We start from the raw sequence: 72,089 nt of genomic DNA on the forward strand, positions 1-72,089 counted from the left end.
ATAAACTAGCTAACTGTATATAAAGTAGTGTAAACTTGCTAACTGTATATAAAGTAGTATAAACTAGCTAACTGTATATAAAGTAGTGTAAACTTGCTAACTGTATATAAAGTAGTATAAACTAGCTAACTGTATATAAAGTAGTATAAACTAGCTAACTGTATATAAAGTAATATAAACTAGCTAACTGTATATAAAGTAGTGTAAACTAGCTAACTGTATATAAAGTAGTATAAACTAGCTCCACCTCCAGCAGCTACAACAGTAACATGCTGCTCTAACACTGATGCTTCACTATTAATAATCTAATGATGTCATATATAATAATATATCACTACTTTTACTGTAACACTGCTACTACATCACTCATAATACTGCAGTACTTTTACTGTAATACTGCATACTACACTCATAATACTGCAGTACTTTTACTGTAATACTGCATACTACATCACTCATTTTGAATGTAAGTAGGATTTTTATGCAGGGTTAATACTTGTAATGGAGTATTTTTATATGAGTATTTTGGTAATTTTACTAAGGGATCTGAATTATTCCACCGCTGCTGTTTATTGATGCAAAATGTGTCCAGAATCTTAATTTCCTGCTCTCCACATGTAAATGGACTATTTAGGTGATCAGTAAATGAATGAGAAAACAAACATGTTTTTAAATGAGAATATTCAGGTGTTGGTTTTAAGCTTCTGAACATTTTTATTTTATTAACTGCGATGTATAAAATTGGTGTGAGACTTTAATAGTTTGATTTTTATATCAAGAAAAACAAAAGTTAAATCAGGTTTTGAGTGATTTTTCAGACACATCCAGCGTTTCTGCACTTAATGACTTGAGGCCAGAACAATTAAGCCAAGTTAAACATAAATGTTTTAATGGTACTATTTACAAAAAAAGAAAGAAAGAAAAAAAAAAAAAACAACAAAAATTTTGATTAGGTTAACTGCTGCAACAATCGAACAGGTACATTGACATCTTGCTTAACTACAAAAGAAAACAGTGATTGAATGGCTGTGGCATAAAAACAGGTGTAAAATGAAAAACAACCAGATTCTTTTTTGCATAGCAATTAGTTACTTAAGGAGGGGGCGAGAGAGAGAGAGAGAGAGAGAGAGAGTGTGGTTATGACTGTGTGGGGGAAAGGGGGTAAAATCAAAATCCTTCTTGCAACAGAGTAGTTTAGATCATATCAATCTGATATTGAAACTATTTAACAGCAGAAAATATTCCCTTAAATCGAAGAACCTGAGCTTGAGGTGGCTTCTAGCTGAGAGCTGCTACATTTTAAATGTCTGCAAGAGAAAAACTTGTCAAGCTGACCCAGAAAAGAGAGGAGGGGAAAGGCAGGGGGTTAATTTTTTACGTCTTTATTTTTGCCACAATTTGACTTTTCTAACGTAATACAGCAAAGACTGTACGCAAAGAGGAGAAGGGAGTGAAATTAGCAGATTGTACAATCATCCCCCGTTACCTTTATTTTTTATTCTTTTTATTTTTCATAAGTGGAAATCTTCTGTGTGCTGTTGTGATAAGACTAACATTAGCATGTTTTCTCAGCATGCAGCAGCAGCAGCGCTTTCTGCCGGGCAAGTGCTCAAAAAAAAAAGACTCCGCAGTCCTCCACGCCGTCGCTGTCTTTTAAAAACAGAACTGAGAGAGAGAAAGAGAGCAAGAGGCTGCGCGAGGTGGAGGGTGAAAGGGGGGGGGGCAATACAGGAGCTGACACTCTCCAAAAGAGACTGTAAAAAGGAATGATTTCACTATTCAAAAAAACACAAAGAATGTGTTTTACGCTCGAACAGACAGAACAGATACAAATAAAACATGTCAGGAATGAAAAAAAAAAAGAAAAGAAAAAAGAAGAAAAAACAAAGAAAAGCAAACCAACAAAACTAGACTTGGCAGTTGGAGAAGTGCTCTGGTGATTTCAGGCGACCTCTAGAGGGAGAAGAAGAAAGAGGAGAAAGGAAGGGGGCCACATCTCAAATGTACCTGTTTATTTGGATGAGGGTGTAAGGGTAGTGAAAGGGGGGAAGGGTAAAGGGGAGAAGGAGGGTGGTAGGAGGGTATTTTTTCTTGTTTTGTTATTTGTCACTCCACTAAAAATGTACATGGGAATTACAAGCAAACTAGTCAATAGAAAACACCCTTTGGCCATATTTTGAGGAGTCCGCTACATAGTGCGCTACAAGTGTACACGCGACATATGAAACACCACTAAGCCCCCATGTACATTGTTTAGCCTACTACAGAAATCATTTTATGTAACGTGTTGTTTTATACTTTTTTTTTTTTTCAACATTTATCCTTTTTTTTTCCTGTGACAAAAACAAGTGTAGGGAAAGGCTTCTATCTCCATAATGTTCACTAAAAACTGTGAAAAGTATTAGACTGATGTTTGAATATCAAACAACAGGAACCCATTTAATATCTTTTGCCATTAACATAACCCATTTTTTTTCTTTTTTCTTAATTTTTTTTTTTTAATATCTTCATTCTTGCGTTGAGGTTCAGCTTGTTAATGCCAGAGAGGAGCTGGGTGGTTGGATGGGTGGGTGGGAGCCGTGAGACCTCAGCCTGTCAGTCAAGTCATTCATCGGTGGGTGGACGCCTTGTGTTTGGAGCCGCTGTCGTCGTCACAAGGCAGGTCCATGTCGTCTGAATCCAGTCGTCCGTAGGCTGTTCGGCAACCTGAGATGGTGCGCATTCTGGGCCTGATGATGTGATCGCTCTCCGGCTCGGGCTCCGGGTCTTCTGGCAACGGGAAGCCTCGACGTTCCCACGGCGCCACCGTCTGGAAACAGGAGACAGTAAAATTATATTAAAGTGGACGACAGCAGTTTCAGTCAGTGTCTTAACTTGTTACTATGCCTCAGGGACAGCTATCTAAATGTGGTTATATTGTTGTCTGACTCTCTCTATATTGACAATAGAGCTACTACACTACTACTACTCAGCTTCTCATGACTCAAGCTCTGTCAGGTTTTAGAAATAACGCTCCTGATCATGTGAAGCAGGGAGGATCAAACGAAAAGATGTTACTGGTGTCAAAGTATAAAATCCAGAGATTTTCAGGCCTTTTCACAACATCCTCCTTTGATCCAGACTTAAAGACTTTTCAGTTTGATCTGAACCAAAATTAGAGGTGTGAAACTAAATATCTGAGCCTCGGCCTGGCAGAAAGAGGAAGTCTCAGTCCTGATGCATGTGAATCAGGTTTGGTTTGTTTCTAGTGTGAAAACTTTTTTTTTTTTTTTTGGGTGGTTCAGACTACAACATGTGGAGAGGAGGAGGAGACCAAGATATTGAAATATTATCTGACGATGTTATAAAATGCCTACTGGAGATAAACTCTAAAAATGTGACACTTTACCAGTATGAGAAGAAACTATATATTCATCTGTTACACTAATTTTTTTGCCATTAATTCAAAAGGCTATAAAAGGCTATGTGTCAAATTGAAAACACACCGGTGACAGACATACGCTTGTCTACAAACCAATCAGTTTCAAGTAGAGGGAGAGGCAGCCTACATAGGCGATGACGACAGGATGCAGGTCATGTAAAGCTATTTAATGCACTTATATAATTTTAATATTAAACTAAAACTAACCTGATCGAATGTGTAAAATGTAACAAAACTTTGGTTGGGGCTCTCAGGTGAGAAAAGATGTCAGACTTGACAGGATTCAACCTGCTTCATCTACGATTGAATCCAATGTTTCATTACATTCATATATCCAACATTTGTCTCAGAGCGTTTCACAACCTTCATTTCAACAAGCTTCAATTTTCATTCTTTTAATTCATCTCTGCAAAGGAGTACGACGAGTCTGTGATGTAACATGTTTTTGGAGGACTCGGTTCTTGCAGCGTGTTCCTTCGCCTTGTGTTGGTGTGAATCGAGAGGACAGACTAATGCGATCGCAAATAATATCAGATGTTTCCATGGCAACTTACTGCTGAGCTCTTGCTCATTCAAAGAAAGAAAGGGGAAAAAGTCAACTGTTGTCTGGTCCAGTAACACGTCTCCAAGAGTACGAGTAGATTTATAACAGGAATGTCAACCATGAATCTAAAAATCTATTCATGTAGAGAATTGATTTGCTTGTTAACATTTTGGTTCCTTGTCTTCATGTCATGTTTGGACTACACTACACCTGTCTTATTATCAGCTTGTCAATCAACTGTGAAGCACTTTGAACTACATCAACCTGTATGAAAGCTGCTGTATATATGAAGTTGGATTGACTGATTGAATCATGTTTTATGTGTTGATGCTGTTTAGGTAGAAATATTAAAAGGCACTCTTTCTGTGATTTCAATTAACCACTAATGAACACATTTTGCTTGCAGCCCATGACAGAACAAACACTTCATTCTAAATGAGAGCTGATTTTCCTCCTTTATGACATTGATTAAAAGACCTCCGTCACACTACGCACCCTTTCTTCGAACGTGAAGTCCGGCGTGGAGCACCGCGTGTCCTCGCTGGACAGCAGCCGATGGGAGTCCCTCGAGCAGGGCGTGTGGGGGTTAGAGGCGGTGTCGGGGCTGGCCGGACTCATTGGTGAGGGCACGTGGCTGTAGTCGTGGAGCATGGGGCAGTGGCCCGGGTCTGGGGACGCAGGCTGAGGGGTGGGAGGATTGGTCCCGCACAGCAGCGGTGTGGTCCGCCCGTCGACAGATTTGTACGACCTGAAGGACGAGACAGTTCACGGAGAGACAGACGAGAGGCTTCAGTATAAAGTATAACGTCTACAGTCTACATTCAAGTACTGGCAAGTCTCTGTGTATTTAGTAGTAGTCTCTGTATTGACCTGCTGCCTCTCCTCTTAGCGGGAGCCAAGGCCATCCAAGTCCAGCGGGTCCGCTCCTGGTCCTCATGAGGCTGATGGAGCTGCGTGAACGCTGCGTCTGACAGATCCTCCACCTGCAGACAAACAGAATGCCATCAGGAGCTGCGAGTGAGCACACTTCAGTTTCTAACTGAGTCACTTCTGACAAATGATTGAATCACTTTGTCAGATCTGGTCCAAAATGTCAGAAAACAGAGAAAGAAGCCTCTCATCATTTCAGAGAGTCCAAATTGATGTATTCAGATGTTTCATTTTGTCTGTTCAACCATCCAAAATCCAAACATGCTCAGCTAACCATCATAAGTGACATATAAAAGCTTCAAATTCTCACATTTGAGAAGCTGCAACCAGCAAAAGTTGCTGCATTTTACTAGAAATAAAGATTAAAACAATGAATCGATTATCAAAGTAGTTCCAGCTGAATCATTTTCAACTTGATCGACCTATAAACTATAAACTAAACAATAAAACTGAAATCAACTGACAGAAAATCTGCAAAAATTCTATTAAATTGATTTTTTTTCTTCTTTTTTTTTCTTAAATTGTAGCTTCTTCAATTTGATTTGATTTGTTTACTCCATGGTAGTAAATTGAATACGTTTGAGTTTTAGACTACTAAAATAAATATGTGAACTTGGTCTTTGTTTTTTTCTATTTACCATGTTCTGACAATCATACACCAAATGACTGATGAGGAAAATTAAATCAATCAATTATTAAAGTATCATGAAGTTACAGCTCTGCTTCAGTTGTAAAGGTCACTAAACTGGATTAAATAAAAAAGGAGTTAACCTTGCAACTGTTATACATCTGACCACCAGGTGTCACTGTTCACTCACTGCCATTCAGTGTTTATGTATTAAAGTATCAGGAAGTGATTCAATGCATTAACACAGTGAACATTAATCCATTAACCTCATAAAAACACTCTGAGTAGAATAAAAAGGTAAAAGTGAGCAGACCAGTGGAAGTTGGTGATAAATTAAAACAAAATCACTTATTAAAAAAAACTGAATAATTACCTCCCGCTCGTTCTCGTCTTCAGTTATGGGCTGTGAGAAGATGTCCACTGCTCGCCAACTATTCAGATAAAAAATAAATAAATTTAAAAAAAGGTGAGTGCAGGAAACCAGCAGAAACATGCATCACAAGGACTTTTCAAATGAAAACAAAAATCAAGCAGGTGGTTACTGGAAGATTTTTTATGAAACTCGTGTCGACCAATAAGCCGCAGGACAAACATCCTGCTGCTCGGCCATTGGTGGACTCCGTTACCTGGGTGTGAGGATCTCTTTGTACTGCAGCTTCTCCACTCTGGTGGTGGCAGCCACAGACATGGGGATTACTATGTTGTTGATGTCAAAAGAGCTTTCACCTCGCCTCCTCTTGATGGGCTGCTGCTGGGGGCGCAGGGGGGGGAGACAAAGGAACGTGTAAACATACTCAAAATGTCTGTAAACAATATTTAAGGGGACGTAAATAATATAAACAGCTGTGAAATAATCCAGAAAAACACCACGGAAAGTAAATCCATCACTTAGGTTGAATAAACTCTTCTGATCGTCTCAATGATACTAAAACAATGAAAGCTTCACAGTATTTACTGCAGGTGGGGCTGAGCATATTTCATGTCACATATGTGTCAACTGTAAATTACAGTTTCCTCTTTTCACGTCTGATAACAAAATAAGCGGTGAGTGACTGCTTCTGTTTCCTGCTGGTTTCTCTGCTTCACTAACCACCACGAAAATGAGCAAACTAGGTTTCATTTTGAATTGAGTTTCTCTTTCTTTTCTTTTTTTCCTCCTTTTATCGCAGTGTTGCATGTCAACACTCATCTTCATGTTGTGCGTGATATTACACTGAATCTGCATTTGATGTGTCACTCACTCAACAAGGCTGCGCTTAAATCTTACATTTAAAATTGAATCTGATTTGCCAGTTTAGCCCAATATTATTATTACACACTACTAATACAAAAGACACATAAAGCCTAATTCTTTTGTATGTTTTAGTGCCTTCAACATGATCGTCATCTCATGTGAAAACCATCAGATTTTCACAGTTAAAAGGAATAAAAAAGTGTGCCTCTGCTGCAGGTGATCACACCAGAGAGCAGCAGGAGAAGATGAAGCAACGCTAGAAGTCTGATCTGGTTTAGGAAGATGCAGTTTAGCAGGTGTCTGTAACATTTGTGAAGAAGACGGTGAAGAAGCATGGCGTGCGTTGTAGTGCTCTGCGAAGTTTGTGGTCAAGAAATGTTAAAGACAAAACTGTAACTGTGAAGTCTGACGCGTCGACCGAAAACCACAAGGCTCAACCTGAGGGAGGAGGTAAGGGGGAGGGGGGTTCCTCGACTGATGGAGAGTCGTAACTGTCTAGGTGGCTACAGAGGAACACACTACACAGTCCGGTGTTTCCTTACAGGTGTGTTGGGGACGCTCTGGCTGCTGGGGCCCAGCGGTGTGGAGTTCTCTGAGGACGTGGACAGCTGGCGCGTGAGGGGACTGTGAAGGGACGAGTGCATGTTGGCCAGTGTTGGGCAGAGGCTGCTCGAGTCCAGGAACAGTTTCGGGGAGGCTGGAGGACACGAGATGAGAGAGATTTAAATGACTTGCTCAGATTCTTTGAGCCCAACAGGACAAACTCGAATTAAATTTTTCACACTGGATAGACTGTAAACCCCTCCAGATTCAATCACATCAGACTTACAGTCAGCCCTGTCCAGCGAGGGCTCTCTTAATCTCTTGCGGCTGTAGTTCTTGTCGTAGGGCCCTAGTGGAGTGGAGAGGCCCTGCAGCCGCTCGGTCTTGCACACAGCCTGGCCCTCCAGCCTGGCTGTGTTCAGCACAGCACTGCTGCTGCTGCTGCCGCCGCCCGCGCTACTGTCCACTGTCCTCGGCTTCTCAGCACGGTTCTTAAAGTGGCCCAATCCTGCAACACCAGGAACACCAGGAACCAGCCATGTTAGCATTGGAGCTCGGGTTGTTAATGTTTGAAAAGGTAAAACACACCCCAGGTTTATGACATTCACAGTGATTATGTAATAAATGCATGTTTCATCTCGATAATGACTAACAATGAAAGCTGCTGTAGACCCACAAGAAGAACAGGTCGGTACTACAGAGGGTGGGTGACCAAAGCAACAGCCAATCACATAATGGCCTCTGCCCTGTGGCATAAATTAATAGGATGAAGAAATAAGTACAATAAAAGAATAAAAATGTCATTGTGAAATAAGAAAACAGCTGGAGTGAAATAAACTCAACCTGCAATAAACTTTGATATTGTGAAAAGCAACAGGATGACGTAACATTTCACAATAAAAGAGTCAAGGTTTAAAAGTGTACTGGATTATTTTACAATGTCAGTTATATTACATAATATTCATGTGATTATATACAGTAAGCGGCATTAAGCTCCTATAAGCATTAATGTAGGCTTCAGATGTCTTTGGACTCGCAGCTTTTATACTTACTGACTGCCATGAGTGAGTTGGTGAACTTGTGCTTCTCTTTGGACGAGGACAGCTTGTGTTTGAGGGAGAGCTTCTTCAGTGGTTTGCTCCTCTCCAGTGACTTGGTCTGCCACTGGCTCTTCATCACCTGCTGCAGACGTAGGCCAATACAAACGTCTGCAGGGAAAATAAAACAAGTTTAAGTATTAAAAACATTAAATTAGGTGATTTTACTAACAACCAAACGTGAAGTCAATGTAAAGCTGGATACTTTAGATTTGCCATCTGTAGTTCAACATTAGAAATTTACAACAACATAAACAATTTATAATAAGCCAAAGGCAGTCTACTATATGAGCACATGCCAAATCCATTGTTGTCCTGCGGTTGTAAATATCGCTTTGTCTCAAATATCTATCGCTCTGATGCAGTTTGTGTTTTTCATTTGGAACAAAACAAGACAAATTCCTCAGGAATTAAAAAAAACACTTTGATTTGTGGAAATCCTGTGTTTGTGAAACTCTGGGAAAAGGCAAAAAGGAAACATCATCGTTAATGAGTCCCCAGCACTGACAATGTAGCACTTATTCAGGGGAATACAATACCCTTTACAGACAGAAGAGATTCTCTAAATCACTGAAAATGTTCTCTCAGTACTTCCTGGTGAGAAATATTTCTGCGACCACTCCTTGTTTGTCTTCCCTTAGCTGTAAAGGAGGAAATGACTGCGTAAACTCTGGCTTTCTCTCCTCTGAGCGAGAAGCATAGCACTGACCGTCAGGGAAGGAGAGGATCGGGTGGACGCCAAGATCCAGTCTTGACAGGCGCTCCAGGGTGGGCAGCTCAAACTGAGGGTCCTCTCTGGGGGTGGGCCAGCCACCGCACATCACACAGCTGGGGTTAACTCTGCAGTTACACTGGATACAGCTGCTTCTCTGGGCCTGTGGGCGGATAGGAGAGAGAAGTTAAGCTGTAAATATTCATAGTTCAACTTCATTATCACAACCAACTTATTAGGAACAGATTAGTAAAGAATAGAGCTCGACTGATACATCGGTCTGACGATATTGGAGTTTTTATGATGTATTGGTTTCAGTGTAAAGGTCCAATATGTGCTGATGTCTTTAAATTTATATAGACAGCATTTTATGTATCCTTTTTCATGATTCAAGTTCAGTGTTTCAGTGCACTAATGTCATTTTATACAATATGGTTTAATGTTAAATTGTAAAGTATCACAGCCTCCATTGCATATCTATGTCACAACTGTTTGATAAGCACATTTTAGGGATGTCTGTGTATATAAGATAATTGGCCGATATATCAATATTGGAGTTATTTTACTCTCTAATATATCGGCATCGCCCCCAAACCTCCAGTATCAGTGAGGCTCTAATTAAGAACCATTTACTTCAAGGCATTTTCTACCATGTAAGACAGCTCAGTAGTTATGCGACTACCTCCATATTTCAGGAATAAGCCTTAAATTATTTCCACCAGGGAATGAAATTCAGACTAATTTAAAACCAGAAACAGCAATTAAAGATTATACATCAGTCCAGCTTCAATCATGTCCTGAAACCTAAAATTCACTGTATAATTAAAGGCTGAAAAGTAAAGATTCCTGCTGGCATTTACTAAAAACTGAAGGAAAAGTGGGATTGTATATTTACTGTTCTGTTCGTGTAATGAGTAGCACAGAGAAATCTGCATGTTAGGACATTTTAATCATTTTAAAGGCCTTACATTTACACATTTTAAATCTCAGTGCGCTGTAGATATGCTGACACACACAATCAATCAGCCAGTGTTTCCATTCTGCTTAACTAAAACTTGTGAGTTGTCACAAGGGTGATTACTCGTCTTTGTTGTTTCCACTCTGAAGGAAGATGGCCTAGTTTTTCACTAGCAAGTCAGCCATTTCTTGTTTACTCAGCTATTTGGTTACAAACCAGGGAACTAATCAGTAAGTGCAGGCTAAAACACCCGGAGGACTGATTTCCCAGAGAGGGATTAAGCCTAGTTCAAGACCAGACTTGTTTCTCAGTGGATATTTTGAGTGTTTAGTCTAGGACTAGTCTTAATCTGTGTCTGAGATCCTTGAAGAATACGTCCAAGAATTAAATCAGTCCCTTAACAAAAAGGTGAATGTACTGAATGTATGAATTTTTAATACTGAGACATTTGATGCATGCTCTGATGCGACCTTTAAGCATGCATGAACCCACACGGACGGACGATGAAAACTCACCTTGCCATTGAGGTTGGGCACAGTGTTGGGCTGAATGAGCCGCCGCCGCCGACAGCTGACTAGTGGTCGTGTGCGCGCAGCCACACATGTGCTGTCACACGGCTGCTGGTGCTTGGCGTCGGCGCCCTCTGCCATCCTGACGTGGGGACAAACAACACAGCAGATGAGCTTACGGAGCTCAGTCTTTTAAATACAATTTGTAAGATATTAGTGGAAGTCACGTAGAAGTCTACTTTATTGTCTTTCTGAAAAGTGTCAACATGAATTAAAATCATGATGAAAGAGTCCCTCATTATTATTCTTCATATCTTACACTATGTTTGCATGTTAGATAATATTTAGATATGTAATAGTAAAATCCTGATGACTTCATTTCAGTTTAAGATGCTGTAGCTAGGATATCTGCACATTCTTAATGACAAACTTAATGACGTTTAAGAACTTTTTAATTTAATATCTCGTTAAAGGACAAAATAATAACATTGCTGAGACATATAATAATGCAAAAACAGGATTTTACTGTTTTAGTGGGTTAAAATGGAGCTCACTTTGAAGTCATTTATATAGAACTGAAACTAATGATTAGTTTCATTATAGTTCCAACTGCTGATAAGTTTTTTATTTAATTAATAAGTTAATTGTTGGTTATGTAAAACAATGAAAAATGACATAATACACTAAGATCAAATTTAATGCCGTAACTCCTACAATTCCAGACATTTTAAGACCTTGAATATCAAGAACTAAAAATTTAAGACATTTTAAGACTTCTTAAGGATCAACGGGGAGACATCAGCTGTAGCAACAGTAAAATCCATTTTAATCAAGAATATCAGAAAAGCAGATTCCCCCTCTGGGAGCTTGAGATAGAGGTAATCATCGTCAGCTGTACCTGCTGAGGACGCCGTTGACTGGCTGTCCGTTTTGACCTTTCCAGGGGCCCGGCTCTGCGTTGGTGAAGTGGGTGGAGCCTGTGTGCTCCAGCCGTTCTGAACCGACATCCTGCATCGACAGATAAGACAAAACCCAGTGAGACTACACCTCGTGTTAACTGGCATGAGAACACAGACTGACCGAGGGCACTTAGCGGACCCCGGGATATTTAAAGCAACTACATAATAGACAAACTGAATCATCCCGGTCCTGTGGCCTTGAATTATTCAAGACTGGGTTCGTGAGAGTGAGGCCGGGGCTGTCCCCGAGCTTTTAAACGTTATTCTGCACTGTCATCAAGAGCCATGGCGTGGAGCTCCTTATTCATAAGCTTTTTACACACAAATGAACACATTTAATAGTTTCCAATCCTACATAATTTATTCTAGCTCTTGCCATCACAATTTAGAAGATGCCTCACATTAATTATATCTCACTAATTCCGTGCTTGCAAATTCATTATTTCTTTTATAATGTTTATACAGAAATCTGTTGGAGACCAACAGCAAAGCAGTAAAATCATTAACTAAAGTTGACGGAAAGTGAAAAGTGCCTGCATGACTAATCAAAAATACCAAAGTCTAAATGTAAGCCACAGAGATAAGAAGCCACACCTGCAGATGTGCTGGTCTGACAAACTTTAATATAAACAATTTAGACGTATCCAGAGAGACAGACTCCTTCCTGTAGTTAATTATTTAGCAATTATTTGGATGTGGAAACTGAAGCAGTATATTACACTGAAGCTCTTTTGTCTGATTAATTTTCAGACCTGAGGGGCAGATAAAAAAAAAAAAAAAAAGCATTTAACTTCCACCAGATGCTTTGATTTACGAGAACAAGCAACATGAAGGTTTCACTGATTAACAAGCAGCTGTGAATGAACCCGACAGTCGACCTGACAAGTCTAACAACTCACATTCAACTCTCAGACAACTGGAGTGCTCAGTGAAGTCTAATCAAATATTTACTGTGAACTTCACAGGTTCACAAAACGAAGGCCGATTTCTCTTATTTCATCCGTTACAAGCATTATGAATATCTTCTTTTTCTGTTAATGTAGGTAAATGGGCTGAGATAATACTACTCAAACAGCAGCTTATGGATGTTCTTTTATCTGCTTGTTGCTGAGTCTTTGTTATAATATCATATGATCACATACATTACAGCTGCTGGAAGGTCAAGATCATTTTAACTTCTCTTCTCTTTCATAGTTATTTAAACAAGTGCAACATGAGCACAATGTCCTTTTTTTTTGGCTCAACATTCACAAAACACTCCACAATATCCTGGTGAGACTTCCTGACTCAGATGTAGCACACGACAGCCGGATCTAAGAATAACCTCGAACTGTTGACTGCTCACAGACCACTGACGTCATAAAAATGATTAGGTTTACATTTAAAGCGCTGTGACACAACGACAGCACAGGGGGGAAGACACGCCCCTCTGTCCACCTTTACTCTGCTTACCTGAGTGTTTACAGGCTCGGCCTTCACCTCTGTCCCACCTGCAGGCACTGCGCTGGGGGCGACGCCTCCTAACTCTACTGAGCCCTGCAGAGTCAAGACCTGAGTGTCATAATCTCACCCTGAAGACATGTACTGAAACACTACATCACAGCACTCTATCTACTCTTATAACCACTGGTAGGAGAACTGAGTGTGGGAGCTGAATGACATTTATACATTTAACACACAAACACACACACAAAAAACACACACAGAGACTAATACTGACCTTGCTGGCACGGATCTGTCTGTAGATGTCGGTCTGCTGTCGGATGCGGTACTCCAAGTCCGAGATGTGGGCCTGGAGCCAGTTCCAGTGGCTGATGATCGCAGCTCTCTCCACTGTGTAGCGACTCTCTGCCCGCTTCCATCTGAGGGAGGGGAAAAAAGAAGAAGAAAAAGAAAAAAGGGGGTGTGAGTGCTTATTTAAGTTTAACAAATGACATACTGGGTGAAACGGTGCATAAATCAGCCATCAATACACAACAAATATGTTTTCTACATTTTTATATGTGTTTCCTTAATGGAGTTACACACCTGTAATACAGTGTTACAGACCAGTGTGGTGAATGTCCTAGTAAGAATTGAAATTCATCACAAAATACTGATTAAAAACACTGTAATTGCTCATTTAAAAACACACTTTCGAATGAGCATCCAAGCATTTCCCCTGTCAGACTGCAGAGGTCAGTGAATCAGCATTAAACAAAAAGCTCCCAGCAACGACAACTGCAGGCAGCCTGTAAAAGCCTTCAAATAAAAATAAAAAAACACTACATGATCAGACGTGTATCTGAAGTGCAGCAGAGACGTAAAAATTAGGAGGTTACGGCATCACAGATTTATTCAACGGCAAAGAAATGAATGCCAACAGAGAGCAGAGTACTCCATTTTACCAGTATGACACACAGAATGGGCATTTCAAAGGCAGACATGAGAGGAAAATGTCTGCTCCTGTACTGTGTGGCAGCGACCACAGAGGGCGCCATTTTATCAAAATATGGAGGTTTTGTTTTTTTTTGGTGCTGTGACCACGGCTGAACAATGAAAATAATGAGTCAGATGGCAGACAAAGATAGACCTTGCACTCCTCTCTGTGCTTTCTCCTCCTCCCCACACCCGTGTCTCTGTTTTCAATTTTCAGCGCTCCACCGTGGACGAAGAGGAAGTGGAGGAAAAAAAGCTATTGCTGAGGGGGAGAGAGAGGAGGAGATGTCAGGGAGGGTGGGAAAGGAGGAGGAGGAGGAGGAGGAGGGGCGTAAAAAAGAAAAAAAGAAGGACAACAAGGACCGGGAAGCTCTGGCAGCCTGGAGAGGAACAGACGGGCTTTAAAAGCAATCTACAGGCCACAGGGTGCTGGAGGAGGGAAGAGGAGGAGGGGGGTGTGGATGGGGGTGGGGCTGGGTCAGAGAACAGTGCAGCAGACACTGGGATAACCAATAATCCAAGCAGGAATCCTGTCTTAATGTGAAGCCGAGCGGAAGGACAGTTATTGTGAGGGTTTTTTTTGTTGCAGACATCAGCTACCAATCAGTGCAACGAGAGGCGTCTTGATTCCTTCCTTTTTTCTCACATGCAACATTTAGCTTATCTCAAACTCAACTCACTCACTCACTCCCTCTCTCGCTGCAATACAGCATCAAGGACATTGCTGCAAAACACAGCTGCAGCAGCACTTCCTGCTAAAGTAACATTTCCTTATTGCTGTTCTAAAGACTCAGGCTCCTTTCTGCACAAACAGTGAACCGGTGAGCGTTCACAAACAACTGCAACCCTGCTGCTGCTTCCGAACACGCCCGTGGGGCTGGTGCATCAGATCAATGCTTTGCTGGCAAGTGCATTTGCATCTGCATGTCCCTGCAGAGAGATTCGCAGAAAATGACAACAACAACAACAACACCGGTGGTGGCGCAAAGTGTGTCGCACAAAGTCTAGCGCGCAGATTATTATAGCATGAGCCAGAGCAGTGGGCTGACTATCGATCTGGAGAAGGAGGGAGGTAGAAAGAGAAAGAGAGAGAGAGAGAGAGAGAAAGAGGGTCCAGGTGTAATGTGAACTCGAGAGTCATGATCTCTTGGATAGACAGGGCTGTACATTCATATTATTACACTGCAAAGACACTTTAAACCTCCGAAGCTGGATTGAACAAAGGGTGAGAAAGCCGTCTAAAGCAAAAGGAGCACTCGAACCTGACCGGAAAAAATTTGGAGAGTGTGTGCAAAGTGAATTTAAATGCAAAAATCACCACTAGGATCCATTTAAAAAGCTGGTGAGCTTTAATAGAGAAAGTGAAAGTCTTGCAGGAAGAGCCGAAATCTCAATTTAGTATAAATATAAACTCCCACACACACAGGCCATTACGAGTCCAGTGACCTTAATCATCAGAGGGAAGGAGGAGGAGTCAGTGTGAAGCATTGAGAAATTCTTCCTCCTGACAGTAGGAGCTCCACCCCCCTCCTCCTCTAACCAGGACATATTTTCCTCCTCTCTCTCTCTCTCTCTCTCCCTCCCTCCCCCTCCACCAACCCCGCGACTCCCACACACAAAAGCACCGGCGGCAATCACTACAGCCACCGTTTTTCTGGCTGTCAGCACATTCTCCATTGTGGTGCTTCTCTGGATGCAGCACATATGTTGTATGGTGTGGTGTGCTGGGAACCCCCTCCACCCCCCTCCTATACCATACTGACCCTTTCCAAAACCAACATGAACACTTTGGCGGGGGGAACCCCCCCCCCCCCCAAAAAAAACGTGGCCCTGACAGCCAGCCACACGTCTTCACCTGATCTCTCCTTCCTCTGGAAATTTACCAAGAAAAGGGAAGACACAAGTGGTTGCTCCTTCACAATAAGATGCACAAAAATCACATTTATATCATAATTCATGTGTCAAAAAGTTCATCATCTTTTGGTTAAACCTGCACTTTTAAAGATTTGTCTTTCTCCACAACTGTGCTAGCTATTACACAAGAAATATCTTCCATCATCACTCATCTTCCTGCCTTCCTTTCCTCCATAGTGTGTTTGTTAATACTGGAGAGAGAGAGAGAGAGAGAGAGGTGGAAGGGCGGTGGTGGACTTCCTTTCCATATGGAGACACTACTGCCTGGTGGAAGGAGATTAGCATTTCTAGCTGTGGAGGTGTGTTTTGTTTTTTTCCACACACACACACACACACACACACACGCGCTTGTAATTCTGAGGCAGACTTGATCAGAAAAATGGTGTTCGTTCAGGCAAATAAACTGATATATTGTTATTGTTTCATCACTCAGCGCTACAAAAACGTGGGGTCAAACGTTGGCTGTAATAACCCCACACACACACACACAGTCACACAGACACACACACAGTTTGAAACACTGAGCTTTGGAAACTGGAAAAAGGTCACTTTAAAAACAAGGAGAAAAAAAAGAAAGAAAAACACTTGGCAGGTAATTGGATGAATCATCAGTCTATAATCAGGCTAACTTCAATCAATTAGATTAAGAAAACATATGACATAGTAGGAGAGAGCCAAAGAGTAAACAACAACAACAAGCTACAGTTTCAGATGAACTCTGAAAGCTAGCAAGCAAAATCATTGGAGCTCACTATGAAGTTATATTAAAAAACCTCCAGGCCTGATAGAAATGGTGCTAAAGCAGCATCTACATTAACCCTTACATACTGTTCTCAAATTAGACTTTTGTTTTGTTTTTGTTTTTAACATTTGAGAGCTGTTAAAACACAACATCCAACTTTACTAGTGTGTTTGTATATACAAAAATAGAAATTAAAACACTTTTGGTGCAGCTGCATTCATCATATTGTATAAAATGTTCTCCTGGACTATAAAATAATGATTATAAATGTGTTTTCATAAATAAACAGAATACACTCTATCTGCTCTCTGACAGCTTTATTAAGGATTAATCAAACATTTATTAATGACTGATGGATCATTTATGATTGTAAATTGGTGTAGGAACTAATTATGAGTCAGAATATGAACAGTGTGTAAGGGTTAACCCTCTACGTTACTGTTATTCGCTGTCTTCACATCTAAGTCTTCTGTCTGCTTTTATATTCGTATGGTTTTTTGTTTTTTAAATTATTTTTCTCGCTTCTATCTCATCGATTTTATGTTTGATTAAATGTTATGGCCTTTTCAAGTTTTATTCTTTTGAAGCACTTTGTGAATTTATTTCTTTTGCTATACTACATAAATTCTTTAGTATTGTTATCTAAACCGTGTCTGTAGCTGCTGTTAGTTCCTGACAGGCTGAGTGGTCTTAACCACTATTAGGCCACAACATGGTATCACATATAATGACTTTAATGTACATATAATAATAATGAAGTAATTTATATAGGACTGCAACTATAGATTTGTATCATTATAGTTCCATCTTATTTTTAAGTTTAATTAATAAGTTGATTGGTTGATTATGTAAAATAATGAGAAATAAAATAAACTGAACACATATAATCACATTCATTCACTCTGCTCCAGCTCAGATCACATTTAAAGCCTTATCTCCTACAATTTAAGACATTTTAAGACTTTAAGGCTCCGCCGTGACTCTGCACAAGCACATAACTTGTGAAGCCTGACAGGATGGACTCTGGCAGGATCTCACAAAGTTAAAGGTTAAACACATGTTGAGCAGAGTATGAGACAAGTATTCAGGAATAAGAGCTCTGACATGCTCGTTATACTGTACCCAACACTCCAATACAGACATTAGTTTAGTAAAAGATGGACATGACCTGCTCTTTTATCAGTTTGCTGCTCTTATAAAATCAGTTTTAATAGAATAAACCTCTTCCACAAAATATAAATGGAAAAAAACAAACCTTTCAGCATAAATCACACACTTGCTGCTGCTGTGAATTTACCTGTGCTCGGCCACTTTCAACACAACATACACTTTTGAGTTTTTAGCCTGCACCTCTCCCTTTTCCTCAAACATTTATTTTTTTTTTAAGAAAAAAAAAGGAGGACTTCTTATGCTCATTTCCAGCTCTACATTTTTATTCTGGGAGTCTATTTATCTTATACTGGCCCCTCTATATAGCCCCCTCTTTAAAAAGCCCCCCTCCCCTCCTCCTCCTCCTCCTGAGGATCATGTTTAATATGAACGTGGTTTGGATACTGAACTCAAGCAAAGTCCAAATATAAATAAAAGGTCAAAAAATATGTACCAAAAACAAAAAACCCGTAAGAGGTATAATGATGAGGAAGGGTGGGTAGGATGAAGTATGAGGTAATTATCTAAATTGTATCTGATTAACACTGGGTGGACATTTGGGCTGTGAATAACAGCACTAGAGTAGCTGCTTGTAACCTGAATATATATGATGGATATCAAGTTATATTACACGTCCTTTTCCAACATGTAATATTTGATGTTTATCCAAATCTTTGAGAGTTTGCAGGATGTTTACTGCTCACTTTATTTGTTTTTCTTGTTTTGTATTTTACTTACTTGCCAAATGCTCAAAATAAACATCCAACATTATATATATATATGAGACTAAAAATAAGGACAAATAATAATAATACGTCTCCCCTTTAACGTTACACAGATGTTCCACCATTGATTGAAAACAGGATATGAAAGTCCATGTAATGGTCAGACAGAGGAAGAAGAGGGGGTTAAGATAAGTTAAGGGTTTACCAAAAACCTCCTCTTGAGGACTTCCAAAAAGAACTGGATTATAATAGGCCATTAAAGCACAGCAGTGAGTTATCGGCCTGTCAAATGTATCTAATCTAAACTACATTGGCATTTTAATTCAGGCTGTAATGGTGCACTGTGTAGCTAAGGACATTATGAGTGGGGGTAAACAACCTAGTCTATTAGGATTAATGACAAATACTCAAAACTGTTTAGCCTGTCAGTACATAAGGTTTGTATTGTATTGTTGTGCATTAAATGACCATTAATTCATACTCTACATTTTGATAATTGAGCTCAAAATCTGCCAGAGGAACATTTGTAATGAGTAGAGGTAAAAAGCCTGCAGACATTTTGCTTTTCCATGTGAAACAATTTTTTTTTTAACTCCACTTTGCAATTATGCTTCACTAACCGTTCAGTCATCATTCATGCTCAGTAACAAGAACAAGGGAAATCAAAGCAGCAGCTGTCATTTCTAATTTCTTTGTTCTCTGGAGTCAAGGATTTTCAAAAGCATGTTAAAAAGAGCAGAAAATTATCCAAATACTGAAAAGGTTTTTGGGGGGGTTTTTTGGAGAGGAAAGGGGGGTAATGGAGGTGAGACTGAAATGACAATCTCTCAGATTAGGACTGGTAGGAATTTCGCAGGGCAGCTGGTTAAACTCGTCTCTTTTTTTTTTCTTTAACAGGAAGAAACTGCTCAGGAGTCGAGGATTGAACGAGGCAAGGCCGACAGGGTGTGGGACAGGAAAAACTAGAGGGAGAGAGAGAGAGCGAGCAAGAGAGAGAGAGAGAGAGGGCAAACTCAGCCAGATAGAGCTGCAGCAGTCATTACATAAAAGAGGGGGGTTATGTAACGCCTGTGGGTTCGTGTTGAGGAACTTGGGCCTGAGTTAAACACATCCAGATGTGTCAAACAGGACAGAAACCTATACAGACGCTCGCATATGTATGTACATAAACACACACTCACTCACACACACACCCCGACAGAGGAATGGAAAGAGAAGGAAGGAAAAAAAGAGAGGAAAAAAAACATGGGTAAGCTACTCAGACTGCAGAGTAATGCTGAGCCATAAGCATGAAAGGCACGCTGTACTCCCAGCCAACCCAGTTACCCTAATTCAAGAGCAGCAGGAAGACAGGCATTTTAACAGCCTTACTGCATAGAGACCATACGAGCAACACATAACCCTGGGATCTTTCACTAGCCCTTCGAACCCCCGGCACATTTTTAGCGCTTAGTCAGATAACAATTTCAGACATTTTCATTGGTTCAAGTCTATGAGAGGCATTATGTAAGATCTGAGATTTCCTGATGAGCATTTATTGTTGCCTCAGAAACAAAAAAAAAACTGGGCCCACTCTCTTCTCAACTACTGTAACATGACTAAATTACAGCCTCTCCATTAATATGTATTTCTCTAATGCTAGTATTTAAAAAAGGAGGAGACTGGCATATTTACATTCATTTTTTTAAAAGGCTAGCAGCACCCACACCCTGCTAGAGGCCATTATGGACGTCACACACACACACACACACACACACAGTCACAGTCACAGACAGACGCACTGGCTTGAACATAAAAGGCCCCAGCGAGCGTAAGCACGGCAACAGATGTTGGCCGGCCCCCAATCCTCTAAGATACGGGAAACCACGAATACAGTATAGACAGACAGGGGATGACGGGAGAGGAGGGGGTGGAGGGAGGGAGGGAGGGGGGATTAGTTGTAAGCAATACGTTGCATCCAAAACAAGCAATGCAAAATAGGTTTGTTTGTTTTGTTTTGTTTTTTTCCACACGGCTGTCAACTCGGCTGACGTTAAATAATTGAGGTGGCACTCGCCTTGAAGAAGACAACGTTATATATTCTGTGGTGTTTACCGGCACGGTGCTGTAAACCATTAATTGGTGACTGAGGCTAAAATGTTCAGTTGTGAAAATGTGGCATTATGGTTACAAACACAAACACACACATACAGAGAGAGAGAGAGAGAGAGAGAGAGAGACTACTTCCTGGAAAACGACCTTGATCATCACAGTGAGGTAAGGTTTCTCCTGTGTCGGGCTTGGGGAGAGAGAGAGAGCTGAGAACCAGTTTTTAAAAAAAACTTGTTGCCGGGTGGATGATGATGATGATGATGATGATGATGAATGATTATACAATTGTGCATCAGGCAGCTGCTCGTGATGGCGTTACAGACGGACAGGTTTAAAATTTCCCCATGGCAGCTTTTCACTCCCGTCGAAACAAGAGGAGTTATTAAGGGGCTTACATGTGCCACCGCTTGGCAAACACACTCACAAAACCTATGAATGAGGTGCGCTATTGTGACAGCGTGGAAAGGGAAGCATTTTGAAGCAGGCAGCGTCTCAATATTTGCCTCAGGAGGACATTAAATGGGTCTACATGTAAAGATTATAATTATATAGCATAGTAATTAATCTGATCCTCACAACCCACAATCAACTAGATTCATTGTCAAATTACTACTTTGTAGGATTGTGGTGTGTTAACATTTACATGTATCCCTATAAAACAGAAATGCTTAGTACAACTGGTTTGGTTGGGTTGTTTATCACATGTAGTGGTGGTAGGGGAAAATTTAGTCTGAAAGTAAAACCTACGATCGTTATCTTTAAAACCCCAATGTCAAAAAAAAGTGTGATGTTTGCACAATCTCGTCATAGACTTTCACTTTCACCTGTGATATTTCATATTGATACCATTATAAAAAAAAAAAAAAAAAAAAAAACACAACTTATCCACTTAAGTAAAACTATTAACACATAAACCGAGACCTTCAGCTACACACTGAGGAGTTAGCGGCTGACAATAACGGTGAAGAGATACTTGAGCTGCTTCACATTAACAAAAAAAAAACCCCTCTCACAATGTTTGGCTGCTGGGAAGCTTTCCATGTTAACGTGTCAACAAGAAGCATCATGTTTGCTGTAAGAGAAGACAACTTTATCACGCATGGGGCAAGATGGCTGCCGATAGCTTCACTTCTCAAAACTCATTTCTACAGACTAGCTTTTCTGTGATGGTTGTTTATTGTTACCGTCTTTTATCTCATTTTATTTTTATCATATTTTCATCATCTCCTCACTGTATTTCATTGTCCTCTTCCTTCATCTTGTTAATGTCGGTCTTGTTACGGCTCTCTGTGCTGTGTGTCTTGCTTTGTATTGTACTGCTTTTTGCTTTGTTTGTCAAAGCACTTTGTAAACATTGTTTTAAAAAAAGGTGCTATATAAATTAAGTTATCATTATTATTATTGTTTTTTAAAGGCTCCACACCTGCCTTTATATGAGGGCTGGGGGCAAACAAATGAACAATTATCTAGATATAACTTCCCTCAATAGAAATAACAAAAATTAAACAGAAGGGACAGAGTGAAGCCATCGCTAACTGCTAAGCTAGGTAATTAGCAGATGTGCACTGGGTCAGTTTGACCGGCTACTGGGAGCTGGCTAAGTATAGCAGGTAATGACTGGGTTTCCATGGTGACGAGTCACACCTGGAATTCATTGAGAATAAAACTACATTTATTACGTGTACCATTATCAACTAAAATGAGGCTGTTAGCTATACATAAGTCAGGGGGGGGGGGGAAAAGAGAGAGAGAGAGAGAGAGAGAGAGAGAGAGAGAGAGAGAGAGAGAGAGAGAGAGAGAGAGAGAGAGAGAGAGAGAGAGAGAGAGAGAGAGAGAGAGAGAGAGAGAGAGAGAGAGAGAGAGAGAGAGAGAGAGAGAGAGAGAGAGAGAGAGAGAGAGAGAGAGAGAGAGGCGCCATGGCTAACTGCAAAGCTAAAGTCATTAGCAGATCTGAAAAGCGTGATAATAACTGTGGAATTGGTGAGAAAGTTGCTAAAAGGAGAGATGAGAGAGCTGTAAGTGTTTGAGCATAACAGGTGTAAGTTTAAATGTACAGCAGGTAATCAGCTGCAATAATGAATACAGCTAAATTAACTGGGGCTAGAGCTGCAAAGAAAAAACAAAACCCAAAACACGACCTGGAACAGAAAAAACCCAAAACAAAACACACTGGCAACAGGAAATGAGACAATAAGCTGCTTCCCACACTACATGTCAGGTGATTTGTGTAGGCTGTGTGACCGGGGTTGTTTTCATTTGTATAAATTAGTGTGAGCCGTATCACACTGCTGCACTTAGTTTTTATACTAAGCTATTCATTTTGTTGAGAAAAAATGGTTGAAGAAGGATTTTATTTAATGTTACTTATGCATATTTTGATGTGAAACAAAGATAGAGATTTTTTAATGTTTTACCTCAAAATTGTGACATGTTTTGTTGTTTTTCATGTTCTGACCTCAAAGAATGAGCCTTTAAACTTATAATGATCAGACATTAATTGTGGTAACTATCAATTCTGACTAATACAACCATTTTCATGTCACTCAGCCCTACCCTGTAAACCACCATTACTTGCGCTTTCTTGTCTGCTTTGGTGTGTTTTGTTGAGCATCTTCATCTCTATCATCTCATCCTGTTTCAAAGGAAAACTTCAACCATCAAAGAGAAAGTTACAGACAGAGAGAGAGGTAGGCGTATGCCTGCTTTTATGACTTTTGTAATTTTTTTTGTTTTTTTACACTTGGACAACGCCTATGCATTAGAGAGGAACAAACATCAAACACCTCTGCCAAAAAATTTCACTCTTTAAAAAGGACAATTTACTCCACCTGTTGGCAAACAAACAAATCAGCATGGTGTGACAAGCACAAGCCAAACACAACACAAGAGGAAATACAGCACATAGCGTTTCTTAAACAAACTACTTCTATTGCTGCTTCTGCTGAGTGGAGATATACGGCTGAGGTACCCGGATCCAGCACCAGACCTGATAAGTAAAACCGATCAAGTGCTCGGACCGACAGTCCTCCACACTCAACTATGGAAATGAGACGAGGGAGACGGACTGCATACTAGCTGAGGCTGGAAGTGCTATGTTCATGGCATTAGTTGCATTTAATTTAAATATAACAAAGCCTTCATGTATCCTACCTGTTAATAAATTAGAAATACAGATTGAAGCAGGTGAGGGGAAAAAAATACTACTGATAATGTTTTCAAAATGGCATCAAAAGCATCAATGACTGTAATAAGCCAAGGCAGGAGTCATATTACCATTGTACCATTGAGGCAGCTCCTGTAACCCTGCTGTTAAATCTGAATAATACCTCAAACATCTTTCAGGAGGGCCTTTTCAAAAAGAAATGTAATGCCACATGGATTGTATAAAGGCTACGAGAAATATGATTTGTCTCAGTCACAGCTAACAACCAGAGTCAGATTATTTTAACAGAATATAAACAGAAAGGAGAAATTGCTCTGGGTATGTAGAGAAAAGAAACACACAACACTGCTTCATAATGTATGACTTTGCTGAGGTAGTTCTACAACAAAGGGTTAAATCCTACGTCTATAAATCAATCCCCCCCTCCCCACCCCCACATAACACCTTGATGGCCTTTAATTAATGCAGGCTTTAACTTCTTTGTCCTTAGTAGGGTATTTATATTTATGAGATTTTAATTATTCGATACATGCTCACAAAATATGCACATGATAAATACTCTTGGTCCTGTTTAAAACTCAAATTAGGAAGAAATTACTGTTTATAATGTTGCTGCTATGCCCATTTTTTATCATAAGCATTATGTAGCTGACCCCTCTGACAAACATTCACTCTTATACAGAGAAATAAACCGATTTATAGCTCTCACTGTATTTGAAAGACCCGTTTGTTAATGGTGGGAAAACACCTACTATTCCCAAGGGGTCTCGATTTTCAAAGCCCCTCCAGATAAGTACATCTTTGACTACCAGAAAACAACAGAACCATGCTGTTCTTATTATAATTGGGGGGACGCTCATATCATCACTTATCCTTTACTTATAATTAATAGCTCAACTGATCCTCATCCTAATCAGAATTACTCAATATTTAAAGAGCTTGTGTCCAGTTGAGGGGCACAAAAATATAATTAAGACATCCTTGGACACAAAATTACAGGGACAAACAATATATATATACACACATACATATTTTTATATATCTAAGCTGGATTGATGTGGATGTTAATGATCAGTCTGACTAATTTTGTACATCTATAACAGCTAACTCAAGGCTTTAAAGCCGGAGTAGGGTTTTTATACAAATACAGTCAAATTAGTTTGTTACCACCTGCCTTAATGTCTAATTTATGATTCAATAAAACACAAAAATATATGTATCATGGAGGATAGTAGTCTAATAATCTACACAGCTACTAACTTTCTATAAATGGACCTTAACCCTTACACAGGCAGGAGTGGAAAATTACTTGAAAATTATTGTTTTTATGTGCTTTGATGTTACTAGTTATCACATTTGCATCTCAGTAAACCAGTAGACCATTCATTTAAAACATATTTTGTATATTATGGATGTTGCCCCTATTAAAAAGGTATTTAAAAATGTTTATATGTGTGTATCTCCTAGTGCACGTTTCCTGTTTAACCCCAATGCCCTCATCTCATACCTCATCTGATCTTTAAAAGGGGATAAGAGAAGTATGAACACGTCACTCCACAAGCAACTCTGCCTTTGCTATTGTGTCATGCATGAAGCACGCACACGCACGCACGCGCACGCACACACACACACACGCACACACACACACACACACACACAGCTTCCTGTTAGTGTTGAAAAATATTTAGGTCAAAGGTCTAAAGTCAACACAGAAAAAGGGATCATAAAAAAAAAAATCAGTGTTCTCAGCCACTTTGTTAATAATCTACCCAATCCTACACAGGTCAGTTAGTCCATTAACGCCACTGACCCACCTGCTGGTTGTTGTTTTTTTCCCCTCTCCCCTCGACACTAATGACACAGAAACGAGGACTGTGATGTGAACTTCCCATGGAATACATTTGCAAAGCTCCTGCTGAGGGGAAACCTGACATCACAACAGGCACGCATGTAGAAACCTAAAACTCACACCTTCTACAAAAACAAACAAAAAAAAAGGACCCACCAGCACTGCCTCCCCCTAAAACTCAGTGTTTCTTCTTGGTTTCAGTTAAAAATCAAAATATTTACCGGCTCTGTGGGCGCTCACTTGTTCGCTCTGCAGATAAACAGAACGTTCAGTTTCAGCCTCGGCCCCTCTCAGGAGGAAGCACTGTGTGACGAGAGGGAGCTTTTTTTGTTTTTCATTAAACTAAGAGTCCATTTGAGCCTTTTGTGTTCTCCACAGGACGATAGATACCACCCACACGACTATAACATGCTCGCTGGGCAAATGATATCTCTACCCTACCCCTTGGAGTTTGAACCAACCACTACTGGGGCAGATCAGGCAGTTATAATTGTCATGAGCACCTGCTAGGCCTGGAAACACAGGGACTTTTTAACAGGACAGTTGAGCTAAAAGCACCGTGGTTATGAGTTAATACAGTTAAGTCAACTCATACTGAATCCTGCAGTGGATTTTTACAACTTTTCCTCCACATAAATGCTGAATTCTATGCTGGAGTGAATTCTCCATGCACTCATGTACATAGCTTTGAGCGAGCTTTATGTCTCAGTGATCGAAGGCGACGCTTTAAACTTACATTTTGACATGCCGCTGTTCAATGTCCACTCTGGTCAGCTCCTCCTCCTCCAGGTCAGAGTCCCCTCCAGAGCTACTTTCTGTTACATCTGAGTCAAAGGCGCTTTCTGCTGAGTGAAGGTTGGCCGTGCCGCTCAGATACAGCCTCTCCAGTTCCAAGGGCATGGCGCCACTTTTCAGGAAGCGGCCGAGACCGTCTCTGCTGTTTGACGAAGAGTGGCGTCCGGTCCTCCATGTAGCCGTGGGGGTCGTCGGCTCTTTACGGTTACCAGCCAGCAGCCGGCTGAGAGCCGAGTCCAAGAAGCCACCTAGCTGCTGCTGGATGTGCCGCTCCACCTGCTTCGCCTGTACCACCTGAAGACGTTTGCGCAGGCGCCGCAGACGGCTTTCGATCTCGGCTTGGCGGCTGGTGTTGAGGAGGGTGCGCTCCCTCACGTGGGCCTCAAGGCTGTCCGAGGAAGAACTACAAGGAAGGGGGTGCTGCGGTGAAAGTGTGCAAGAGGGGGAGCCCTGTTGGCTGCTACCTGGTCTCTCTCTGTCCGAACCCTGTGGCTGACTGGTGGGCGTGTGTGAATCAGCCTCCTCCAAATTTACTTGTATAGAGGGGTTAGGGTTGTTGTCATGGGCAAAGGGGGGAAGTGCAGCGGACTGAAGCACTGGTGGTTCAAGGTTTTGTCCATCTGTATTTTGAGAAACCCCAGAGGAATGCTTCTGTTTAAGGGTTCCTTTCACCGGGATATGCCCTGATAAGGTAGCTGTCAAAGTCTCAGAGTCCAAGGGCAGGTTCTGGGATTGGGAGTCTGTGGTGGCAGAAGGTTTGTCACCATTCACTGCCATCACACAGCCAGAGCCAGACATAGTGGCCAGCTTTTTGGCCAGGCCATTGACAGGTGCCATGGGCTGGCCACCTCCGTTTGTGCTGCCACTCATGAGGCTTTTGAGCTGGCCGCCGGACAGTTCTATCGCCTGCCTCTTCCTCAAAAGGAAGTCTCCGCCGCCGTTGAGCAGGGAGCTGGGCAGTATTCTGTGGCCTTTCAACACAGACTGTTTAATGAGGACTCCTTGCAGCTTGATTGACTCCTTAGTTGAAGGGACAGGTGTCACATCAGAGCATCGGTAAGAAGCCACCAGTGGCTGGAGCTTGCCCAGGGCCGAAGCCTGGGCCACGGAGTCGGCTTGGGGTTGCTGTTGCTGCTGCTCCTGGTCGCTGCAAAAGTCAAGGGGGCACTCTTCGGGGGCGGCTTTGCACTTAGCTGGGCCGCTGCTATGGATGAGGATGTTGCTGGCGTTACCGTTGTTCTCTGCACTGGCCGGTGAGAGACTCGAGGATGGGGCAGCCAGTTTGAAGCGGATGTGGTGAGCTTCGGCTGGGGCGTCGGTGAGAGCGGGCGCCATCGCAGCCATGCAGTGCAGAGGGACGGGCACCGCGGCCTGCTCCACACCACCCGCTTACTGCCCCAGAGGACAGCCTGGGAATAACAGAAAGGAGGGGAGACAAGAAATAAAGTTTAACAAAGTCATCTAATTAACCCAAACACTTGAGTCTACATAAAACATTATTGCATCAAATTTGTATCCCAGTTGGCATCGGACGGTGTCGGGTGGAGATATTTTCCTATCAACAAATCAGAGATAAGATTCCCAACCTTGCACAATGATGGACACCCCTACATAGTATAAATAAACATATACAGACACTCCCTTAAAGATGTTAAAATCTTGATTTACATACTGAATCCAGCAGCTCTTCAAAAATCCAATTTGTATTAATGCACTCACAATTATTCAGAACACAGCTGAATTAGAAATGACAGCTAACCTGAGAGCCCAAATATATGTTACTTATATAAAATACAACAGTTTGGTCTCACAATGAAAGTGCTTTTTGACCAAGAGGATTCAAAAAGCTAAATCAACACAAAATGATGAAGTATTTATCTACAAATGTGTCTCCATAATATAACATATCATTCCTTCAAGTACAAAATCTATGAGAAGCAACATGAAGTCAAGCTGTATCATTATATACAACAACAACAACATGTAACTAAAATACTTGTACTACAGGTTCTGTGGGGCTTTTAGAGAGAGTGGAAAATTACTAAACACCATACACATAAGAATGGAGCATTTGTTAAAAACATTTGACACCAAATATAAACCGTGTACATGCATTAATACCACTGCTTAAAACTGAGTCACACATAAAAGTAAACGTCTACGACTCATGCAACTAAAAAAAAAACCTAATCAAATGAACTGGTGACACTTTTGTTGACCTGGGTTGACAAACAAAACCCAGAAAGAGCAATTTGATTCCTTTGTAATCACAATAATGGATCAGGGTTACAGGGCTACAAACATCCTCTTCCTATAAATACAAAAATACTTATGATGAGCTCTGACCTTGTGGGGGTGGGATGCTATAACGATGGAATAACAGCAGACATCTGAGCTAAATCCCAGGCCAATAAATAATTCCCCCCTACTTTACACCCATGCATGTGTGAACAAGCCTTCATTGTAATTTTACTTACAAGGCTCCTCTACAAAGTAATAAGCTCAGGAATTCAAAAAAAAAGAGGAAGAACCAGAAAATGCAATGCAAATTGTCCAAACCCCACTGCCCTACATGTGGCCTGGCAAGTCAGTGTGCAGCAGGGCTCCACACAGGGAGTGTAAGTAGGTGGATTTAGGCCCCAGCATTAGTCCAAAGCACATGATGTCATCCTTTCTAGGTCCCTGTGTCAATTTCAGCTCAACCTATTACACCTTCCTAATTTACCAATCATTATTAGCAGCTAATATGGTTAAAAAGAGATACGTATGCATACTATCTCATATATTATATAACTATATGAGGCACGCAAACGCCATGATTAAAAAAAGGTGAAGCACCGGTTAACATATCAGCAATAGCAATAGAGGCTCGCCTATCAAAGTTGTAAAAAAAAGAAGACTCGACTTCAAATAAAACGCCAGATGAAAGAGAGGCTGCATCTTCCCGTGTATCCGTCTGCAGGGTCAGGATGAATGGGGGGCTCAGTATTTCACCGCAGTTTCTAGTCAGCGCGCACTACGCCATGTTGGTATTTCCGAAGCAAGATTATGCAATGCAATTCATCTACCTTAAAAAAAAGAAAGAAAAAAAAAAGAAAAAAGCCGCCCATTCCGCTTCCAAACACACCGAGAGTCCGTTCATGCTTACAAGATAAAAAGGGGAAATATGAAACTGCTATCGTCAGTGAATAGATAACCGTGGTTTAACATGCTTTTTTTTACAACTACAGTCTACAGTATACTCCATAAAGATTGTGTCTGGCTGGAGATGCGACAAAAAAACCGTCCACATCTACGGCTAGCCAACCATAACGTAATCACCACAAACGTCTACAATATATATTTATACAAAATGTAAAAAAGGACGAGTGGAGCTTATGATCAAGGCTGCGTAACAACGTTATTTCACAACCTTGAGTCCTCACAACAGCTTCCGCGGAAAAAAAAACCCCATGCACCGACCAAGACACTTGTGTGTTTGTGTCAGTGAACCGTGTCAAGGAAGAGAGAGAAATCCACCACCGATCACCACATCAACCGAGCAAAAAGCGAAAAGATGAATTATGTGGCTTTATAACCCCCTTTATGCTGTGCCTTTCCTGGCTAATGTTAGCTCGGTTAAAGCTGCTGATGCAAGAAACACAAACCTGCTCGCAAGCTGGCGTGCAAACTGCAGTGTTAACACTACCTCTCATTATAATATGGGTGATTTCTTTTAAATAAATATATATATTGGAGGAAAGGGATTGCTTTCATTTTAGCACCCCCTTCCTTCCTTCCCTCCCTGCTTCTCCTTTCCAACTTGTGATTTCTGTGTTTTTCAGCTTCACACAAAACCCTCATTTATAAAAAAGACAAGTAAACATTTTAAGTGACTTGCTGCTATAGTTTCAAGTCAATAACGCCCCAGTGTTAAAAAAAATGCAACTAAACATTACCAAAAAAAGCCACACATGTTAAAACACACATACTGCAACATAGCACGCCTTAATCTTAATACCCCCCTCTCTCCCTCCCTTTTACAATAACACCCACAACTTATTTTAAAACATTACTATGGCACACACAGAGAAAGTATAGAGAGAGAGAAAGAGAGAGAGACATGGTTATGCATTGCAAATTCAAGGAAATACATACAGGAAGCCTGTTGTTGTAAATGTATGGTGACCGTCATTTGCTCCCCCTCTCCTCTCCTCTCCTCTCCTCCTCCCCACCACCACACTAATAATAATAATAATAATAATAATAAAGCTAAAAGCCAGGGAGGTTGTGTAATCAAACCAGTGGCGTCAGCGTTAATGCAGATATGTCACACACAAAGATATATATGTGTAAGCAGTGTGTGAAGTTGTGTGTGGTGGGGAGTAGACCCTTTGCCAGTCAGTGTCTGAGCTAGCTCTGCTAACAAAGAAAAAAGGAGGAACCTACCACGTGACGAGGTTGCACTATCCGAGGGAATTTCGGCAACAATCCCCCCTTTGCAGCTTTTTTTTTTAAGGGGGGGGTGGAAAAAAAATGAAGGGTTGCTGCTAATCACACACAACGCCAAAAAACGTCTTGACTCGATTGCTAAGCCATTAATCAGGTCCCCATAAAAAAAAATAAAAAGAAAAAAAATTAAAAATAAAGTGCAGCCAGAAAGGAGAGAAGAAGGCCCAGCTCTCGTATCCGCCGCTCCAACCAGCTACACCTCGCTTTTGCTTTGCTGCTTGCTTGCCTGCTTTGCTGCTACTAGCTTCGCCCTCGCTGCTTACGAGCCGAAATATATAAAGGACGAGGGGGCCGTGAAAAAAACAGTCCTTTTCTAACTCCGAAACACCTCACATGTGGAGGGGTTTCAACGCCACCCCCGCACAAAAAATCCCGACTCTCGGCGAGCAGAAATATAATCCCGATGGTTAGTTTTTGTCGTGAGCCCTTTTCTCTCGTTTTAGGGAGAGACGCTTTAGAAAATGGCGGCTAGCTCCTCTCCCTCGGATTTGAGTCTGACAAACATAGAAGTGCTGTGTGTGTGCGTGTGCATGTGTGTGCGTGTGAGTGCGTGTTGCTTGCTGGTAGGCGGGAGACATTTCTCATACTCACCACTAGAGTAAAGGGCAGATAAGAAACGACATGAAAAGAGCTAAAAAATAAGATACCACAGGAGGGCATTGTCTTCCAAAAAAAAGATAGCAGAAATATAAATATATATGTAAAAATAAATGTTATAAAAAAGGTGCTACTTGGAGGTTAAGTGGAGATATTTCCTCTGCTATTTATGACTCTTCTCCACCAACCATACATGCAATAAATATGGCATTACTGCACATGTTTTATGTCCAAATAAAGCACATGTACATATACAAATAAAGCATTAACTGACATATTGAAGCCCTCTACATATTAAAAAAAGGACTGATTTGCTCCTCTAAATAGCTAAAACTATAACAAGTGCTTCTTTTTTGATATTAGATCTTACATAATCTTTTTTTTTTTAAGAGAAAACTAAAAACTTCTTTATTCACTTTTAATTAGCTTTTCTATCAGGCACTGCTGCACCTCTTTTAATGGTTGTATTTTACTTGATTATATATATATATATTGTCTATTTTTTTAGCTACTTTCACCATTTACTATTGTTATTTTTATTCTTATATTACATTGTTTTTATTTCTTTCCCCTTTCCTTTGCTCTATGCTCCTTTTGTTCTTTTTTAATGTAATTTATTTTGTTGTAAAGCACTTTGAGCTGCATTTATTGCATGAAAGGTGCTATACAAATTAGGTTATCATTATTATTATTATTACATTACAAATAATTTCATTAAAGTAAGGCACATTGAATTACTGGCACATTACATGAACACAATTATTTGTAATTTAACATTTGTGCATTGCTTGTACCGTTTACAGTATTTTTTATAATATGAACTTTTACACATTCTTGGTTAATATCTAGTAAAAAATCATCTATTTACACTCATACATTTTTATATTTTAATTTAGCATTTTTATCAATATAGTTAGATCAGCTATCTTTTGTTTTCGTGGCATTTTTCTCTTACTTTTTACACAGATACTCATGTTTTCTCTTATCTTCAATTTATTTATTTTTTGCCACTGTAGATCACACCTACGGAAGTAAATTCCTCATACATGTCAACCTACTTGGCAATAAACCTGTTTTCTGACTCTGACTGCAGGCGATGGGATTAACCCTTTAAAAGACACCTGAGCTGAGTCTAGGGTGTCTGTCTCTTTTTTCCACGTCACTATTCAAAAGGAGCTTTGGATCAACCCACCACTACAGCAGCCTTTGTTGAAGGTTCATCTAGTGGCCACTTGAAGGAGCTCTAATACACAAAATTGTTAAATTCAGCTACAGAGCAAATATAAAAAAATCACCTGCTGTGTGCCAATAGGGGGGAGTACCAAACAGTACCAGCTTATAGTTTATCGACCTACACTGATGACCATTTATTAAACTACAGAAACTACAGGGGTGGACAGAAAAGCCAGGAGCGCCAATATTATGTAATCAAATACATAATCTGATAAAAAAAAAGCCTTGAGAGGTTTTCATTTGGGAGGTTGGTAATTGGTCATTTGAGGCTGTAACTATTTAGTTGGTTAAATTGAAGTGGATAAAGATGAACCCAATATTTTATAATTTAGTACAACGCCACCTTACATTGCAGTCTCATGATTATATAAAACAATTCTGATTATAGTCTCAGCATAATTGTACAAACAAGCTTTAAATAGGGCTGAGTATTGTCTGAAACAGACATTTTTGACACTAATTATAGTCTTGAGGTTCGGTACCAATATCAAACTGATACCTTGTTTTGTCTTGTTTAAAATAAGGCCAAAGTTCTCCAACGTTAAATTCTGTCTTGAAAAACTAAAAGCCTTTTAAAAGGTTGTCCGAAATTGGCAGAATTGTGACTCAAATTTGGAAATGCCTGATCAAATAATAAGTTAACAAGGCAATAAATTTAACCTGACATCTGAATGCTGGCCTTCAGTATTTGGCAGTTTTTGATACCCAGCCTGGCCTTTAGAAATGTAATACTTTTGCAGGATTTATTAGGTTATATTATACTGTAGGTATAGCTTTACTCGTACCTATCCTCTGTACTATTGGCTGTTAGAAATAGGACTGTGCATCTAATCTATTTATTTATACAGCCTTGTATTTCCTTTTAACTATTTTGGCTGACAAGATAAGCATCATGTAGCTCAAAACTAAGATGAAGAGTTTGATAATTCATTTACGTATATGATGAAACGCTGACATTACTGGAAATAATATCTAAAGGATTTGAACTTCCACAGTTCAACAATGTCTCATTTTGTTCAGTCGCTCAGTGTTTTTTGGCACTTATTACAAATAAATCCTCATGTTACAGTGTAATGGCGTAATGGTAAGGCCTCTAACAGCATTATACTTATTAATATATAGGTACTTCACATTTTTAAGTGCATTTAAGCACTTATGTGTACTGAACTATGTGTTCAGTTCTATGAAATATAATCTTGAATTTCATCTTTACTCGCCTGTGTCTGTTTAGTGACTATCATTACTCATACTAATCCAGTTTATTTTTTGTAAGACTGAAATAAACTGTTTATCGCTTCCTGTGCACTACAAGATTTTCCCAGGAAAGACATATAAATGTAAATATGACAATGTTGTGCGTCATTACTTTAAGCGCCCTAATCATGGGTTTACGTAAGTGTTGTGAATTTAGATGGGTTCGTTACCTCTGATCAGCCAATGCTCAGGACTTTCACTGACGTACACCACTGTTACTGTTGAGTAATGCAAATTAATGCATACCACTTACTTCCGACAGGTCTGGCATCGCCTCTGTGCATTATCAGACAACCAGACTATACATGCATAATTAGTAATCATCAATGTGTGTGCATGTGTGTGAGAAAGAGAGAGAGTGAGTTACTGTCTCTCCGCCTGTGTTCGAATTTATATGAATTTATATCTGCATAAAAGCCTTCAAATGTCAGGATCAAACTGCTGATGGCTTTGATAGTTATCCAATGAGCTGCATTTATCCTCTTCTGCTAAACAGGGAATTTCCAAAAAAAACCCTATCATCCATCTTCTTTTCAGGATCCAACTCATGGTGGCAACAGGCTGTGAAATGTTGCCGAAAACTTTAAGCTCACGAGCCATATCCTCCAGCTCCTCCAGCTCCTCCAGCTCACGGTGAATTCCAGGGCGTTCCTGCACTTGCTAGAATACGTAATCCACCCGGCATTCCCGGTCTCCTCCCAATCGGACATGCCCAGTCTCCCCAGTGGGATGAGTCCTGTAATAATCCCAATGACATGCTGCACCTTGTGGCTCCTCGATATGAAGGGTGCAGCCCAGGCACCCTAAAAAGTAAATTTTGGTCCGCGAGTTTCTCAGAGCCCATAACCACGGTTGAGAACTGGTTGAGAGCGCCACCCTCCGGCTCTGTCAGAAACACTCAAAAACTAAAAATAAATAATAATCATACTTATTTAGGAATACCTTTAACTCCATTGTTGAAACACTCCACCTAATAATCCAAGGGGCCATAATCCCAGAGTCCACATGAGGAGATGACATCACACCTACGAACAAGAAGAAAGAAGAGGCAAACATTAGTTGAATATTTCAGCACGGAGCCAGGCTCAGTAAATAAAGTTGTTAAAGGGTAGGTTCACTTTTTTTTTTTTTTTTTCAAAGTCTGTCTTAATCTCATTTGGATAACTAAAGCTTCATATTAGCTTCAACTTTCAAATTCATTTTTGCACATGAGGAGGACTGTGCATTTTGTCCTCCATCTCTAATAGGATGAACAGGAGGAATGATTATTGAAAAGGAACAGGTTTCAATGTTCAATGATATAAGAATTAATACCCAATTTGTTTTTTATTTTGCATCATGTACCTCAAAATTAAGATTAAGAGTTTAATAATTTAGTTACATACTGGTATGTTAAAAGTCTGCCTTAGCATTACAGTGACCACGCAGACATTAGAAATGGAAAAATTATCTAAGGAACTAAAAATAGGAGGAAAAAGAGGGACTTTGGCACTAAAAAGATATTTAAAGATATCTACTTGTTTTGACTCATTTGGAGCTTCATATTAGCTTCAGATAAACTTTTAAATACAAGTTTGCACAGGAGGACTGTGTATTTTTTGCTCCATCACTAATGGTCAGTATGAACAAGAGAAATGATTATAGGAGGAATGAAAAAATAGGAATTTTGGTACTGAAAAAGACTATAACATTGAAAGATATATATTTGATTAGACTAATTTGGGCGGCTGAAGCTTTAGATAAACTTTTAAATACATTTTTAGCACAGAAGGAGGGCTATGCATGTTGTCCTCCATCACTGACATTGTAAATGCATTATGAAGGAATCTTCTAATGGTCAGTATGAACAGGACGAGCAATTATGGAAAGAAAAACAGGTTTCAGTCTTCATTTTGACTGATTTTTTTACGACAGACTTGAGAGGGGGGCGGCAAAAATGTTGAACTTATCCTTTAACTGTCTTGCTGAGTGTCTGTGTTTGTTTGTTTTTACCTTACCTACACTCACATTACAAAATTTATAATGAAAAAGTTTTTACCCGTTCAATGACGTCAATGCCTAGCAACGAAATTTAAACGCTGTAGTTAGGGGAAAAGAGCATATTTACTGTGTGCTGTGTTAAAAGAGTGCAATGGTAGTTAATATTTTTGAGATATATTTTACTTTCTCTAAGCTAGTGTTTTGAGGAGGGGGGGCAGTAACGCTGAGCGGCTCGGCCAATAACAGTGAGCCGAGCTAAGCGATGCTAAGCTAAATGCTCGTTAGCTTGTTTGCTTCCCATCCTGACTTCTTCAATGACTGCCCTTTATTTTGCACGTTATGGCAGAAAAAGTGCGCTTGTAAAAAAAATATACACAACACGCTCAAATGAAACACAAGAAGGTTTAACCGAATGTGTGTTTTTTTAACCTGACAAGCGGTGCGTTTTGTTAATTTTTTAAAAAAGGGAAAAATAACAAGAGAAAATCTTACTTACCTGCTTGTGCTGTTACTACCCGTTTACGACTTGATAACAACCCTCCTCTGCGGCGCTGCTATTGGTCAGTTCGTCAATTCTAGGCTTCCTATTGGCTGACGCGCCCTGTCAATCTGTGCAAATGCCCGTACAGCGGAAATGTGGACGAAAGTTCATAGCACGAAACTTCATTATCCCAAAATATTGTTGTGGTTTGATAATGTCTTCTTGAGTGTCCCACCATTAATAAATGACTGGTTTTACTGCGCAATAGCACAAGTGTTACTTACACCACTTGCATGCTAGCTACTCATAGTGCAGCCTGGTGTATTTTCACTCAAAGTAACAACAGTAATATTTTTTAATGGTTTGTCGGACTTTACTTGCATGCAAACCACTAATTTATCAATGCACAAGGCCATTTATAAGCAGACACAGTTAATAACTGCGAATGCGTTTGTTCACAATCTTTAATTTGATTTTTTAATTCGTACATCCCAAAAGAAAGATGTTGCTGATTTGAATGATCAGGGGTTCCTTTAATCCACCCTGCCCAAAGTAGGAGAAAGGACAGAATAGGATTCATATGCTTTACAAGTGTGGATAAGAGATGACACTGGAGATAAGTGTTGTGACAAAGGGTGGATGGAAATATTAAGTAGAGAGGCAGCACTAGGCTAGTGGGACAATAATCCAAGCTGTGACAAAACAACCCTGAGAGGTTTTTATGAAGTGATAGAGCATCTCTTCATGTAGTTTCAGTAATGCTTAAAGCTTATAAGGGTCACATCTGCTGTTAAATATTGAATAACTGGCATCCTATGCGTATGGCAGCATAGCAACAAGGCCTGAATGAGAGTGATGGCTCTCTAGATTTAGAGACACAAACACATCATGGAAATGTGGTAGCAACGGCACACCTGAGCAATATTTACCATACTTTTTTACACAGATGTTTTTAATGTGTTGGTTTATTGGCTTCAGCTGATCAATCGCTTCATAAACTGTGAACACCTTCCTCGTCTTTAGGAAATCCAGTCAAAAGTTGGACGAGAGTGATGTCGTCATTAATGACATCAGTGGACACATTCAGATCCTTTACTGAGTTAAAAGAAGAAAAAACACAATGCAAAAATATCTAAGCAGATAAAAACAGATCTGAATTCAAATGTAACTCAAGAAAAGCAAAGACATATTATTGACAAGATGTAACTGATAACAGTAAAAGTGCTGATTATGCAAACATCTGTCAGGGTTATATTCTTATAGATAATAATATTGGAGTAATATTACTGATTCATTAATGTATAAGTAGCATTTTAATGTTGTAGCTGGTCATGATTAAACTAATTTGAATTTATATACATGTATACTTTTGGATAGCTTAATCCTTGACGTTGCATCATATTTACTAAAATGATCATATGTATTATGTAATCTACAGGTGTCAAAGAAATGTAGTGTGTTAAAAAGTAAAATATTTCCCTTTGACATGTTGTGGAGTAGTATGAAGAAACAGCACCTCAAAATTGATCTTAGGTGCAATACTTGAGTGAATGTACTTAATTATATTCCACCATGAAGGCTAAGTAGTTTTGTTAATTTTTTAATTTTCTCACTTTCATCAATGAAAGGTACTTCAACCTCCACACATGTATTCATAAGGATGTTTTTTTACTTTTAAAACAGAATATAGATGATCATATATTCCTACTGTTGCTGGAGTTGGTGTCACTTTCACTTTTTTAAAACTTGTAATTCATATTTCATTACATTTTATAGTGTGTGGCCATAGATCAGCATCTTAACCTGTGATAACTTGTAAATTCAGTTCCTCAGACAAAGTCGATTAGTGCACCCGGCGAAAAACCAACATCTGTTCAGTGTTCTAGTGTAATGTGACCTCTGCATTTTAAAAATATTCTCATTAAAGTTTACAGAATGTCAACTTGAGATGTGGCTTGAGATCAGAAACTTAACTTGTCCTCATTACATTATTGATGTACGCTGAGACACACAAAGAGAGATAGTTCAGTAGAATTGTTCCACTCACTACTGCCAGATGAAAAATATATGTTGACTAAGCTTTGCTAACAATAGCTCAATCTGTCTTCTTTATTTTAACCATGTGCAATGCTTTTCCCCATTGATTTCTCTCCATCTGGCCTCCTTGTTGTTTCTCTTTTTTATCCCTTCTCAACCCCTTCATATTTCTCTTAAGTCACCCCACAATCCAGCCTCACGCATGAGCTTTCACCATATGGTTAGTTACAGTACAGTGTGTAATGGTATAAGAGTGGTGTCAAGGCCTTTATCCTTATTATGTGACCTTAGCATGAATAGATTTTCTTCTGGTCGAGCTTTAATTGTGATTGAAAGTTAACCTATTTCTAAATGTTACCTTTTCCTCATTATAAAGATTTGAACACAGGAAACATCTGACTGTAGTTGCAGAGAACCAACACTAGATGGTGCTGAGACACCACGTTTAATAACATAAAATAATGCTGTTTCTCCACATTCACTATGGAGTAATTCAGTTATTGGCCATCCTCTGGTTAACCACTTGAACCCTGATGTTTCCAATATTCCTCTTAAATTTCCTTGGAGGCAGTGTCAATGTTTGATAATCATTTTTCCAGACTGTTGAACAGCAACACTTTCTGTGATATATTGTGTGAAATATTCAAGGACACATTCTTCAGTGTCTACAGTGCAGTGACATTTTGAAATAATATTATCAAATGCTATTTAAATGGAAAAAAGTTGAACATTATTAATAGAAATAAAATAATGTTTACCAAAAGATGTTTTATTCCCATTCATGATGTACAGTATGAGATTTTCAACCTATTAGTCTTCTGCAGTGAGCAAAATTGTGTGTGTATATATATAATATAAGATGATCCAATTACTGTAAGTGATCTCAGCATGTTGTTCCATGAAAGCACACTCTGCTCTTTTGTACGTCATATTAGATTTTGTGATAATTCAGACTGATGCATTCGGTATATTTAGAGAATACTGTGGTGTTTGTTAGAATTACAATGCATTAGTTTGTGGTAATGGACCTACCGTAGAGTCCGTGAGGTCAAAGAGGTTATGTTGTTATCCAGGTTGAGCTGTCAACTTCCCATTTTCACTAATTGATTGAAACAATACATCCATTTTGTCCACGAGACCACACCTAAAAATGTGCTTTATTAGTGGCCAAAATCAACAGTAAATGAAGTAAGATGTTTATACTTAACCAGTAAGATATTCACAAGGTTTATGAAACAGGAAATACATGAACTTAATTGGGTTATTCTAACAGAGTTATATTGTTCTCATGTGGAAACCTGAAACTGGTTAGTTGATAACCATGTTAGGAGCTAAACTCTCATGCATATAAATGCACCATTGAGACCGACAGTTTTAGCCAGTAGGCATAACAACTCCCTCGTGGGACAGACTTCCGGATCATCTGGATCTCCTGCTCACATGGCCGTTTGTTTTTCCTGTAGCTTTATTGGCCTTAAACTCATCTTATTTTACAGACTCCGATATTATTTATATTCTGTGTCTCCTTCTTCCAGTTCAAACACAAGTTTGTCATTTTTATGATGATTGAATCAAATGGAAATATTCAAGATGTCTTGTGCATCATTTTATACAAATTTTCCGAAATCTAGCCAGAGATATTTGGTATGTTTACAGACGTTGCAGACAGAACCAGAATAGAAAATAATAGGTTTGAACAACATTAAGCTGCACAGCATGAGTTTGTTTAATGACTGACTCACCATCAGGCCAGGGAGGTTTAAGAGATTAAATTAGAAAGGGCTGGACATGTAGATTTATAGATTTTCCTTCAACTCCTTCGTAGAATCGCATCGTTGTGAAGGTGCACAGCTTGTCATTTGTGCTCTGAAAGAGACGCAGCCTCCTCACAACAGAACACACAACACTAACACAACAGTAGCACTAATACTGGTCTAAATACTCATTATGCAATCACCAGAGAAACCCTGGCAGTGAAACGAATGAAAATACGAATGAAATCATCCTGACTTAAGTTTATTAGTAACTGTGAAGATGAGCAACTTTCCCAAAGCTAGAAATTCTTGATTTTAAAGATGAATCCTTAAGATGGCAGTGACAGTTAGCCTGAAGCTGCTCTGAAGGCGACCACTAACCTTCTTTGTATCTTTAAGTGTTTGCATGAAAGTTCACATCATTACGGTAGTGCCAAGAGCCTTAAATCACAACGGATATTGTGATTCTCAGAAAATCATCATGAATACTGTCACAGTCAATATTTTCAACTTGCACCCCCACTCCTCCATTTATTTATTTCATGATTAAAAGCAGGGGAAAAAACCTCCTGTCTCTGGTTCCCAGTCATGGGAGAAAATAGCGAATGTTCACTTGGGCAGAAGGATCTTATTTAAAAGCTGATGTTCATCTGCACTCCCCTTTGAGACACACACACACAAAGCTTAAAAGGATCACACGATGCTCAAAATGTATTTCTTGTTTGCTTTTGTCTCAGGGGACTGTGGAGACAAATGGCAGTGTGATACAGAGTCAGGCTTTAAAGCGGGCACCCCATAATAGTAGCTGAATGTGTATATGTGCACTTTTTATAGAGAGCGTGTTGTATCGTCGTCGCCATAAATAAACTTCACTTGACATCTTATCCATTAATTTTTCATTCGAGATTCAAATGCACACACAGTTTATTATCTCTTGACATCTTTTTTTCAAGTATGAAAATAACAATATTGAAAATAAATAACAATAAATAATATTGTGAATAACATTGCGATTTTGATTGATCACCACATGTACCACATAACTATAAGGACGTCAGTGTCAATAATGTTTCTCTTTGTTTAACCAAATGCTTTTTACCGGGCCGGAATGACAACATGCCACCAGCGTCCTATGCTGCTTATTCCAGCTGACATGAAACTTAAAGTTGCTGCATTAAAAAAAAAAAAGACATAAACAATAACTTTACTTATTGGGTAACTTTCTTTACATTGCAAAAGTGCATGATAAATAGATTTTTCTTTAATTTGAGCACATCTGGTGTTCTTGTACCTCAAAACCCTTCAGGAAACACAGGCTGCTTATGGTCACAACAGACAATTAACATTAGATTAATACACATCACAGTGGCATGTGAAATTCAGTTGGCTTCAACGTTTGACATTTTGTCACAACCAGAGCTCACACATCACTTGAAAGAGATGAAAGCAAAGACAAAAAAAATTAGGGCGGCAAAAAGATGAGGTTCATATACAATTAGACATAAACAGCAGTTCATAGAAATGCACATGTGCTAGGCATACTGGTACATTAGGAATGTGGACTGTGAAATGCTGATCACATGGATAATGTGCCCACATGATTTACAGTGTGTGGTTTGTGTTTTTGGTTTATATTTGTGACGACTTCACTGGACCACCGCTCCCATTTTATTATTTATATATTTACAATAATCAGTAAACAAAGTTACTGCGCAGCCCACTTGAATGTCATGCTTCAGGTCAACCAAATACTACAGAAAGTCACTTTGTAGATAGGAGAATGAACAGCATCTTGATTGGATTTAGTGCATCCTTCTCAGCTGATGATGAGAGGCTTGCTGGTAGAGAGGCAACGATAGTAAGTCTTTTTATTGAGTTGAGAAGAGTTTTGCTCCAAAACATTATAAATCCAAGAGTATGAAAGTTCATTCTTGGTCTTCTTAATAGAAGTGTGACACCATAATCCTGACTCAAGACCTACATACTAGCTTTTTTTAGTTCTTTCAAGTGATGTTTGGCCATCATTTGATTATGTATTACACAACAAAGTGGAACTTGATTTAAACCACACTAATCAATATATTTCTATGAACAATGGGTCAAATTACAATGTGTACTGTGAAAGGGGTCAGGAGTGCCAACCAACAGATAATTGTCTCCTGATTCTGTGGCTCCCCTGAGATTTATGGAGCATTTTAGAATCTTTTAACTCATTATTTTGGTTTTACTGACTACAATTCTTATATTTTGGGTCTAATCAGCATCATTTAAGATGCATCTATTTTCAGTAAACAAAAGGTCTGAAAAATCCTCTGTCCTTTACCTGCCCTGCACCAAACAGCAGACAGGCAAAGTTAGCGACTAGCTCGTAAACATAGTGGAGCATTTAACTGCTTAAAAGCCAGACATCTCCCTCAGGAATAAGTGGAAACCAAAACAGCGCTAAAAGGAGAGTAAATATCTGGCTTACATTCATCAGGTGGACACAAAAACAACTTGAAAATGAATGTTAATGTTGCTTTGTGTCTTTTGCATATGTAACTAGGCAACTGTTTACTAACACGTTCACCGTAACAACGTTATGAGATGATAATATATCAATATGTTTTTCCCCCCAAGCCACCAAAGGTTTAAAGGTGCAGTGTTCAGGATTTAGTGGCATCTAGTGGTGATGCTGCAGATTGCAACCAACTGAACTGTTTCCTATGTAGATATAAATAGCTTATTTTAAGGTAATGAAAACATAATTCTTATTTTCAGGTGATTGTAAATGAGAAATATTTTATATTATTATATTATTATATTTTTATTTTAGAGCGTACTAAGCATAAGGCTGGAGTCAGATTAAAATGAGCCTTTACATGTGAGAAAACCTCTATCTTACTTACTAATTAAAACGTGTCTTGTTTTTTTTATTTTAAACATAAACTAGAAAATGAACAATCTGCAGGTTTAAGGAGAGTTATATGCTGTGATGTGTATTTTTTTAACATTGTAAATAATCAGATAGACTGTTTCCCCTGCTTCAAGTCTTCATGCTAAAGTAGGCTAATTGTCCCCTGGCTATAATTCAGACGTGAGAGTGGTATTGATCCTTTCATCTAATTCTTTAAATGAGAATGAATGACTTGAAACTTTACTACTAACCCATTACGTGCTCGACTTTATTGACAGCAGCGTTTTCCATACATTTAGTCATGATGGGGATGTTACTTGGAGCAAAACTCTTCAGGTAGAAAGTATGGAATGTGTTAAACCTTTCTGGAAAGTTGACGAAAGTAGCACGACTGCACCAAGCTGATAGAAAATAGAGAAAGGTATCACAACACCAAAATAACAAACACAATGACCAGACAATAATCTTTGTGACAGCAAAATAAAATAATAATAATAATAAGAAGAAAAAACTGAAAATAAAATCTGAAAACTTCATCTTCATCACTTAATCTCTGCCTCTGTAGCATTTGAGTCCAGTGTCCGCTGGGTTGGAATCTGGCTCAGTGCAGTCCAGCGGCACAAACTCCAAGTTCCCACTCTTGTTAGAAAGCAAAAGAAAAAGTGTGCAAGCAGGAATACAAGAGAGAAAGAAAATGGAGTGCTGTACATTCACACCCAAATTCCAGATCCAAACTTAGCTTGGTCACATGCATCTTTTGATCCACTAACCTCTCGTCTCAAAGTCTGCAGTGTCCTCTACCTCTGTCCCCATCTATTTTCTCCTAAAGGTCTGTATAATGTCCCTCCTGAGGTTTAGGAGACTGATGCAGTCTCTTTCTCTCTGGCTCTCTAGCCTTGCCCCAGCTCAGAAAGTGTTTTAGTGTACTCCAGTGATGTGGCAGAAAATGATGACAACGACAGCTGGAGGTTTCTCCCAAAGCACATATCTAGGACAAAGCTGGTTTCCTCTCTCATAGTGATGTGGACTGCTTGATGCTGTGAAAGCTGACCCGTGAGGGTGAAGTGGGGATGGACATAGCCTGGGTCATCCTGGCTCGGATGGAGTGCTGCTCCTGCCATCGGTGGAACCGCTTCCTTACAGCTGATCGCACCTACCAAACATGAAAAAGATGAATTAACAAACTGGATACACGCTCAGCTGATTTGTTAACATGGTAATGATTTAATTAGTCAACAAACACAATAACTAATATTATGTATATTCAAATATTCCATTTACATGGATGCTGAAAAGTTACATTAAAAACTTTATTAATAACTCTTCATGGTCATTGTGGGGTATGTATGTGTATGGTCTACAGCCTAAAATTGTTTCAGTATGACTTCGTTTAGAATTAATTTATTTTTAATCTAATTTACATTGGAATCTTGAAGCCTGTTTCTGCTGGAAAAACAAAAAAGTAGATGAAATGTTCGAATGACAAATTTAAAGTAATATATATTAATCTATAGGTCAAACAAGTTAAAATACTGATTACATAAGTCAAAATGACTACATGTACTAAGAAAAGGTACGAGGCACTAAATCAAAATTATACGATAGTAATTAGTTCACAACTTTGAGATTTATCTTGTAAGGCACATTTTTAAGATATGGAGTCAAAATTACGAGATACTAAGTCATAATTCTGAGATGTGTCTTTGTGTCCCATAATTTTGGCTTAAAAAGTAAATCATTTGAGTTACATCATAATCTTGACTTACGATCTTATAATTGTAACTGTACCATCATTTGACTTAGCCTGCTCATTTTTTATTTTGATCATTCCTTTTTTCTTATCTTGGCACAAATGTGCTCCCATATAAAGTCAGTCTCTGTGATGTAAAACTGCTTTTACAGGTCCAGTTTAAACACAGAATCCTTAGTAACAACATGCCATACATCATTTTAATGATGATTAAAAAGGCTTCCTCTACTCCACTCTCACCCTCATCCCAAAATCAATTGTCCCATGTGTCCCACTTCATCCCTTGCCCTCACTAATCACAATGTAGTCTGAAAGCAAAAAGCCGATCCTAAGAAAATAACAAAACCTCATCTTAACACACGGAAACATTTTACAGGTCAAATCGTTGGGGCACTAACCATCATAGTGTCCGGCTATTGTCCTTTGGCTCAATGTTGGATAATTTAATCCTCTACACATGTTTCAATGCTAAATGTTTTCTTTTTCTCCTGAATGTGACCACGGGTATCCTCTGTTCATCTGCCTCATTTCTTCCTCTTGCCTTTCTGCTACTCTCAGCTAGTAACAAAACACTAAATCAATATCCTCTGTAAGCTACACATGCTGGTTAAGCCCCTTGTTGGAGCTACAACACTGCCCATGATGAGATATTCATTTATCATCCAGCCGGCTAGAGCAGTGAGGGATGATAACCAAAGGGCAGCAGTCAGCTGATATTACATCCAAATACTACTCCAGGAATAACCTGTAAGGTAACAGTAATGATTTCTCTATGATATGATGTTGAGCCTTGAAGCTAGATGAAGCTGTATAGTGGACCAGAATATCAGATTATGATTCAACTGATGAACCTGCAGCTTGTCTTAATTAAACCAAAAGATCTTAAAAATCCTCATTATCACAGTGAAAAGGTTAAGCGTTAATATAATTGTCTTTCTACATAGCTTCTGGCTCAGGAGGCACGTTTAGGATCTATTCAGTGACATCAGGCAGTATATCACAGGATGTAGCCGAAGCTAAAGTGGTATTTATTGTAACTTTGAAGAGTATGATGGGATAATTAACTTTTAAAAAATGCTTTTAAGTACTGAGCTGTCCTTTCTGAGATGAAACCTTTAAAGACATTAAAACATCTTTTTTTTCAACCTTTCAGCTATTCCCACTTTTCTGCCAAAGTTTTTTTTTCCACATGAGTGACTTTTTATATTTTTGGTTCTCAATCGTTCGAAGCGAGGCAAAGATCATTTGGAAAATCGGTGATGTCACTTATTTCTGTGCACCAGTCAGAATTAGCAATATTTAAACGCAGTTATTTGGATCAAAATGTGACGACAGCTGTTTGAAAGCTTTCAGTGTCAACTGAACTCTCAAGATTAAGATTAACTTTATTTTTATCCCAGATGGTAATTGGTTTGCAGTGTGTGCACTACAATTTAACACACACAATAAGAAAAATACACACTAAGAAAGAAAAAGAAGATCTGCAGCAATCCAGCAACATCCTGTAGGTCTTATAATGTAATATAATGCATTAAGAAAAATGACTGTGACTATTGCACAGTTAATAACCACATTAACCACATTCCCACAAGCTTTACAAATGTTTTCTAATATGAAGCCAGATAGGAAAAAAACAAGTTGCAATGTTACATTTGTTTTATGCTCTTTGTGTAGTGACGAAAAAACTAAACTAATTGTTTGGTTGGGTGCTCGGAAACATCAGGAGAGAAGATGCAAAGAGGGGAGGGGGATAGTGACAGATAAAGGTGGACGAGAGGACAGGAGGGTTATGAGTTCTGGTTGGGATTAAAAGGGACATGGGAGGATTTACTTTTATAATTTGTGTTGTCAGGAAAGGAGCAACACTTCATGCATTAGTTATTGGATGTGGTCACAAATCAAGAACACAACACAAAGCACAAACACTGCTTCTACACACAACGATAACACTAGTACCATTAAACATTATACTACTACTACTAATATTACCACACATACAACACTACCATTTCTGCATGCAGGCATGTTATTATTTCTGTGCTATTTTGAGATGTTTCACCCTTGATTTCTCCATGGATTCAAATTAAGGCTGACACTGTCATAAAGCGTAAAAAGTGATGTCACTTATGTTGGTACATGACAAGTCTTAATTGTGCCCTAAATATGAGTGCTTGAGGCTGTATCGCTCAATTCCCCACAAAAACACACAGCAACAGCCACCAAAAGGGAGAGTGGGAGCGCCTGAAGCAGTGGAAATATAAGTGTCTGAAGCAGGGTGAGCATAAAATGTTAGATCAATAAGCGGATGTGAATCTGCTTACCTCACTGTTTAGGAAGCAGTAAAATACTGACACAAAGAAGCCCTGTGTGAGAGGTGGAGGAAGATAAAGACAGGAACAAAACATCATCAAAAAGGAGGGCATTCAAAACATCAACACCCTGATCCTGTTTTAATCGCACACACAGCAGCTTATCACACATTACATTCATTCAATCATCTCCTGAGAGGAACAGTAATTTTGCTTTCCTTTCATAGCAATTACTGTCTTCTTCTACATAATATATATATATATATATATATATACATATAAAATACACCCACACCATATAAAATACAAAATGATGAAATAATACTCTGTCTCTGAGAGCTGTCTAATCCTTTGTCCCTTTGTTTGAGAGATAAATCATACCTGGAAGGATTCTAAAAATGAGTTGAAATATATGAAGACAATTTGAGAGATCTCATCTTCCCCCGGGTTCACAAAGAACAGCATATAGGTGATTCCCAGGAGAGGAAGAAGTACCAGCGTAGCCTTCACTGCTTTCCTGCAAGACAAGGAGAACAGTGAGTATAAAACCATGACAGGAAAGGGACAACACACTACTGTCTTTTAGATGGAGGTAAGTAACAGCTCTATGAATTTATGTTTCTCTTCACCACACTCCACTGATCAAGTAACATGAATAATTTAAGGAGTGTACATACAGGAGTATCTCAAAAGGTTTGTCTTTGCAAGTACAGCAGGATTACATTACACCTACACCTACATACCTGTACTGGATTGTCTCCGATGTGGTAGAAGCTCGCAGTTTGGTCATGAGGATTCTCACAATGTTGAAGAGGAAGATGAAATTGATCTGTGGGGAAATCAAACAAAGCACAGTGAGCTTCTTTATTAAAGTGCAACAGTGTCTTCATCACTCTCTTCTTCAGTGTGGTGCAGCCTGAACCATCTGCAGCTAAACGTCAACAAGATGAAGGAGCTGGTTGTGGACTTCTGCAGGTATGAGCCTACTCTGACCTCCGTCTCCATCCATTGTGAAGATGTCGAGGTAGTCTACTCTGACAAATACCTTGGAGCGCTGCCTAGATGAAAAGCTGGAGTGGACTAATAAGACAGAGGCCCCATGTGGAGGCTACGATCCTTCAACATCTGCAACAAGGTGCTGCAGATGTTCTGTCAGTCAGTGGTATCTAGTGTCATTTTCTAGCCGGTGGCATGCTGGGGGTGGGGGAGTACGCTAACAGGCTGAGCAAGCTTGTTATTAAAGCCAGCACCATCATAGGAGATATAATTGATCTGGACATGCTGGGGGGTGATGGAGGATAGGAGGATGCTAACCGAGCAGGTGCAGATTCACACCTCCCATCCCCTCCACTATGGGCTTGTCAAACTGAAGAGCACCTACAACAACAGACTGATGTGTCCCAGATGTTCCACAGAGCAACACAAAAGGTCATTTCTGGCGGCAGACATCAAACTTTATAACTCCTCCCCTCTCTGCTGCAACGTGGGATTAAGCTGACACTTTCCACCCTATGCTTCCCCCTTTCTCACAGTATCTGATAACTGGATAAGAATATGTATATATATATAATATTTCTACAACTACTACTACTACTACTACTACTTACTACTACTACAACTACTTACAACTACTACTATCTACAACTACTACTATTACCACTGCTACTAATACTACTACAACTACTGCTACTACTACTATCTACTACTCTGCTACCACTACTATTACTATCTACTACTACTGCTACTATTAGTACTACTACTACTACCTACTACTATCTACTACTACTACTATTACCACCACTACTACTACTACTACTACTATCTAATACTACTGCTACTATTAGTACTACTACTACTACTATCTAATACTACTGCTACTATTAGTAGTACTACTACTACTACTACTACTACTACTACTACTACTACTACTACTACTACTACTATCTACTACTACTTACAACTATTACTACTACTACTATCTACTACTTGTGTTCTCTCACTGCTCTCATTTGATTAATTTATACATATACATAATTACTGCACAATGTATAATAACAACCTTTTCTATTTCATTATTATTTAATATGATTTGATTGTTGTGTGTTATGTGTGCTGGTTGCTGCTGTTGTGACACTTAAATTTCTTATTCTTATTCTTATCAGAGATACAGAAGGTTGTTTACTGGTTCATCACTGTTCTCGGTCATTGACGGGTTTCAAACAAACAATGGAGCATGCGTGTGCAGAAGGTGGGTCGTAAAGTCATTGTCATTCTGTCGTCATATTAGATGTTTCCAGTATTTAGAAAAAGGACAAGTTGCCGGAAACATTAGTGCATAATGTCTGCCTGCAATTGTACTTCCCAAGGTTTAAAAAGAAACCTCCCCAGACACAACATACCACAAAAAATGAGGAGGGAACACATCAGAAGCATTAGGAGGAAGCGAAAAACATCAGGAAAGCCGTCATACAGTAAATATATCAGTCAAACATATGGCTTTCCCATTTATAAACAACGGATGCAAAGGGGGAAGGGGGGTTGAGTTGAACCCTCAATGTCACAATGTCATCAGGACTTATATAACATGTTACATTTTAAGTAAAATAAAGAAAAAAGTAAAATTACTGTTAAAAGGCACAAGTAAAATTTAGTGGCATTTAGCAGACTTGGCAGAAATTGAATATTATATTTATAAGTAATGTTTAATTAGTGTACAATCACCTGAAATTAAGAACCAGGGTGTTTTCTTTATAATCTTATAATGAGCAGGTGATCTTCCACAGTATTTGGGCCACTATAGGTTCTCCTACATGATGGGGTGGAGGTTGTACATGGCTCTTATTCTACATTTCTATATTCCTAAATCTATTTTACCAGCTGTCGTTGATACTGTACAACAGTCAGTTACAGAGTTGTTTATTTGTTCATCTGTCCAATACATTTGTCTGTTTCACTTGCACTTACTCAACCCAGCAGGTCGGCATTAGTCTTTAAAGAAGTAATAATGTCCTGTGTTTCAGTATTGTATTTAACTTTGTAGTACTATTCTACTTGATATCTTTACATCTCTATTATTACATCCCTGTAATGCATAATATACATATTTAAACTCAATCAAGCGTGACGATGCATAAAACAAATCCTGCTTTGATGAATATATTTGGTGCTATCATTGCACAATACAAATTAAAGTTCTTGGAGTAACATGGTTGTTGTTTTTAGCTCAGTTTCTATTCTCAGACTTAACTTCATTCCAGTTGATTGTGCATTTATTATTCATGGATTTCGTTATGGATTTGTTTCTCACCTGCCTCTTTGGATGTGATTTGACAGCTCTACCACTGCAATTTCCCAATGGGAATAATAAAGCACTCTATCTCTCATTACTTTCTGACATCCCTACCGTATCAGTGACTTGCAGCCACAAGTCTATTTGTTCCTACACAAAGACATTAATCTTTAAAAATGTCTTATTCCATTTTTGAAAAAGGCTCAGTCATTTCCTGAAACAGCTGTGCACCTTAGTTTACGGTAAATGTTACTGAAAGAGCAGTAAAAAGTGCATTTGTTAAGAACTATTTTTGGCTGTGGGCTTATACACATACATGAAATGCTGCTGATGGTTACCAATTATATAAGCATTTTAAAGTACTATACTGTCAAGTAGTTTAATTATTTAATACTACTTCATATTTCTACTACATTTCAGAAGAAAATATTGCACTTTTAACTTTTACCACATTTACTACTACTATTACTACATTTATCAGACAGCTGTAGTTACTTAGCGCAGTAAGATCTTACGTAAAAATATGTGATGAATTTATAAATTAGGATGCATTTGTTACGCATCACACTACCCAATACAAATGGATAAACAAAAAAGTCTCGACTTTTATTACAAAGATGCTCACATTGTAATGCATCTGTAATTTAATATGGCGGGCATTCAGCGAGAAGATGACTTTGCTTTTATCTTGTACTTCTGGGTTTTTTACATAAGTATAATTTTTAAGTGCAGGACATGTAATGGAGTATTTCTAAATTCTACTATTGCTTTTTTTTCTTTTACAGACAACATAAAAAAATATCACTGGCCTTATTCTTTCGTAATGCATAAAACTGTCTTGATTATCTGAGGTGCTACTTAAGAAGAGCAGAGAAGCACAATGTGATGAATGACAAAATCAATAGCTCATGCAATATGTGTGAATGATGTAACATGGGAGTAAAAATAGCTGTTGGAATACTTTCCAGGGCCAGTTGACCTGACCTTGGCCTGAACAGATGTACTGTATGGCAATCATTCAAGAACTATCCATTCTACTAGTGTTCACCAACCTCATGCATTAGTGCTTATGTTCTACGTTTTAATAACATCTTGTATTTATTCTTCATAGCAGTATATCATTTTATTGCTGACATTAAAAGCCACCAATGGCAAGGCATGGAAAGTTCACAACCACAGCACCCTAACAACCGGTACCACAACTATTCTGGTGACCCAAAAGTGATCCTGCAGGATCAAGTGCGAAGCAAAGAAATAAAAAGCCTGAGAGAACATGCTATTGTAAGAAGACTAGAATTTAACTGAATGTAGGAGAAAGGAGAAAGATATTGAAGGAGGCAGATGTGTGCTTAAGGGGAAAGCGAGGCAGGAGAGACAGAATCATAAAGTGCCTCTTGAAGAAATGACTTTTTCAACTGAAGAGAGAGGATAAGGGTATGTGCTGTTTCTGACGAGGATGGGAAGGTCATCCTACCACTGGAGACCCAGCAGGGAGGAAATAGTCGCAACTGAGCAGAGAAATGGCCAAATTGCCTCAGCGAAGGGACTTCTAGCAGAGGTAGTGGCTGGAGTGTGAGGGCACGCATGTGCATAACGGCTAAGGACAATATTTTGGAAGCCCAGCCAGGAGGGAGTTACTATAGTTCAGACGAAAGATGACTAAACCTTGTACAAGGAGCCAGGCTAAGTCCCCAGCCAATCTGCAAATCTGCAGGATCATTCACACATGAGCCTTGCCCGAGGTCTGGTTGTCTAGCATCGCATAGATTGTTAGCAGGAAGAGTCACAGTAACACAGCTATGTTCTGAATGCCGACAGAGAGGTTTTGTAAGTGGTAAATGTCCAGTTTAAGGTGATTTATTATCTTTTCTGTGATTTAAAGCTTAGCAGCTGAATGTAGAGCTGGATCCAGATGAAAGAGCTGTTCAGCTGTAGTGACAATACGGGATTCACAGTAGTTAAACTTGATGGAATGAAGAAATGAAAGCATGAATACCTTATCCTGGGGGTATGGAACTGACCCAGGGTTGGAGATAATTCCTAATAGGTACAAATAAGACTGAACAAGTCCTTGGATTACGTTCTTGTTTTTCAGTGCAGAGTCCAAAACGATTCCCATATTTCTTGCAACGTGCCAAGTTGCAGAGATTTAAAAGTTACACTTGGTAGGTAAAGTGTTAGAACTTCACATTTATCTTCGCTAACATTAGGAATGTGTGGAGGTAACCAACATTTCATGCTTTCTAGGCATCCTAAAGACAGAATAAAGACGAATAGACTCAGTGGGTTATGTAATACAGGCTCTGAAGATCTTACCACTAACACAAGAATCATGGGACCTTGGTAGATGTAGTCGGTGTATACGCCAGCTCGCTTCCCAAACCAGCACCTGAAATGTCAATGAAAGCAATCAGTCATGCTTAGTTCTAACATGCAGCCGTATTTATGTTGTCAGTCATCGTTCTAAATAAAGAAATTCCCCCCAGGATGAGTGTGTGTAGGCGTAAATTTCCTAATTTGTGCTCAGTGGTTCAAAAACACATGTTTTCCAGTCAGTAATTTAGTCAAAATATGAATTAGAGAGAATTTGGTGAGTAAGTATTTTAAAGCAATGCTTCAGCTCTTGTAGATACAACACTGTCCAAAAATATATCAATAATATTATTAAGTTGTTTCCATGTATAACATCTGCCAGTATAAAGACCATATTTCAAATAGAGACAGGAGAGCAATGGAAATCAAGAAAAATAAAATTTGAATGCTTGTTGAAACATTGAATAAAATAATATAGTTGACATATTCTTACTGTAATCGTAGAATTATTCACTTTAAATAAATGTTTAACGGATAACTGGTGTAGTCTCTCATCACTTGACTGCCATAGCCCGGTTTTCCAACCCAAACCCAATGATACCTTCTGGCTACATCAATCTTCAGGTCTCAACAGGTCTCAAATACATATCTTAATTAAAAACAAATACATAGTAATTGCTTTAAACAGCTGTGAGTACACTTTATTTTTAGTAAGGAGACTTCAAACAAAAGTAAATAATTTAATATTTTCAGCTGCAGAACAATACTTTGCTCCACTGCCAAAACCTTTGCACTACCTGAGCCAAAACCCCCCATTCATAGTCAAGTCAGATCAAGTCAAATGTATTTTTAGAGCACAGTTAAGAACAACAGGAGCTGATAATCAGTTCTATCTTCCACCGATAACCAGAGGCCAGTAAAGGGGTGATGTGGTGTCTTTTTTTGGACTGATGAACTCCCACATAAAGGGAGTTCCAGTAGTCAAAATGTGAGGTGATAGAAGCATAAAACTGTCTCCTGATTGCCAAATGTGGGAAAACACACAGTAACTATCTGGCCCTTCTATAGACTGATGTTCAACTCCTGTTACATGAATTTAATCAGAGCTGCAACTACTGTATAAGTCGATTAACCCTTTCATGCATTGTGGTCATTACAGTAGACAGCTATTTCAAAAGCTGTCTTCTTATATGTGCATGGATTTGTATGCGTCATCCCATATGCTACCACTTCATCAACAACTTTCGGATCTGGTTGACAGTGCATTGCATCATATTTTCTGTTTTCAGTGAGAACATTGTGCTTTCTTTTTTATATGTTGTTTTTGTTTTGTTTTTTTCTTCTTTCACACATTTGAAATAATCTAATCTAATCTAATCTATCTTTATTCACCGCCTCAAATGTAATGATTTAATGCTTTGCTATCCATGATAACCGTGTTGACTTACTATTTTAAAGTCTCCTTTGATTCTGGGAAATTAAATTAGCATTTTAAACTTTTATTTTTTGGACAATTTATTGATAAAATAATGAAAGTAATTGTGAGGTACATCTCTAAATGTAATATCTATATGATTAAAGATGAACTCATCAATACTTTTATATCAACAATAGATCCCATCACTATGAGAAACATGACAGAAGTTGTTCATTGTAATGAAACCACAGAAAATGATCACGCAACTCTTCAGTTCGACAGCTCTACGTAGCATTTTAGCTTCTTTCAGTTCATTGTTTTGGTTTTATGGTTGGAAAATTAACTGTTTTGGTTGAGCAGAATGCATTTATTTTAAGCAAAAAACAACAATAAAACTCACTTTACATTACCTGCCTAGCACCAAATGCCTCAAAGTCAAAGTTAGTGACTAGGAGTTGGTGGAGACCAAACCAGAGATAAAAGGAGAGGGAATATAGGACTTAAATTCACGAGTGTGGACCAGGGTTATTATAGTTTTGAAAATTTCTTTAGTTTTTATTTTTATTTAGTTTTTCAGTTTGCTTTTTTATTTCAGTTTAGTTTTAGTGAGTTCAACAAGTGATTTAGTAGTTTCACTTTAGTTTTTATTTAGTTTTAGTTTTTCAGGTATTAAGAGAAGGCCTTGACTTGTAGAAGGATGAAAGAATGTGTGATACCAAATATGGTTTATCATCAAGTCCTTTTTAATTTCATTCTTTAACCACGGCTGCTGCAGGACAGGAAGTAATCGAGGGAGAAAATGAAACGACAATGAAAACGAAGCTGAGTTTATCTGCAATTCAGTTTAGTTTTAGTTAGTTTTACATTGTTCAGTGTAGTTTTTATTTAGTTTTCGTTTTTTTTTATTAATTGTAGTTTTTATTTTAATTTCAGTTAACTAAATTATTTTTTCATTGCTAGTTTTAGTTTTAGTCTTAGTTTTAGTTAACTATAATAACCCTGGACTCAAACACAGCTCCAGATAAACTGTAATGTTGCTCTGTGTCTGCTGGGTTTGGGTTTTAATCTTTTTTTCACCATAACAACCGTATGAGATAACAATAAGTCAATGTTATGTTTACAGATTTTTTTCGGTGTGCATACAATCTATTCATACTGCTCTAAGTGTGCACATATTGCTCTCTGCACTGTGTGTAAGTACATTGAAAACTACCGGAAACTGGAGTCAAAGTTCTTGTAAGCAGCAGCTGAAAGTGTGTGTGGTAAGATAAACTACAGCAGCTCCATTTATTATTCTTAGCAGTTTTTTAACAATTGAGCTTTTATGGCACCGAGGAATAAGATTTATCAGGCTTTGGATACACAAACAGCACTTGTGAGTAGGTCTAGCACATTGTTGGTCTTGGGATTTTTTGACAGTTAGAAAAATATTGAGATACTTATCCTTTCATTTATCAATACATAATAAATGTGCCAAAAGTTGAATGAACACTGAAAGCTCATCATTCATTTAAATTAGAGAAATGCCTTTAAAAGAAAAGTACAAAAGGATATTTTTATTCTTTGTTCACTTTTTAAATTGTTGAGCCAATTCTTAACAATCTCATTTGTGCAACAAGAGACCACTAATAACAATCAAGCACTTAGCGCTCTCCAATCAAAGCGAAAATGGTCACAGGGTTAAAGCACAAATTCGAGTATCGCACAATGCAAATGTGATTACATCAGGTTATTAATGGACATTCATCTCCTTAATGCAACACAGTTAGTCTTTGCCCTTGTCCCGCTTTTGTTACCGGGGGGAAGAAAAACACTTGATTCTCCTTGAATATGCAAGAATCTCAAGAGTCACAAAGAAAGGACTTACTTCTCATTGTCATAGTACAGCTTCCCAATGGCCCATGCCACAATTATAGGGAATGGTATACCTGTGAGGCAAAAAAGAAAAAAAGACAAAGTGACAGATTCTTCTTTCATCTCTTTATGCTATTTAAATCACAAAATACCAGTCCAGGGATTTCCCACTGGAATATGAAAACCTTGTATTTTTTCAGCAGTAGCACCAGCGCCTGCCAAGCTCTGTCACAAGCAATTGTTGCTCGTGTGCTGTGATCTACAGATGCAAGCCAAGACTTGTCACCGTCTGAGTTTTTCTTTGTGAATGAATGAAAAGCTGGACTCCGGTTGATGATAATGCAGAGTGATCTGTGGTTTACTGACTTAGAAGGAGTATAATAACGCAGACAAACAGCTATTACTCACATTTAAATGACACTAACAGGAGCATGAAGACTTTGCCAGTTGCCACGTCACACATGTAAGTCTCACGTCGCTCTGGAAACTTTCCACTTCATTAGCAATGTACTGTCATCAGTGTAATGTTACGCCTTGGGAAAATCGACTCTCTCTTAGCCCTGGATTACTTGAAAAATGTGGGGTTTTTTTGGTCTTGTTGTTTTCCTCTCTTGTCCACACACCTCGCTGTCCTAAGTCATAGCGTTTCTACTCCTGAAGCCTGAGAGTCAAAGCTAAGCGAAGCAAATAAAATTTGATCGTATTTATTTATTTTTTCACAGCAGCTCTGAAATATGCTGCCATTCTCCATTCACACAGAGGCTTCACACTGCCCTGGGGGAAGTGTAATCCAGCTGGCACAATACACCTAATCTCAACAGCACATAGTTCAGTCTGACAGTGTGAAACGGGGTGTTAGTGAACTCCACACCAATACATTTCCCAGCTGCCAAAAGAAATCCTGCTATCTCCATCAAGTCAACTGCTCTCATTGTTGGGTAAATGTGTGTCCGACCTTCACTTCTTTCTTTTTTGAGAAATGTTTACATTGAATTTGCATCAAGTTGAGATGAAATCAAATCGGCCAAAGTTATTAAATGACTAATTTGACATTTTGGAAAATACAATTATTCACTTTCTTGCCAAGTTAGTGGGGGGATTCAGACCGAAACAGCCCTCTGTAGGGGGCTGCGTTGGTGGAGGCATATTGTTTAAGGTACCCGGTGAGCCAATAATATGCAGGAAGTCCAGTTTGAGTAACAGATTTATGCTTTTTAAAGGCTTTTTGAACCCTAAAACACTGCCCAACTATTTTGAAATACTCACAAACAGGATTTTACAACTCTGGAAAGCATCACAGCAGCAACTATTTTATCTTCTACTTCAACTGGCATCCCCGCTGCATTTTTCACACAGAGCCAATGTCAGTCTAGAGGCTATCTTAGATTAGCATAATCACTGGAAGCAGGGGGAGGGGGGGACAACTAGCCTGGCTAAAGTTCAAAAATACATCTCTATCTTGACTCTTTAATCCGTACACAAACACCAAATGTACAAACAAATTAATGTTTTTTCCCTCGAGGTCAGCTGGTTCCCCTTTGCTTCCAGTGAGCATATTTCCCAAATTGGCTAACTATTCCTTTTTAAAGGTTTCATACAACTCTGGAGGTGGTTAATCGTGCAGGTTAATTGAAGAGAAACAGCAGGTTAAGTGTACGTACACCAGCCGATGCAGATGAACATCCACTTGCGGAGCTTGTCGGTGGAGTAGGTGAGGACAATGGCAGTGTGGAGGTAGCAGCCTTCGCCAAACATCCAAAAGAAGTTGGTGGAGTGGAAATAGTTGAAGGAGGCAGTGACAAGACGACACCAAACCTACAAAATGAATCACACTGTTATTCATATTTTTCAACGGCTGATCTGTTTAAAAGGATCATACAATATCTAACTTTACAGCCAAGTACTTTTCACAGCCTAATCCTCATTTGAGCAGGAAGTTACTCCATTTGATATTCAACTGTTGGCTGCCAAACAACCCCGTTTTTAATAACACATTAATTTTCATAACTTCCTTGTATGCCAGTCACTTGTTTTCCAAGTTTTATTTCCCAGAAACATAGACATGTGATAAATTAAAGGATAAGCATAAATAAATGAATGCAGAGGAAAAGGAAAGAATGAAAGAAAGGAGGAAGAAAAATGCATCTATATACTACACACCTTCAAAGTCACAGGATTTCAACACTACGGAGTATTTAAAGGAAGCTACCATCATCAACACAACACATGAGGGAATATTTTTTAAGAAGAATGGTGTTCATCTTTTCAATAGAGTGCCACACACTTAAGAAATCTGTGACAAAAAGCATTGAAACTGTGCTGGCGATGACCCAACACCTTACTTAAACACATTTGGGCCCTTTTTTTGCTTTAATTCAACATCCATCTCAGGTGCATGAATGCAGCAACAGACTCCCCGACCTGAAAAGGGAAGAATAATGAAGAACTTTCTAAAAAGTTAGAATAAAGTTAAAATATGCACACTTCTTGCCAAACTTGGCAGTTTTGCCGCACAAATTAAATCAGAAGTCACAAGCCTGAGCGTTATCATAGACTCCGGCTGGAAGTTTAAATCCTACACAAAGAGGGTGATCAAAGAAGCTTTCTGTGGCCGTTCCTAACCAGATAAGGTGCTGAAAAACTTGATGATGCGTTTAATTTATGTAGATTACACTACTTTAATGCTCTCTGCACTGGTTTTCCAACAACAAAACAATCCACTGATAAATGTAATTCAGAGGTCTGCTGCCAGACATTAGCTATCACCCCAACGTTAGCTAACCTGCACAAGCTAGCAGTATCTTTTAGGATTGAAGTGCTTTTACTTGTTTACAAGACTCTTACATAACTAATTCTTTGTCATTTTATAATCCTCCACAGCCTCTTAGATCATCTGCTACTGGGTTTAAAAAAAAAAAAAAAAACTTCCACAGATAAGAAAATTGGCAGCTCTGCCCTTTTTAACTACACAGGAAAAACGGGAGAGTATTTTTTCCAGAGTAAAGAACATTTCCCTCTGAAATAGTTACATTTAATCATTTTGGAGTATAATTATTACCCGTGGGAGCAAAAACATAGATTAAATTCTGTTGGAGTAAAACAGACCACACCCACTAACGTTCCTCTTAAGTTTCATTTCTGCCGCCATTACAAATCTCTCGCATGAAGCAGCAGATCGAACAGCGGGGATAACACGTTGGAGACACTTTGGAGGTCAAAACAATAGCTTTGACTAATTTGGGAATTTTCCTGGGTCTCACATGTCAGGTAAGTTTATTGTAACGTTAAATTGTTAACTTAATGTGTGTAAAACGGTAGTGTTGAGCGACATTATGGCTGCAAAGCACCGTGACCTTAAGATGCTAACGTTATATTATAGCTAGAGAAGCTAACGGTAGCATTTGATCACGCAAATTGTTCAGTAAGTCTACATTAATTAATTATTAATCAATTACGCTTTTAGTGGTTTATGGACAGTATTAATGCCAAGTGACTCGGTGCAACGCCTGTCCTAATGTTAATTTCTCACAGAGTAGTATTAGTTATCAGTAGCTAACATCAGCAGACTTTACACCAAAACTATAGAAATCCCTTCTGAAAGATATAAGAGACATATACAGCAATTAAAAACCTATTAGTTCAACTTTTTTTTTACTCACTATTTTCATGCATTCTCTTGTTTATTTACTTTAAAGCACTTGGAGCATGGTGCTAGATAAATAAACTTGTATTACTATTTATTAATTATCACCTCCAAATAATAAAAAGGTTTTTGCTTCACTTTGTTTTTCTGCAATACACAGAAAAAAAAACATAAAATCAATTTTCAAATAGATTTGGTGCAAAGAGGAACAGTCGATTGAGTTTTGTGGAGGTCGTATGAGACTGATAATTTCTCCCATTAAGGGAGGATCATGTTTATCCCGCTAACACAGGTTTGATTACATATCCAAGCGGTATAGTTGCAGAATGGAGAAAACTATTGAAAGGATAAGGCTGTAAACAAATGCAATGAAAAGATCAAAACCAACAATATGTCTGTCTCTCAAATAGTTAATGATTTTTCTGCCCTGTCTGTGGCACTCAGCCTCAAGTTACTGGTTCCTACTGAAGAGGTAAATCCTAAAAAAAAAAAAAAAAAAGCTCACAAATTCAATACCAGTCAAAAGTTTGGACACACTTTCCCATTCCCCTGAACGAGCGAGTGTGTCCAAACTTTTGACTGGTTTATAAAAAGCACATGTTCCTCACATGTACATTTGTGCTCGAGGGGTTTAAACACATGTGAGTGATTTTACCCAAAGTATGAGTTCCACTTTAGATACCACAATGTACAAAAATGACCATATTATCAAGTAGTTTCCATCAATTGTCCTATAAACATAATGAATATAAAACAAATGAAAACATATGCCAGTTTGATGGGAATATTACAAATAGTAACCGGAGAAAACTAGAAATCTAGAAAAATTAAACTTGGAATACTTGTTGAAATATGAAATAATGAATGTCTATTACTAAAAAGACTAAAGGATGAGGTTTATGTACTAGGTTTATTTTTTTTATATTGTCAACAAGAATCTGACTTCTGTACACTGATATTTATTTATTAAGCTTTAAAAATGGGTCCAAAATATATATCTTAATATTGAAACAAGATGGCTGCACTGTGTGAGGTCTATGTATGAAACTGTGGCCAATTTGTTACAAGTAATATTTGCAGGTAAGGTATGTATCACATGATATGGTAGAGCTACATGAACAAGCAAGAACATTTTACACTCATATCTATGTTTGATTTGACAGATAACTCATTTAAATTCTTATTATAAGTTATCTAATGATATGTTGACTCTCTTTGCTCTTTCTTCTGTTTTGCTCTCTTGTTCTTCACTCTGTATTGAGTGTTTTATCAGACTGATGGTTATTTGGGGCTCACCCTCATGCCTCTATGCACCTTTGTTCTGCCTCTTTCCTGGTCGATGATCACTGAGGCCGTGAAGTGAAGCTTAGCGAAAGTTCAGTCAGGAAGACTCCATTTCATAAAAGGCATACTAAGGTTATCTCTTCCAGCTTTCTCTCTCTCTCTCTCTCTCTCTCTCTCTCTCTCTCTCTCTCTCACACGCATGCATACTCATCTACTTCTTGCTTGTCAATGTCCCAAGGGGCCTAGTCTTAAATTCAGTTGTCGCCTGTCACTCACGGCAACCAATAGCAAAACGCCACACTTCATCGTTAGCCTATCATCTAATCATAGCCTTTTTAAATATGCCCCCCTCTCTCTCTGCTTCAGTCTGACATACAGCTGTTATGTTCGCCCCACCGCCTCCCCATCTCAGACTCCACAGGATCTGCTGTCCATCTTTCATTCAGCTATCATTTCATCCGTCTCATCAGCATCTCCACCGCCAGTGTCTGGACTGTGTCTCTCATTGTATTACGTAATAAATATCTTTATTTTTATTCACTTGTCTCTCCTGATTGAAATGGGAGTTTTTACTGCATTTTGGGGGCAAATTCAGGAGGCTTATCTTTCTCCCAGTTATTACACTTAGAGTCAAATCAAGCAGATGTGCAGAGCTAACCCTAACCCTAGCCCCACAATAAACAGCTACATGAGTGTCACATTGTACTTGTGTTGTTGTTGATTGTTCGTGATGTGAAAACACCAGAGAGAGAGAAAAGGCTTGCTTCCACCATGAAGCGACCGTCCTGCAGTCTGCTGACAGCGCTGTCAGCCTGAGACTCGATCACACTGGACGGTAGTGGAGGAGAAGGCGGAGACACTGGTACTCGTCTGTTTACAGTTTAGCCGACTCTGCAATAATTTAACACCCGAGCTCAGAATGTCAGAGCTCAGAGCAGGAAAATCACAGTCTCTCTGTCCTCTGCTTCTATCATTGTGAAGGACTGACGGCCAATTGGGAAACTCTAACACTTAGTCAGCCAACTGGTGATGTAACTTCATCACTCAGTCACTAACTCACAGACAACTGCGGTTACTGGGCCGCTCTGTGGTCGGTCCAGCCAAAAAAAGCTTCAGTACCTTCCTTAAACAAATGCCACTCAATGCCAGTAAACAACAATGCCTTTAATACACATTTGCATCATCATAAGTGTATAATATCACCATACTTATCCTTTAACCTGAAAGAAAAGTATGCTTGAGTGTATCTCATTGCTCATGTCAAAGATCAACAGATAAGCGACACCTACCACATTACTTTCATGCACCTCGGGGCTCATAGTCATCTGGACGATGAACCAGGTGGCGTTCCTCAGGATGAAGGCGGTGATGAGATTCCAGTGGATGATGTTTCTCAGGCATCGGATGCTCCTGCAAGAAAAACAAAGGAGGATGAACTCATGCTGAGATATTTATGCCATTTTTCCAACACTTCTCCTGTCGGGCGCCAGGGAAAATAATATGATTACATGCTGAGAAGATAAAAGATGAGGATGGGGGACAAGGAAAAAAGTAATGTATAAGCAAACATATGACCAGACTGGTGGGAAATATATGAATTAAATATCTCTTCCTGCTGTGTCTGAGTCGTCTTGTGTATTTAAAAAAAAACAGATGTTACACTCACAGTCTTTAGCTATTCCTCAACAATGAAATCAGCCATGAAGTAATCAAAAAAAAAAGAAAAAAGAAGGAGATGATGAATATGAATAATGAAGAGATTTAGCCTCAAAGTAGCATTTCCCATCACTTCCCAGAATCCTATCACCTCCTAATATAATATGAAGTAACGTTTTACTCCCACTGTTTGCTCTCTTGTTTGTGTCATGTCCTGAAAGTCTGATGCTTTTTTTTTTTTTTTTTAACGCTGTGAATAAATCGACCTCAGGATACAATTAAAATCTGCCCCACCACCTCAGAGCGAGTGGTTGAAAATAGAAGCTCACAACTGAATGGACAGAGCAACCAAACCTCGGTCACTACGGTGACAGCTTGGTTTGCTGTCACCAGCTGACGGCATTATCACCCAGCAAAGGCTGCTCCCTCTTCTGCCAACCATGAATGACATTATTTATTTTTTCGCATTCATTAATTCTTATTAGGTGTCACTTGGGCCGGCTTTGTGCTGACTGAGCAGACATGCATGAGTAAGAATTTTCCAAACACGATGTATTATGGTAGTTTTTTTTTACTTTTTTATTGACTGTGGAGCTCGTAAAGGAAAATAACCTTCTTATTAAAACAATAACTGTTGCATAGAGATGCTACAAAAATACCTTAGCTTCAAATAATTATAATATTACTCTTTTTTTAATAAAAAAAAAAGCAGCCTTAAGGATATAAAAACATTGTGTTGTCCTATAAACAAGCAGCTAATTTGTCCCCCTCTCTGTCACACTGTTACTGGAGCTGCCATTAGTATAACAAAGGCAGCGAGTATCACGCCAGAAGCACAGAGAGGGAGGTTTTCCCAGACAGTCGTATTCATTACGCCATGTGACTTCACTTTCATTGGCATGGTGCCGGTGGGGCCAGCGTGGCCTGATGTGTATTAATTAAGAGGAGAGCTGAACACTCCTGCAGACAGGTCTTTGTTAAAGACACAGAGAGATGAACTAAATACATTCTTCATGTTCTTAGCTCGGTTCTTGTTGTGCTCTAATAAAATACGAACATAACAGATTTAATTAAAAGAAAACCTTAATGAGAATTTAGTGTTTGTCTTATCATGTTTGTGTAATTAGAGGACTGTAACGTAAAAGAAATGGTGAAAATGTCCATTAAAGCCTAAGATGCAACATATAATGTCTTATTTTGTCCGAAAATCAGTCCACAATCCAAAGATATTCAGTTTAGTATCATAAATGCTCTGATTCTCATTTCACCGTCTTTGGGATGAACTTAGGGAAAAAAAATGCGTCCCACTTAATAGATTCATCAGATTTGACTCAGGCTGAAACTAAGTAAATGTTTTTATTAGGGCTGTCAGCGTTAACGCGTTAATCGTGATTAGATTAATGCAATCCATAATGCGTTAATTTTTTTTAATCGCATTTTAATGTTGCAAGCCTTTTTGTCCCTTCTACTCACCCGTAGACGGCTCCTCTAGCTGTAGCACTATGCTTTGAAGTGGCCTCCTGCAGTAAACCTACCGCAGTGATGGAAAGTAAGAGAGCTACTGGACTTTTGAACGGCTTGTTTAACTTTAAAAAACTTCGAGACGGTTCAGTTGACAAGTCAAAAGTAAAATGCAACCTGTGTGAAACGGAGTTTAACTACCACCGGAGTACGTCGAGTTAGAGTTAGCACCTCCATGCTAAACACCCAGGTGCAGCCAAGCGAGCCTCAGCTCCACCAAAGCACCATTTTGGAGTGTGGGAGTCGCAGCAGAGCCGTGATTGATTCCCAGTTCAGACACTCTGGTAAGAAATGCTTTACATTATGGGCTTAAAACTGCATTGAAATGTAATCGCGATTAACTATGGAAATTATGTGATTAACCTCGCTTAAAAAAATTAATCGTTTGACAGCCCTAGTTTTTATTGTTAATTAATCTGTTGATTTTTCTCAATCAACTGATTAGTCGTTTTGCCAATAAAAGTGAATGGTGAACAATGTCGATCATTGTTTCCCAAAAGCTGCAAAAGAGGACCAAAGAAAGCAGAAAATATTCACATTTAGGACACAGAAACCATAATATTAATTTTCATTAAATAATGACAATAAATGATTAATTGATAATCAAAATAGTTGCAGAATAATTTTCTTCCCCCCCAAATATTCAGTTTACTGTCACTAAAGACTAAAGAAACCAGACGATATTCCCTTTAAGAATCTGGAGCTGGAGAACAATCAGTGATCTAAATAGTTGATTACTGCAGCTGTATTTGACTCAGAAAACACGTCACAGGAGCTAAAGATGCTCTGACTGTAATTTCACTGTCTTTCGGATGACTTTCGACGCCCTTGAACGCCCTGCCTCTTCTCCTTCTCTGCTGTGATTCTCTCCTTCTCGCTCCAGTTTCACAACACTGAGCAACAGCAGCAGCGTTTACAAACCGTTCTCTGCATCTCACTGGCAGCAGCACCTTTCTCTTAAATGGTTCCCAACTCAATCTCATTACAAATGGAGAAGGTGAGTAATAAACGGCGAACTCCTTCACTGCTCTAATGCAATTTTTAGCAGTCCGGCCGATGCTTCCCCCCCCCCCCCCTCTCTCTCTCCTCCTCTCTCCCTGCTGTCCTCCCTGTCCAAGCCACTGTGGCCCACAAAACACGGGTTGTGCATAAACGCTGTTCTGTAGAGCTTCTATTTATTATGCCTCTCTGTGGCCTTTCACGCTTTTCGCACTCCCCCGGGGGTGTCTCGGGGATCGATAACAGCCACTGCTGTCGAGGGTGCTAAGACCTTTCTCTCGTTAACGCACGGTTTATTTCGGTTTGTCAGAGAAACCCATTCCACCTCCACCAGTCGTCCCAGCAGGCCTCCGCAAAAACTGTTTTGGTTTTCGCAGCTTTTTCTGAGATGGGTCTATTATTCCCATTTGTGGGGAATGTGCCCTAGTTTTTGCGGGCGTCTAAACCCCTTTACATCTGCGGGATTGAGATAGGGAAGGTTTCATCCCATGACCAAACGGTTTTTGAATAAGAACGAGAGGCGCTTTCAACGAGGGATCTCGAGAATTCTGACGTTTCTGTCACATCAAGGATGCCTTTAGGATTATCAGTGGACGGGGCGGTAATGGGAGAAACACTTACCTCAAACACAAGAAGAGGAAGAAGGCTATGAGCAGAGCCACCATTGAGATGCAGTGACCCAGGAAGTTTATGATCACTGCGATTTGGTAGTGCATCTTTCCTTTTTTCTGCAGGGGAAGAAAAAAAATGAATTACACTGAGTCTTTTGGGGCATTTGTGACTTACAGAAATAATTTTTTTCAGTATAACAAAGAGACTTAAAAAGGCCTTTGTCTATTTTTCAAGTGTTTAGAGATGATTCCCGCTGTGATTTTCAAACGAATATGTGAATACACAAACACCCGCACCCACACACACACATGCAGAATACACATGAGGTCTTCTGGTTTCAGTGCTGCAGCTCAAGGTTTTACATAGTACAGAGTAACATCTTGTGCTAAATCTGTGCCTAAGACCACTGTCTGTGACTCAGATATCCATTGTGATCGGATTTCTCTCACACTACCAACAGTAATCTGTGCTGTAAATGGATTTATGTAACCTACTGGTGTCTACGCCGAGATTAAAAGTGGGCATGTTTAATCCCTGCCGTACCCCATCCTTAAAATACGTCATCTGCCCCATTCACTATTTTGGTACAGCAGTGACTCTTTTAGTGGACAGATGCTTTCTTGATGTCAACGATGTGAAATCTCCTCAGATTTGTCAACGTAACTTTGTGAATACATAAATATACAAAGACATATATTAGTGGGATTGTTATTTCTGCACATATCTAAACATTGACTGTTGGTAGGAAACTGTCACTGACACTCCTGAACCTCCTACCAAACAGCTTTTGCAGCAGTACAACGATGTCACGCTGCTTTATCCACTTCCCTTCTGAGTGGGTGTCCATCCAAGTGTAGCTTCAATTTCCTGAATATTTGCAGAAGGGTGGAAAAAACTACTAGTGTATGTTTTCATCCACCGCCATGATGTGAATAACCTTTGTGTCGTCCTCCCGGGTCAAATTGACTGTTCCTTCTTTCCTTTCCTCCTTCTCTCTTTCTTTCCTCCCTTCTTTCTTTCCTCTGTCATTCTTTCCTCCCTTCCTCTTCTTTCTCCCTCCCTCCTTCCTTTTTTCCTCCCTTCCCCCTACCTTCCCCCCTTCCTTCTTTCCTCTGTCCTTTCCTCAATTCCTCATCTCCTTTCTCCCTCCCTCCCTCCTTCCTTCTTTCCTCCCTCCACCCTACCTTCCTCCCTTCCTTCTTTCCTCTGTCCTTCCTTCCTTTCCTCCTTTCCTACCTTCCTTCCTTCCTTCCCCCTACCTTCCTCCCTTCCTTCTTTCCTCTGTCCTTCTTTCCTCCCTGCCTCCCTCCTTCCTTCTTTCCTCCTTCCATCCTACCTTCCTTCTTTCCTCTGTTCTTTCTTCCTTCCTTCCTCCCTTCTTTCTTTTCCTCCTTTCCTACCTTCCTTCGTTCCTCCCTTCCTTCCTTCTTTCCTCCCTTCCTTCTTTCCTTTCCTCCCTCCATCCCTCCCCTCCTTCTTTCCTTTCCTCCTTTCCTTCCTTCCTCCCTCCCTTCTTTCCTTTCCTCCTTTCCTTCCTTTCTTCCTCCTTTCCTTCCTTCTTCCTTCCTCCTTTCCTTCCTTCTTCCTTCCTCCCTCCCTTCCTACCTTCCTCCTTTCCTCCCTCCCTTCTTTCCTTGACTCGAGGACAACAGGACGGATAATAGTTGGAATGTCAAGAAAAACAGCTACAGTAGCGCCAATAAACCATTGCAGAAGAAGACGGAGCAACGACAAAATACTACGTCTGTAATAATACATATTAACAAAAATGAAATGAAATGATGGTATTTCATCTGCTGCTGTTTTTCATCTCTTCAGTGGACATTTAAGTCTTCAAGTACATCATGATTTATGTCCACCTTAGCCAAGCATAAACTTCTTTTTTGGTGCAATATTTAGAGATTTGTTTAAATTTTTCAGCGTTTCCACTCTTTTATGTGTAAAATATGATGAAAAACAGGTGGATGGACACAAACCTAATAATTACTTTCATGACCAGTAGAGGTTGCTTGACAGGAAAATGAAAATATAAGTTGTTTTAGATGATGGATCGAGCTGATGATGAATGGTTTTGGTGGTGAGGACGGTCTAATCCTGTAATGTGTCTCCCAGCAAGTAGGTCTGGATTTTTACAAGTCTATTGTAACATAATACTCACATATGTTCAAGTTAATGTTTAATATAGGGCATGGTTATTTTCACTATCCAAAAGTCGATTAGTTGTTTGGTCTATGAAATGTCGTAAAACGGTGAAAGATGTTGACTATCAGTGTCCTCTTGAGTCTTATTTTGTCTACAACTCAGAAATATTCAGTGTTCTGTCAAAGACGACTAAAGAAACCACAAACTACTGACATTTGAGAAGCTGGAGCTGAAGAATCTGGACCTTTTTTATTTTGCTTGATCAATTTTAAAGTTGGCAACTAATTGATTAATTGACTAACTATTACAGCTCCAGATTCTAAAACACCCCAAACATTGGTAGCCAGAAAAGAGACGAAAAGATAAATTGTGCAGAAATGATTTAAATTCATAAAGAGAAACCACATTTTGCAGTTTTAACTCAAGTTGCAGAAAGTTTTAGGCAGAGGGATCAGCATACATCAAAGCTCTTTAACCTAATACTGTGTTGACATAAGAACCATTAAACCACGAAGCTGTCCACACACCTTTGAGGAAAGACTGCAACCTTTTTTCTCTCCACCTACGAACACCTTTGTCTTCAGACCCTTCAGACCCGATCAGACGTCGTGTTATATGAACTAGTTTATTTCCAGCATGGTGAACCCATTTGAGATGGAGGCCAAAACCTACAGTTGACTTTGAGGCTTCAACAGATTGAGTCAGACAAACCACGTGGGTATTTTTGTCCCAGGAGTTTATTGCTGGTGCTTTGTCCCAATAGGAAAATAAAAACCCAAATGCAACTAGCAGGACATATCCTTATCCCTTTGGCACAGCTGAAAGCATTTTTTCACTGAACTTGAAGTGCAGATTTTGCCCTCAATCCTTTTCAGTGCAGTGGAGCTATAATAAGATCATTTCAAGGGTAGTATGGACAGGAAGAACGATTACAGTGACCATAAACTCTTTCAGTATACATATATATGAGTCCTACATTAAAGTGGACTTGAAAAAAAAAAAAGAATTTCCTGTAAAAGACACTCTGGTGTGCAGGACTGGCTAACACATCAGGGCACAAATCATGCAAACAGCAGGTTTTAAAATGGATAGCAGAGTGCTGTGAAGGTGGGGGGGGGGGGGCGAATGGCGAGGGGATAATATAAGACCCACCCACCACTTGCCTCAGGTCTCACAAAATGTGTAGGCCACTAGAGTCAAAACCGAACCTGACTCACTTTCCTTCTATACGAAACAACAAAGAAATTTATAGTATAACCTCGGGTGCATCCCAAAAGGAAAAGAGGAAAAGATTTTTTTTTTCTCTCTCCCTCAAACAAACTTTTCAATAAGCGTTTGATCCACTCAGTTTCTTTTCCCAGTGGGACCGCTGAATATCTGGTTCAATACTGACTGAACTTTAAAGAGAAGCTACTTCAACTCTCCCTCCTTTTCCCCTGATGTCAATCACGCCGCCGCTGCCACCCGGTGATTTATTTCATGGCTACAAAAGGAAAAAAATCAAACACACATTTTAAAAGGTCAGACACTCTATATCCATCTTCTCCTGGGAATCGATTGGACATCAGACTCAGAGAGTCTCAGAGAAAACACTAAATGAAGGCTCTCATTCCACAACAATGTTCACTCATGCTCACAGATCTATAAAGTACAAATGACTACAACTGTACTGCATCTGGTAACCTAATCAGCAGGGAGGCATACCTTCATGATTTAGATCAAATCCAGGTGAAGATTAAAGTGATATTCTATACTCTTCTGTTTTTTGAAGGGAACATATCATGCACACTTCCAGGTCTGTGTTTTCATTCTGGGGCTGTACTGGATTATCTTTGCATGATTTACAGTTTAAAAAAAACACTTCTTATTTATCTTATATTGCCTCTTTACGCAGCTCCTCAGTTCAGCCTCTGTCTGAAACAAGCCGTTTTAGCTCCTGTCTCTTTAAGGCCCCCTTCCTGATGAACCCACCCTGTTCTGATTGGTTAGCATAGCTGCTTGGGAGGCTACAAAACAAACACTAGAGAAGCAAAGTCCTTTATTTGGGGAAAAAATATGCATGGTAGTCAACATAGTAACAAATAATCCTGTTTCAATTGTGCACATAAAGTTCCCTGTTTTAAAAAATGAAGTGTAAAAATGGTAAAGAACCAACTGTCAATGAACTCTCATTTCACACAATATACAGTATGTAACCAAAACCAACATTCCCATCAGAGTCATCCCTTTGTTTCCGAAGGCCTACATTTCCACAGCACAGTCCCCGCCTAACCTGTTTTCTCATCTCTGAAAATGCTTGAAAGACAGGTGAGATTCTTTACTTTATTATTAAACTGAGGGAACATAGAGCTGAGGGAACATAGACACGCTTCACCTTGTATCTTACCTGATGTGTTTTATCCATCCACTCAAGTCCCATTTCTCGAGACATATGGGCATCATGTTAACGTTTGCTTCAGCGGCTAAGGGTAGCTTAGCCACAAGGAAGTTATGACACCACCTTACGTGACTTTTAGGTGTGTAGCCATTCTAATTACGTATTTTCAAGGTCTTCTACTTCAAGAGTTTTGCGACAAACTGCAACTTTTTTGACTTGCAGGATTGAAAAACATCATATGAGTAATTTAATGCACAATTCAAACAGGATCTGTGTCTCTTGCTGTTGACTATCATACACATTTTTTCTGAAATAAGATCTGACAGTGGTCCAGTGGAAGGGGGGGTGGGGGGGGACTTCACCTCCCTATACTTCTCTATACTTCTCTACAGCCAGTTTTTGGTTTGTCCATTCTGGGTTACCATAGAAACATGGCACTGCAAAACATGGAAGAAGACCCGCTCCCTATGTAGGACTCATTCTTATTTTCAGGTGATTATATGCTAATTAATAATTATAAAGCCCATTCTGCTGGATGCCTTTAAATTCTACAGACTGGACCTTTAAGGCTGAATGAATGCAGTGAAACAAAACTGTAATTCACTCTAATTTTGATGGTAACATAAACCATCCTAATGAGGGAAAAAAGCACCAGCTAAAATAATAGTCTGCAGCTAATGCATTATTTACATTTATTTGATTAATGTTTGCTAATAGCTACAGTGTCCAGCAGCTTTAGGAAACTACTGAGCCTTTTTCAAAATAAAACTATACATTTGTGACCCATTTTTATAGATTTCCATCTTCAATAAGAAGAAATGAAGCTTAGTGTAAGCTCAAGCGGGACTATTTTATGTCATTCATTCATTCTTACCCCCCCTTTCCTCCCTTCCTCTTCTCTCTCCATCTTCTCCTGCTTTTCCGTATCAGCTGATTAGGGACGTCTACTCTTTTAGTTAAACCAATAAGATTTCGCCACGATCTCTATCAGCCAATTGTGTCATTGCTGTCAAACTTTAAGTCTGTTCTTCTCTCCGTCGCTGTCAGCTGTCATGTCAGTGTGAATCCTTGTCGACCCCTTCAGCATCCTCTTCATCCATCATCATCACCACCAGTGTCTAAAACCCACATGGGGGCAGAGGGAGGGGTATCCTACTTTAATCACAGCTTCACTATCCCCCCCCCCCCCCCTTTTAAAAAAATATGATGACATCACGATGGGGTGTAATCGCCACAGACTTTCCAGATTTCACATCATTATTGTGCAATTTTTGTTTGCTCAACCGTTTAGTAGAGGTCACTTTGTGTCATGATATCTGCTCAAAAACAAAATCTATCTAACCCAAACTTTTTACCACTTGTATGAGGCATGTAATGCACAAAAAGACCATCAGATTGAGTTATGGTTGTTAGATACAGGTTGTGCTAGTGTATAAAAGAAGAATAACATAAATCACTGCTGACATAACAGATCCTGCTGGACACATTTTTGAACTCGACTTTCCTTTTTTCATCTTGTACACGAACAGAATGAGTCTCTAACAAGTTTTTAAAAAAGTTTAGAACAAATGACATGTCCTCAAAGAGGTAGGACAAGCAAAATAAGGGTCTTTAAATAGCACTTTCTTAGTGTGACCTACAAAAGTTAATGACGTCATAAAATCTGTCCGTCTGAAATAGACTGAACTCATAATGGGTTTTGGTCTTTTCATGAATTACTAAGAATAATATACCCTAACCCTCCTGTTGTCCTCAGGTCAAGAAATGAGGAAGGAAGGAAAGGAGTAAGGAGGGAGGGAAGGAAGTGAAGAAGAAGGAA

General features: G+C 39.2%; 2 protein-coding genes across 3 annotated transcripts in view; both read right to left on the bottom strand.

The window, feature by feature from the left end:
- Window positions 1-867: 867 nt before the first annotated feature.
- Window positions 868-31,358, bottom strand: LOC128380912 (KAT8 regulatory NSL complex subunit 1-like). 2 transcript variants are annotated; one of them, XM_053340797.1, is made up of 15 exons: window positions 30,810-31,358; window positions 26,323-27,790; window positions 13,256-13,397; window positions 12,988-13,071; window positions 11,475-11,584; window positions 10,583-10,718; window positions 9,107-9,272; window positions 8,353-8,508; window positions 7,587-7,808; window positions 7,300-7,454; window positions 6,150-6,271; window positions 5,897-5,954; window positions 4,836-4,948; window positions 4,461-4,713; window positions 868-2,809 (listed from the first exon to the last, which is right to left on the bottom strand). In XM_053340797.1, the coding sequence occupies exons 2-15, from the start codon at window positions 27,723-27,725 to the stop codon at window positions 2,609-2,611; spliced, it is 3,321 nt and encodes a 1,106-aa protein (XP_053196772.1). In that variant the 5' UTR covers window positions 27,726-27,790; window positions 30,810-31,358; the 3' UTR covers window positions 868-2,608. The 2 variants fall into 2 exon arrangements, with proteins under 2 accessions (XP_053196772.1, XP_053196771.1); XM_053340796.1 differs by having other exon boundaries at window positions 6,150-6,274.
- A 12,758-nt stretch (window positions 31,359-44,116) lies between these two features.
- The window catches only part of LOC128380924 (corticotropin-releasing factor receptor 1-like), a 69,522-nt gene continuing 41,549 nt past the window's right edge, over window positions 44,117-72,089 (bottom strand). The window contains exons 6-14 of the mRNA XM_053340815.1: window positions 65,761-65,867; window positions 62,253-62,373; window positions 57,698-57,851; window positions 56,050-56,110; window positions 52,769-52,841; window positions 47,907-47,992; window positions 47,545-47,680; window positions 47,176-47,217; window positions 44,117-44,257 (exon numbers count right to left, since the gene is read on the bottom strand). Coding sequence (XP_053196790.1) covers window positions 44,117-44,257; window positions 47,176-47,217; window positions 47,545-47,680; window positions 47,907-47,992; window positions 52,769-52,841; window positions 56,050-56,110; window positions 57,698-57,851; window positions 62,253-62,373; window positions 65,761-65,867 — 921 coding nt within the window. The remainder of the gene's footprint in view (window positions 44,258-47,175; window positions 47,218-47,544; window positions 47,681-47,906; window positions 47,993-52,768; window positions 52,842-56,049; window positions 56,111-57,697; window positions 57,852-62,252; window positions 62,374-65,760; window positions 65,868-72,089) is intronic.

Source organism: Scomber japonicus, chromosome 20 (assembly GCF_027409825.1).
Source record: "Scomber japonicus isolate fScoJap1 chromosome 20, fScoJap1.pri, whole genome shotgun sequence".
Taxonomy (NCBI): domain Eukaryota; kingdom Metazoa; phylum Chordata; class Actinopteri; order Scombriformes; family Scombridae; genus Scomber; species Scomber japonicus.

Excerpts from the sequence above, each read along its gene's own strand:
- LOC128380912 (XM_053340796.1), bottom strand. The coding sequence starts at position 27,725 with ATGGCTGCGATGGCGCCCGCTCTCACCGACGCCCCAGCCGAAGCTCAC. Across the intron at positions 9,273-10,582 it reads TGCCCAACCTCAATGGCAAG|GCCCAGAGAAGCAGCTGTAT; the intron begins GTGAGTTTTCAT and ends ATCCGCCCACAG. Across the intron at positions 8,509-9,106 it reads GATCCTCTCCTTCCCTGACG|ACGTTTGTATTGGCCTACGT; the intron begins GTCAGTGCTATG and ends TTTTCCCTGCAG.